Source organism: Oncorhynchus tshawytscha, linkage group LG07, assembly GCF_018296145.1.
Source record: "Oncorhynchus tshawytscha isolate Ot180627B linkage group LG07, Otsh_v2.0, whole genome shotgun sequence".
Taxonomy (NCBI): domain Eukaryota; kingdom Metazoa; phylum Chordata; class Actinopteri; order Salmoniformes; family Salmonidae; genus Oncorhynchus; species Oncorhynchus tshawytscha.
Genome location: NC_056435.1, coordinates 26,288,378 through 26,360,466, shown reverse-complemented (window position 1 = coordinate 26,360,466; position 72,089 = coordinate 26,288,378). Strand labels below are relative to the sequence as shown.

The 72,089-nt window shown below is 42.9% G+C and overlaps 2 protein-coding genes and 1 non-coding gene across 3 annotated transcripts in view; 1 reads left to right on the top strand and 2 right to left on the bottom strand.

The window, feature by feature from the left end:
* LOC112254220 (PAK4-inhibitor INKA2-like) overlaps window positions 1-7,068 on the bottom strand; it is a 12,131-nt gene extending 5,063 nt beyond the window's left edge. The window contains exon 1 of the mRNA XM_024426564.2: window positions 6,481-7,068. Coding sequence (XP_024282332.1) covers window positions 6,481-6,552 — 72 coding nt within the window. The 5' untranslated portion in view covers window positions 6,553-7,068. The remainder of the gene's footprint in view (window positions 1-6,480) is intronic.
* Window positions 7,069-25,320: 18,252 nt separating this feature from the next.
* Window positions 25,321-38,021, bottom strand: LOC112255447 (potassium voltage-gated channel subfamily D member 3-like). Its single transcript, XM_042324218.1, has 4 exons — window positions 37,548-38,021; window positions 31,700-31,792; window positions 26,948-27,201; window positions 25,321-26,598 (listed from the first exon to the last, which is right to left on the bottom strand). Exons 2-4 carry the CDS (start codon window positions 31,754-31,756, stop codon window positions 26,370-26,372), a joined length of 540 nt encoding a protein of 179 aa, XP_042180152.1. The 5' UTR covers window positions 31,757-31,792; window positions 37,548-38,021; the 3' UTR covers window positions 25,321-26,369.
* Window positions 38,022-54,413: 16,392 nt separating this feature from the next.
* LOC112255597 lies at window positions 54,414-54,468 on the top strand. The gene has a single exon (XR_002954319.1). It is a non-coding gene; the product is annotated as a U7 small nuclear RNA (small nuclear RNA).
* Window positions 54,469-72,089: the final 17,621 nt, after the last annotated feature.

Sequence of the window (72,089 nt, the reverse complement as noted above, 5' to 3'; positions counted from 1 at the left end):
GAAGATCTCGTAATCCACACGCAGCTCAGCTGACATTTCCACCCGAAAAATGAAACGCAACATCAGCAGAGAGACAAAAGGAGTCTGTGTTCCTGAGTAGCCATTATAGAAGGTGAAGGTAATTGGAACAATGAGGTCGTCTCTGTGTTCTCCTGCGGTTCTAGGCGCTAAAACATATGGCTGACTTCATTAGGTGTAATTAGCCGGAGTCTTTAGAAGCTGGTGAACAGGCTTTATATAATTACTGTTTACCTCAAACCACATCAAGGTTCAACCAGCATTGCCACATGGTGCACACGGTTGGGTTTTTCCCGATTATCTCCATAAAACAACATGTGGAATTGTCAATAACATTAGTCAACAAGATTACATCACAAGGGGCTGAAGTTGCCCTTCTACAGCTGTACTGCAACCTCTTGTTAGGAGATGCTACCATTCCTATTCACATGGAATCTATCTGGCTGACTTGTTCATGCATGCTTACTCCTCAACATGCAATCCTTCTTCCCTCCCAAATACACTCATCCGCTCCAATTATCCAAAAGCACACACCGTTTACTCCATTTGGCTCTCTTAAATGATTCACAATGTCCTCAAAGGCTTCAGCCCCACTGTTGACTTCACTGTGCCAACTAAGGCACTTAATTGACCTCACATGACCCCAAAACTTTGCGGCCCAAATAGGTCAGACGAGCTGGAATCAGCTTTCTGCCGGATCAAATCAAGTCACATTTTTTTGTTGTTGGACTGACTGTCTCCCCAGGGCAGTGTACTCTCAGTGTACTCTCCCACCCCAAATGTTTACTGTATTGTGTTGCAGAGACGGCTTGAGTCAGTGGTTCATAGAAATGTGCTGATAACAGATCTTAAACTCAGCAAATGGAGAGGGAAATGGTTCCTTTTTTGGGGGGGACTGCAGGGCATCGAACACTGTCTCTCTGGTACCATTAGCTTATTAAAGCCATATCTCAAATACTGGAGCTAAGTCATCAGCTTTCTGTAATGTTAGTGTGTTAGCATCACTTCAGCAGTTTGATCCGTCAGGGTCTACCTGTAGACTGTAGACAGTTGGTTAGCGACTGAAAACGTATTAGGAAGTAAAAAGTGCAGGTTAAGGACAATCCAGCCATCCTCAGGCAACAAATGCAGTGATGCAAACGGACCGTAATTGGCAATTAAGTTCTGAATGCTTCAAATGTGGGGAGTAATCACTGGCAGTCCGGAATTAATGTTGGATGATTACCCATTAAAAGTTATGTCTCTGAAAAAGGATATGAGGTGCCACGTCATATCAAGTGTGCAAAGGAGCGCTCAACAACTATCACACAGTTAACATTTGCGCTAGTCTTTGAATATGCATGAATGTGAATTAAGTCCCACCCAGCATAAATAAATGAACACTATCTTTGCACTCGGTTGAGATTAGGGTCGCGGCTCTTGAGTGTTCTCTCCTCATTCAGTTGAGGGGGAAACAAAATCTGAGCAAGCGTGGCGCATTTGTTACGGTGAAATCTGTCTCCCTACACGTACACAGAACCCTTATTAACACGGTTTAACTGGATTTAATGAACAAATAAATGTGTTTGGGTGCTGTTTCTTTAAGTGGCAGTTCAGCCTAATAAGGGAGTGTCAACTAAACACATGTACTTCATGTCATGAATTTAAAAGAGAGCCATTCAGTGTTAATGGCCAGAGGAAGGAGAAATGAGAGGCCAAGGAAAGGTGATCAAACCCTGGGCTATTAGAGAGGGCATTTCTCTCTCTCTCACACACACACACACACACAAACGCACACACCTCTTATTGAGTATGAATGGTAGGTTGTATTGGTCAAGGGCACTACTGGGATCTGTATCCAGGGCATACAGACCATGCCTCTGTACTGCCCATATAGCAGAGCCCTGTGGTGGGGTGAGCCAGGGCTCTACGCTGCCCATAGACCAGAGGTGGGGTGAGCCAGGCCAAGCCTCCTGGGGCCCTTTAACACTGGGAGGTGGTCTAATGGGCAGTTTCCTGGCCCTCGCAGACCTTGTTTCTGCCTTAAATGATAAAGCTGGAAGGGAGCAGTGGGTTGCTTAAGCCTTAGAGAACATCAGCGACATCTTTGAAAGATTGTTCTTGAACAGAAGTCTGTAGATATTGCGTGCTGTGCAAGTGCTCACCAAAATCCCTAACAATAAAAATAGAAAACTTTACTCGATCATTGTATTGCAAACGCTCAAGATAATAGTAATGACCTACTACCATGACATTCGTTATGTAGGTCTTGAGCAACTTGTTTATGTTTTCGGGGTTGAATCATTTATTTTTCACTGTGAACCGCTTCCATCCGGTCTCAACGATCGCATCATGCAAACCACCTGCCAATGTGACCCCGGGCAATTTTAGCCAAGGGGAAGGAAGGAAGGAACCGGCTGGAGAATGGAACCACAAGAGATGCTCCAAACAAACCAACTGAGACCACTGCTCCGTACCACCGCTACCCCTACGCCCTGAAGGTAACCGAGAACAAGGAGAGTCTCCGTGAGCACAGTAGCTTGGTTCACCACCTCAGGACGTAACGGCATTGGCATAGTTGTTCTCTCAGAAGTTCCATGACCTCACAGCTCACACACACCCTCCCTAGAATAGCATTCCAAGCTGACAGATGGTTATGTTTGAAATGTCTCGAGGCGAATAAAAGATAAAGAAGAACCATAAAAGTGAAATTAGTGTTAGTATTGATGTCAAAAGCTTTGATATCCTTTGACGCGCTGAAGTTACATCACCATGCAGATGTTCAGGAGGTACTCGGGGGGGACATTAGTTGCCTTGAAAAGGACATCGCCGTTGTGCTTAGCAATGTTGCATTGTTATACACCCAAGAATTTGTTTTGCCATACAGGACTTTCACATGAAATCAAATCAAACTTAATTTGTCACATGCGCCCAATAGAGCAGGTGTAGACCTTACCGTGAAATGCTTACAAGCCCTTAACCAACAATGCAGTTAAAAAAGTTACTAAAATATTTACTAAATAAACTAAAGTAAAAATGAATAAAAAGTAACACATTAAAATAACAATAATGAGGCTATATACAGGGGGTACCAGTACCGAGTCAATGTGTGGGGGTACAGGTTAGTCGAGGTAAGTTGTACATGTAGGTAGGGGTAAAGTGACTATGCATAGATAATAAACAGCGAGAAGCAGCAGAGTAAAAATAATGTGTGTGTGTGTGGGGGGGGTCAATGTAAATAGTACAGGTGGCCATTTGATTCATTGTTCAGCAGTCTTATGGCTTGGGGGTAGAAGCTGTTGAGGCTCCTTTCGGTCCTAGACTTGGCACACTGGTACTGCTTGCCGTGCGGTAGCAGACAGAACAGTCTATGACTTAGGTGACTTAGGTGAAAATCTGACCATTTTTTGGGCTTTCCTCTGACACTGCCTATTATATAGGTCCTGGATGGCAGGAAGCTTGACCCCAGTGATGTACTGGGCCGTACGCACTACCCTCTGTAGCGCCTTATGGTCAGATGCCGAGCAGATGCCATACCAGGCAGTGATGCAACCATTCAGGATGCTCTCGATGGTTCAGTTGTAGAACTTTTTGAGGATCTGGGGACTCATGCCAAATCTTCAATCTCCTGAGAGGGAAAAGGTGTTGTCGTGCCCTCTTCACGACTGTCTTGGTGAGTTTGGACCATGGTAGGTCGTTGGTGATGTAAACTTGTAGCTCTCAACCCGCTCCACTACAGCCCCATCGATGTTAATGTTTTCGATGTTTTCCTGTAGTCCATGATCAGCTCTTTTGTCTTGCTTACATTTTTGTCTCTGACCTCCTCCCTATAGGCTGTCTCATCGTTGTTGGTAATCAGGCCTACCACTGTTGTGTCGTCAGCAAACTTAATGATGGTGTTGGAGTCGTGTTTGGCCACTCAGTTGTGGGAGAACAGAGAGTACAGGAGGGGACTAAGCACACACCCCTGATGAGCCCCAGTGTTGAGGATAAGCATGGCAGACATGTTGTTGCCTACCCTTACCACCTGGGGGCGGCCCGTCAGGAAGTCCAGGATCCAGTTGCAGAGGGAGGTGTTTAGTCCCAGAGTCCTTAGCTTAGTGATGAGCTTTGTGGGCACTATGGTGTTGAAAGCTGATGATAAAACAGTCCATAGCATGATATATATAACATTCACAATAAGATGAGTAGACTTAGATAATTAGGCTAAGCTACAGTCCTTATTCTATCCCATTAGTTTCTATTCTATTATTTTCTATTCTATTGCTCTTATTCACACCCCCTTGCTTGTTCTCTGTACTGGTATAATGGTAAATGGGGGTTCAGGGGAACCAGCGTAGGCAGACACAGACAGACATGTGGGAACTTTGGCATCGGCAACACCTTAGGGGTACAAGACACTCCAACAGATTGTGCTCTGCATGGTACAGGAGTGGACAGACTCAGGGAGAGTAAAAAAAAAACTAACTTGCATCTGCTCTCTGTTTCTGCTTCATCACAGGGATGACAGACTCCCTCTTCTTTTTTGGTTTGCAAACTGTGATATGGCAACCATCACTTCACACAACACGCCATACCATGGCTCCCTCCTGTTGTGATCAGAGTGCCAGGCCAGTTGACAGACGTGGAGCTAATTCAGTGCAGACAACCCAGAAGCCACAGAAGTGTCATGTTACAGACCGTGCATGCCTTGCCCTGGGCATGTGGGTTAAAGAACATTCTACCCGTTTGAAGAGCGTTCCAATAGGAGTTGTGCCAGTTAATGCTGCTTTGAAAATGCTGTGTGTGCATCTGCCAAAGGATCTGGAACATGAGCAGTCAGAACCCAGAATGTGAATCGTACACTTCAAACTGAGAATACCGTTTTTTTTAAAATCACAAAGTCCCCAACAACGGCCCTATGAAAACAGAATAGATTTACAGCAATAGCCTATCTATTTCAGAAGACTGTCTTCAAAACCCATCATAGTGTCAAGGGAGTGTATAGCCTAGACATGCCTCTGTGTATGAAAGTTAGGAATATTAATAAAGCAATGTTAAAGCTGCAATGTGTAACATTTTAGGCGACACCTCCAAATTCACATTGCAATGTGATTTACAGACTGTCATTCTCATTGAAAGCAAGTATAAGAAGCGGTAGATCTGTTCTATGTGCGCTATTTCTATGCTTCCCTTTAGTTAAGTTTCGTTTTTTTATGTCTTTTACTTTCGGGTTGGTACACCAGCTTCAAACAGCTGAAAATACAATATTTTTGATTATTGAAAAATATATTTCACAGCGGATTAGATGATACAATGAATCTCTACACTTGCTTTGTCACATAAACTGAAATTAGGCAAACTGTTAGAATCTTTGCAACCAGGCAATTTCTGCATATTGCACCATTAATATAGGCAGCAGGTGAATATATGAAGTTTCATTCCAAAACACTATATATCCATTTTCAGAAATGTTGATAAATGAGCTTTTATTGTTTAAAGAAATTATGAAAGATTGGTGTGCTTTTTCGATATCTAATCATGACATGGGGTTGTTCAACATGTATTTGTTTAAAATCTATCACTTGATGGTTTCATTTCAGAGAGACAAATAATTATGTTTTCTTGCTAAATGCTATATATCCTCATCATTCTCAGATAAAGAAGTAGTACTGCTTGGTTTTACACAGTCAAATGTAACAAATAACTAAAGAACTGTACAAATGCTATATTTGTGACATCAATGTTTTAAAAAATGTTTTGCAAAATAATGAAATACAGTAATATGAGATCTGTATGTAAAACATTTACCTTTGACATTGTAGTAATTTAGCAGATGCTGTTATCCAGAGGGACTTACAGTAAGGGCATTCATCTTAAGATAGCGTGAGACAAGCACATATCACAGTCAAATATATAGGATACAAACATTCCATTCCAGCTAAACAATGGATATATAGCATTTTGCACACAAAAAAAACAACATTTCATACACATCTAAAATCTATGAATGAAAAATCTGAGAACAGTAATTTTATTTTACATGAAAGTACCCATAAGCAATCATGTCTGACTAAAAAACACTATTGCAGAAAATTGTTGGCCATAGCGTGTTGGAAAGAGTCTTCAAAGAACACTGAGCATCTCATGGAAAGAAAAGAGAGCATTTCATCCCGTCCATCCCAGACGCATGAACAACGGTCTGCAAGAATCATAGGATCGAATGTTCGAACTGAGCATTTGATTTGCTTGAGTTTAACTTATTTACAAACGTCAATGGAACTATGCCGTATTATGCAACCTCAGCTGTATAACAACTAAATATTATAATTTATATTTTCGTAGCTGTTTACTTATTTTGTGACCCAGTTGCATTGGCATTAAAAATGTCCAAAACACGCTACATCTGAATGCATATACTAAAATTGGATATCAGAACAACAGTTGAAGTAGAAACAGAAAACAAACATTGTATAATCAGAAAACTCAAATAAGATGACATACCAGTTCCTGCTTCAGACGTCTCAAGCAAGTATCCATATTTTTGCGCTCTGACATGTAAAGCTGTCGTTCCATTTTTGTAAACGTAAGTAGGCTTTTTCAAATAAAATACTTGCTCATTATTTCAAGCATGCCTATCACAAAAGTCACATAGTCTAAGCTATTCAATTGTCAGCGTCATGATGATGGAACAAGCTAAAAACGCCAAGCTTGTTCTGGAATGCGCACCCTCGTCTAGTTTTGGATGTGGATTCCAAAAGCACAAACTCTCGAATCTGTCGCTCTGTGTTGGGTATATTTACTCCAAATATGATTGATTGTTTAGTCCTAAAGATTATTTAGGTTTGCACGATTGCCTGTCGATATCTCTGACTTGTCATCCCCTGCTTTGTAACCTATTCTTCTTCTCATTCACGGGGAGCGCTTACGTTGACCACTCAATTTCCTCCAATGAGATTGCGATGTTTATTTTTCTTTGGCACTGTGCTGACGTTATAGCTGTAATGAAAAAAAAAGAGAATATATTTGCAATGGACTTTGAGTTATGGCCATGTGGTATTCAAATAACTCAATCTACATTTAATTTGAAATATAAAGTAGTTAGGCGTTGACAGTGTTTTAGACTAGAGAAAACACACATTTGGACGAACTAGCAATTGCACTGGTGTGTCGACACCTGCTCGTTTGAAATGATTGACATTTAATTGTATCAGTGGAGACTGCTGAGGGGAGGACAGCTCATAATAATGGCTGGAATGGAGTCAATTGAATGGTATCATCCACATGGAAAGTACTTCTTTGATACCATTCCGTTTACTCCATTCCAGCCATTATTATGAGCCGTCCTCCCATTAGCAGCCTCCACTGAATTGTATATATTCTCCAAGGATGGGATGTAACACTGGACAAAAAATGTGTACAACTCAAAGCCTCCACTTTCGATACACAGATGATGATTGGTTGAAAGGCGAGTTGGGTTACGCATTGAATTGGTGTTCCTCAGAAAAAAAAGCAACAAAAAAAAAAAGCATAATTCACATGACCAGTGCTGGTGTCCTGCCACTCAAGTCATACACACAACATTTCCTAGTCATTGTATGCACTGCAAAAAGGTAGGAAGGTAAGGTAGGAAGGTAGGTAGGTAGTGGCCTAGCGGTTAAGAGCATTGGGCCAGTAACCAAAAAGATGTGGATTCGAATCCCCAGGCTGACTAGGTGTAAAATCTGTTGATGTGCCCTTGAGAAAGGTGCTTAACCCCAATCGCTCCTGTAAGTTGCTCTGCTATATGACTAGAACCTCAAAGGGTCTGCTAAAAGGAGCCGCAGGTACTGTCGGTTATCTCAGGAGGGTAAAGTATTGTCACCCTCACAGTCAGCAAGGAAGCACCTGAGCGACAGTCATTTGTTGTGTGACCCGGATACAATTACTCATTGGAGGAATGAAGGGGTTTGATCCTGTAAATATCCTTCTCTTGCAGAATTGAGACACTTGGACCAGACTTCAGAAATGGAACTTGGATTTCGGAGCTTCAGAGCTCCTTGTGTATGACCTGATTCCATCTAAATTAGTACTGTTATCGTCTTGTATCTGCCACATGTTGGGCTTTCCCAGATGGATGAGAGGAGGAAGTAGCTCTGACTTCAATTCCAAAAGCAAGGAAAGGGGGCTGGATGTATAAATAAATCATCTGAAACATCGGTGTACTTTAGGGAGAAGAAGAGAGGCTGCCTTCAACACGCTGTCTCTTTTTATTAGACAGCTTGATTTCCCACTGTTGTTATTACAGTATTATGCAAATATGTTTGCATTCGTTCGTGTGCAAGAAGAAGCTCTGTTACCCTTGTTGGGTTTATGTCTTTATGCAGAGTTTCTTGCCCAGCAGCGTAGTGTAATGAGATGTATGATAAATATGACAACCTGGCTTACTTTTAATGAAGAATGTGAGCCCATGCCTGACCCTGACCTGCAGCTGCCCTCCTGCATGTCCCCACTTCCCCCCAGCTGTCCCCAGGACTATGCCGTCTGTGGAAACTTATCCAGTGCCAGACCACACAGCACACACTACCGCAGACACATTCAGCAGCAGCAACTGTTCTCCATACACTATCCCACTGCAAAGCCAAAGAGCATGCTTTTATATAGCGTTAATTGAGTTGAGTATTGGGAAGTGCATCTTGTCTTCAGTTTCTTGCCAACCACCTGCTTCAAACCCAGTTCCATGTACTCGTCTTTCTGGTATTAAATGGGTCACTGCATCAGCCACTCCCCGTTTGGCGAGTTGAGGGTCACACTTAGTCAACAGTTTGTGCCCAGATATCAGCATGCTGCTTAGTTAGCATTCATTTGTGACGCATTGCAGTAGTAGCCTCTGAGTCTTTTTCAATTTATGTGCTCTGTGCTGAACTGTTGTGTGAGCTAGAATCAGGAGCCAGATTGTCATCAGTTTACGTTGGAGTGCATGCTCACCCAGTTTGAGCTAAATTGGCCCAATTGCGCCATCATTGTCTTGCACAGTTTCTCCTCATCATCATTGACTGTTCCTGGATTAAGCGAATTGATAGGGACTGATCAGATGTAACCTTGTTTTGAAATGAATAGGATCTCCACAAACAACTTTCTAAAATGTAGGAACGTTGGCGCAATGGTTGAAGACAAGCCTGACCCCTTGTGGCTATAATGGGAACAACACAGTTTGAGATTGATCACACTATTTCACATTGAACGACAATTCTAACCATTTCAACCATGAAATGAATCATTTAAACCACAAAGAGGAAAAACACATGCAAAATATCTTCATATGTCTCTCCACTAGTAAGAATTTATAATCATTGCCTCTGAATTTGTGGTTTTCATTGAATTCTCTTCAGTTTTCTCTCTTATATACTTAACAAACTGATCAGTAGTTGTGTGGTCACACTGTCAAGTTAGCCACAATCTGACCACATAGAGTTGGAGATACGCAATGACTGCATGACCGATTCTACGGGTGGCAAAGCCGAGCATGGAACCCCCAGATGGAATTTGTGCCCCCATAAACTTAACAAATGGTATATGAATTACCTTGCCTGGTTTTGCCAATGTAGCGCTGCTGGGCCTGCCAGTAGAGGCTATATGCCGTGTGTGCTCATTATCTGAGGAGGGGGGGGGATGTAATAATATTTAGTAGTTAAAATCCAAAAATGCATTCTGATTGGCAGTGGTGTAAAGTACTTAAGTAGTACTTTAAAGTATTTTTACTTAAGTAGTTTTTTGGGGTATCTGTACTTTTCTTTACTATTTATATTTTTGACAACTTTTACTTTTACTTCACCACATTCCTATAAAAGAAAATAATGTACTTTTTACTCCATACATTTTACCTGACACCCAATAGTACTTGTTACATTTTGAATGCTTAGCAGGACAGAAAATGTTCTAATTCACACACTTATCATGAGGACATCCGTCGTTATCCCTTATTCCTCTGATCTGGCAGACTCACTAAACACAAATGCTTTGTTTGCAAATTATTTCTGAGTGAGGGAATGTGACCCTGACTATCCATACATTAAAAAAACAAGAAAATAGTTAAATGATTCGTACTTTTACTTTAGATACCTAAGTATATTTTAGCAATTTCATTTACTTTTGGTACTTAAGTATATTTAAAACCAAATTCTTTTAGATTTTTACTCAAGTAGTATTTTACTGGGTGACTTTCACTTTACTTGAGTCATTTTCTATTAATGTATCTTTACTTTTACTCAAGTATGACAATTGGGTACTTTTTCCACCACTGTTGATTGGGCACCTAGCAATGCAATGTCATAAGGCACCGCTTTCATTACCTTGTTTAGGAAGCTCATTGGGTCCCAATTTGCAACAGATTTTCATGCAAATATTCTAAAATATCCACATTTACCCACCAGAGAAGAGTTTCCATCAAACTGATTTATTGTGAATGAAGGTCTGTGCGTGATGACATAGGGCATATAAAAACAACATTTGCTGTTTAACTTCCATGTACCGAATGAAAAATACAAGTTAAATGGGTTTCCAGCTAATTTTCAACACAAATTATGGTTTTTGTCACAAAAACTGTTGTGTTATATTATAGCAAAGGCACCTACTAGTCTTGGCACGTGTGCTCTAGCCAACAGTTCGCAAACACAGTGCATCTGGGCCAAGCATCGGTCATCATTACACCAGAATAAGATATTTATTGGAAATGAGCATCAAGCTCATCACGGTGCACTTTCACCATCCTGTGAATTTCATCACCATTTATCTTTTTTGTTGCCTAATAAACTGTATGCGTCCCTGACGAGTCATAGTAGGAGAACCACACAACATGTCATCACATGAGTCCAAGTTTACTTTGATATGATGGTTATTATATCAATATTTGCACATAAAAGCATTTCTACCAACATTTCTCGCATCTTTCATTTTTTTCCAACACAAAAAGTTTTGTCTAGCGTATTTTGTTTTGTCGACATTTGCAAAGTTTACCGAAAAAAAATATGTTTCCATCAGGCCTCCATCAGGCCTGTAATTATTGTTTTTTCCCCGACATTGTATAGTTCTGTTGATTGGGAGTCTCTGACTACCTGAAGGGCCCATCATTGGTTACTTTTTGTATATAAAGTGGTTCTTCTGAGACTCCTCCACTACCTCAGCTCACTTATTAATTGGAGATCCAGAAATGTTCAGTCCCGCTCTCTGGACTGACTTATTCTGGGGGTCCGGTGGGTCTCCACTGAGCTGGGGGAAAAAAATACTTTTAGTTTTTATGCCCCCAGCTCATAGAATAGCCTTCAGGCCACCTTGAAGCTAGACTAGCTGGTCTCCATTGGACAGTTTAGATACATTTTGAGGGAGATAATATGTGATAGTTGTTTGTTTTGATGAATCTTGCGGGTATTTATTGTATTGTGTTGTTGTTATGTTGCTTTATGTTGTATTGAATTGTGTGTTCGTGTTCACAGCGCTCCGTTAAGAATGAGACCCTGGTGCCCTCCTTGTCTAAAGAAAAATAAAACATTTAAAAGTAGTGGGAGAACCACACAACATATCATCGGGTGCCTCCGAGTTTACTTCGATATGACGGTTAATATATCAATATTTGCGCATTAAAAAAAGTTTACACGCCATTTCTCGCATGATACATTTTATCGACACAAAAGATACCACATACTGTATGTTGAATTAACAAATTGTCTGTTGGCATTTATAAATTGCAACGCATATCCTGTTTCCATCAGCCCAGACTGTTTTCATGAGTCAGGTCATTCATTAGCATGAAATGTTTGGATGGAAACCTGGTTAGAGAGGGGGAAAGTTCACTTTTGCAGACAGCTACAGCTATAGGCTACCTAGTAGCTACTAGCATTGTTAAGTTTTGGTAGTGGCTAGCTGAATAATTATAGATAGTTGGCTAAGCTTGATCAGCATAGATATCCGAACATGGCTGGGCACCGCCAAGAGGAAAAACCACCAAGGGATGCCAAGCTCACCGACCAGCCTGTAGGCTCAATCACCGAGGTTTAGGAGCCTAGAATCAAATCTAATACCCAACCATCCCCCATGCCACCTGCTGACCAACGAGATCGAGAACAGCCAGGGCTTAGCACCAGGATCACGAGGGTAACATCACAACCAGCACCCGCACCTCCATTGCCACTAGCACCTGAAGGCCTGTTGAATCTAACCAGAACTGAACTCGTGGAGGCAGAGTTCATTGTGTCTCACACATGCTTGCAAAGTGTACGAATCTATTTATAGATTTGCTCATTCTGTGGAGCTGATCTGTGCGTGTAAGTAGGTACAAATTATGTGTAGGCCTACAGCAGCAGATACCAGTGTATGTGATAGTGGGGCGCATATCTTTCTTGTGTATTCTATAAAACGATGATTGTTGATGTGTACGGCTAAATTCAAAATACATATTGTTTTACATTTGAGCAGCAGTAGGACCAATCTACCATGTTTTATTAGGGCTATAAAGCAACACTAGTTTGAGCAAAAGAAGCTCACAAGCCAGGTTTGGCTGGCAGATGTAAATCTTTATCTGACACTAGTGTCATGATGTGGCCCTTTCTGGGTATAGATCGTGGCTTCCCCCTCACTCTCTCCTACACCCAGGTTGTTATCTCAGGCCATAAATTCCTGGCGGAGACGTTCTCCCCCTGGTCATGCAGAGAAAAAGACACAGAGAAAACAAAGGATTTCACGTGGTCGAACTCCTAAATCCCCCAAATGTGAAAATGAAGCAAAATGTCCACTTGTGAGAAGGTGGGAATGGTCCGTGGACACTTAAGGGATGGGTATGATGAGTGCGTTTCATTTGGTGACCTCAGAGAGGATTGGTGACCTCAGAGAGGACAGGAAACACACATAACTGTCACGGCTTTCTTCCTGGGAAGGAGAGGCGGACCAAAACGCAGCGTGGTTATAGCGTGGTTATTTAATCAGAAAAACTCAAACATGAACAAACTACAAAATCAATAACCGTGAAAACCGCAACAGTCCTAACTGGTGCATAATACACAAAGACAGGAAACAATCACCCACAAAATACCCAAAGAATATGGCTGCCTAAATATGGTTCCCAATCAATCAGAGACAACGATAAACACCTGCCTCTGATTGAGAACCACTCTAGGCAACCATAGACTTACCTAGACAACTAAACTGAACACAACCCCATTAATCTAATAAACCCCTAGACAAGACAAACACAATAAATCACCCATGTCACACCCTGGCCAAACCAAAATAATAAAGAAAATAAAGATAACTAAGGCCAGGGCATGACAATAACTATATCTCTGAATGTGTACATTTCTCAATTATGGGGTTTGCATCTAATTCTTGTATAAAATTAATGAGTCAAGATGAAACTATTTGTGAATTATGTAATGTGATTTAAACATTTAATGTGAAATAATTGTATTCCCTTTCAAGTTTAACTAAGTCATTGGCCAGCCCCCATGAGCACAGACATGATCAGGCGTCATAGACCCGCCTTTTCTGCTGTTACAAATAAAAGACACTCCTGAGCAAATCCGCTTGAGACCATGCGTACATCGGTGTAAACTGAGGGGGCACAGGTTTGAGTTTAGACTAAGCAAACCCACAGCGTGAGCTGTGATTGTGAATAGTTATAGAATTCCTAACCATACCACGTAGAGCATTGGCTACACGACTGGAAATGGTTAAGCTACGATACTATCAATCCCTACATAATAAGAGCAAATCTTATATACTAATTACTAGTCTGCAGCTAGAAATTATGTGAACCTGGGATGCGAATACCAACAACTGCCGAAACAGATATTCTATGAGAACATTTCTGAATGGTAACTCTGAAGTATACGTTCTAACCATGAGAGACTTTGATCTTTAGGGAAACAGAGAGAGAGAGAAAGAGACGCGGATGAACTGACTCTCCAGCAAACGGATCCAATTCCAACAGAAAGATCACGACACATGGGCGTAAATATATATTGATTGCAATTTTTCCCGAATGAGTGAGCCTTCTTGTGCAAAGGATTAGCATTTCAATTAATATAATTATCAACTGTGGGTAGTGACCCCTTTTGTCTTTCCAGCTCTTGCTCAGTCCACACCCACTTCCCTTTGTCCACCAAGCCGTCATATCGGCTTAGCCCACTAGGGAATCTTCCCCATCCTTCTTAGTAACATATATCTACTGTTAGTTTGTTTATGCATTTCTGTGAATATTTCGTGAGTTAGTAAATAAATGATTAATCCAATTGGTGTATGGGTGATTCATAGTAAAGGCTGGGTTCGTGCAGATAACCAACCATTTACAATGTTTTACAATGAGACTGACATGAGGTAAAGAATAATTCATTAATAGAATACACATACAGATAATTTTAAATCATTAAAATATCTGAAGAGTTATATTCGGAAAAATTATAACTTTGTAATCCAAAGATTTTCCATGGTGCCCTGACATCCTAGTAAATGACATTTACATGATTAGTTTAGTCACATAATAATAATTACAGAGAATTGATTTGCTAAAATAAAAGTCATCACTTTTCATGACGCCAAAGACACGACACTAGTTTATAGTCATTATGACACAAGCCAGGTTTGGGTGGCAGATGTAAATCTTTATCTGACACTAGTTTATAGTCATTAAGACACAATACAAAGTCACATGATAAACATCATCGGACAGAGAATACGGAGCAGACAGAAAAGCCCAATTAAAAAAGAACCAAACCTATAAGGAGGCGAAAGGTAAGAAACAAAGAAACAAACACTTTTTGACAAGTGACCTTTTCCATTACTTCTCAAATGGATAAATGTGTCCATTAGCCTTCCAACATAACACAGTAATAAGCCCACATCAGTGTTTACTGTAGAGGTTAGCCTTGTCTAATGACTTCGCTAGGCATGAAACAATAGAGAGAATGAGTAAGGCCTACTGTTCAAATCACATTACTAGGGGCAAAAGAAAAACTCCAGGCCCTAGTCGAGGCCATACAGTACAGGCGTGGCCAAAAGTTTTGAGAATTTTCACAAAGTCTGCTGCCTCAGTTTGTATGATGGCAATTTGCATACACTCCAGAATGTTATGAAGAGTGATCAGATGAATTGCAATTAATTGCAAAGTCCCTCTTTGCCATGCAAATAAACTGAATCCCCCAAAACCATTTCCACTGCATTTCAGCCCTGCCACAAAAGGACCAGCTGACATCATGTCAGTGATTCTCACACAGGTGTGAGTGTTGACGAAGACGAGGCTGGCGATCATGATCTGTTATGCTGATTGAGTGTGAATAACAGACTGGAAGCTTCAAAAGGAGGGTGGTGCTTGGAATCATTGTTCTTCCTCTGTCAACCATGGTTACCGGCAAGGAAACACGTGCTGTCATCATTGCTTTGCTCAAAAAGGGCTTCACAGGCAAGGATATTGCTGCCAGTAAGATTGCACCTAAATCAACCATTTATCGGCTCATCAAGAACTTCAAGGAGAGTGGTTCAATTGTTATGAAGAAGGATTCAGGGCGCCAAAAAAGTCCAGCAAGCGCCAGGACCGTCTCCTGATTCAGCTGCGGGATCGGGGCACCACCAGTACAGAGCTTGCTCAGGAATGGCAGCAGGCAGGTGTGAGTGCATCTGCACGCACAGTGAAGCGAAGACTTTTGGAGGATGGCCTGGTGTCAAGAAGGGCAGCAAAGAAGCCACTTCTCTCCAGGAAAAACATCAGGGACAGACTGATATTCTGCAAAAGGTACAGGGATTGGACTGCTGAGGACGGGGGTAAAGTAATTTTCTCTGATGAATCCCCTTTCCGATTGTTTGGGGCATCCGGAAAAAAGCTTCTCCGGAGAAGACAAGGTGAGCGCTACCATCAGTCCTGTGTCATGCCAACAGTAAAGGATCCTGAGACCATTCATGTGTGGGGTTGCTTCTCAGCCTTGGGAGCTCACTCACTCACAATTTTGCCTAAGAACACAGCCATGAATAAAGAATGGTAGCAACACATCCTCCAAGAGCAACTTTTCCAAACCATCCATGAACAGTTTGGTGATGAACAATGCCTTTTCAAGCATGATGGAGCACCTTGCCATAAGGAAAAAGTGATAACTAAGTGGCTCGGGGAACAAAACATCGATATTTACAGGAAACTCCCCAGACCTTAATCCCATTGAGAATTTATGGTCAATCCTCAAGAGGCGGGTGGACAAACAAAAACCCACAAATTCTGACAAACTCCAAGCATTGATTATGCAAGAATGGGCTGCCATCAGTCAGGATGTGGCCCAGAAGTTAATTGACAGCATGCCAGGGCGGATTGCAGAGGTCTTCAAAAAGAATGGTCAACACTGCAAATATTGACTCTTTGCATCAACTTCATGTAATTGTCAATAAAAGCCTTTGACACTTATGAAATGCTCCATAGTAACATGACAAACATATCTAAAGACACTGAGGCAGCAGACTTTGTGGAAATTAATATTTGTGTCATTCTCAAAACTTTTGGCCACGACTGTATATACAGTGCCTTCAGAAATGATTCATACGCCTTGACTTATTCCACATTTTGTTGTGTTACAGCCTGAATTTAAAATAGATTCAATTGATATTTGTTTTGTCAATGGCCTACATACAATACCCCATAATGTCAAAGTGGAATATTAAAATATATATATATTTACAAATTAATAAAATATGAAAAGCTGAAGTGTCTTGAGTCAATAAGTATTCAACCCTAAAGTTCAGCCGTAAAAATGTGCTTAACAAGTCACATAATAAGTTCCATGTACTCACTCTGTGTTTAACATGATTTTTGAATGACTACCTCATCTCTGTACCCCACACATACAGATAATTGTAAGATCCCTCAGTCGAGCAGTGAATTTCAAACACTGATTCAACCATAAAGACCAGGGAGGTTTTCCAATGTCTCGCAAAGAAGGGCACATATTGGTAGATGGGTAAAAATATAAAAAGCAGCCACTGAATATCCCTTTAAGCATGGTGAAGTTAGTAATGAGGCTTTGGATGGTGTATCAATACACCCAGTCACTACAAAGAAACAGGTGTCCTTCCTAACTCAGTTGCCCGGAGAGGAAGGAATCCACTTAGGGGTTTCACCATGATACCAATGGTGACTTTAAAACAGTTAATAGTATAATGGCTGTGATAGGAGAAAATGGAGGATGAAGCAACAACATTGCAGTTACTCCACAATACTAACCTAATTGACAGAGTGAAAAGAAGGAAGCCTGTACAGACTACAAACATTCCCAAAACATGCATCCTGTTTGCAAACAAGACACTAAAGTAATACTGCAAAGTGTTGTATTAAATACTTTGTCGTAAATACAAAGTGTTATGTTTGGGGCAAATCCAATACAAAACATGACTGAGAACCACTCTCCATATTTTCAAGCATAGTGGTGGCTGCATCATGTTATGGGTATGCTTGTTATTGTTAAGGACTGTGGAGTTTTTCAGGATAAAAAAGAAACACAGGCAAAATCCTAGAGGAAAATCTGGTTCAGTCTGCTTTCCACCAGACACTTGGAGATGAATTCCCCTTTAAGCAGGGCAATAACCTCAAACACAAGGCCAAATGTACACTGGATTTGCTTACTAAGAAAACAGTGAATGTTCCTGAGTGGCGGAGTGACAGTTTTGACTTAAGCGGGATTCGTGATCCCCCCCACGGGACGGGACGGGGGGACGGGACGAGGGGGGTCTAACGTGTGCTAATGTGATTAGCTTGAGGTTGTAAGTAACAAGAACATTTTCCAGGACATAGACATATTTGATATGGGCAGAAAGCTTAAATTGTTGTTAATCTAACTGAACTGCCTGATTTACAGTAGCTATTACAGTGAACGAATATCATGCTATTGTTTGAGGAGAGTGCACAGTTATGAACTTGAAAATGTATAAATAAACCAATTAGGCACATTTGGGCAGACTTGATACAACATTTTGCAATGGTTCATTGGATCAGTCAAAAACATTGCACATACACTGCTGCCATAATCTAAATTGCGCCTAAACTAGAATAATACAATGTGACCTTTTGCATTTCAAAGATGATGGAACAAAAAATAAATTAAAAAAAACGCATGTTTTTTTCTTTGTATTATCTTTAACCAGTTCTAATGAGTTATATTCTCCTACATTCATTTCACATTTCCACAAACTTCAAAGTGTTTCCTTTCAAATGATATGTTGCATTATCCAGGTTTGGAAAGCTCTTAACCAGAAAGACTCACAGCTGTATCGCTGCCAAAGGTGCATCTACAAAGTATTGACTCAGGGGTGTGAATGCACATGCATATGCAAATGAGATATTTCTGTTTTCTATTTTCTTTCTATTCCATTTTCAATACATTATTTTGTGATTATGGAGGACTGTGTGTAGATGGGTGAGATGTTTTATTTACTTTGAAATCATTTTGAATTCAGGCTGTAACACAACAACATGTGGAATAAGTCAAGGGGTATGAATACTTTCTGAAGGCACTGTATGCTCCAGGCCATAGACTATAATGTGAACCCTTGAGTATGAACCCTGGTCAGCTTACAGTATATAAGTTACATTGATATATATATATATATATATATATATATATATATATATTCAGGCAGCATTCTTTAAAGGGTATGGTAAATGTGACAAGGCCTTAACCTGCATGGGGACAAAATGAGCATCGTTGAGACTCCCCCCTCCAAATACACTGAGTGTACAAAACATTAGGAACACAATGACATAGACTGACCAGGTGAATCCAGTCAATGTAACATGTGAACAGGCCTCCTCTACGTCATAGTAGGGCACTAACCAAGTTTCAATCCAACCTTTTTATGCGAGTAAAGAACAAAATGTCATGACAGGCCTGATGGAAGCAGAACATTTGTTGGTAAACTTTCCAAATGTCGACAAAACGAAAAACGCTAGACAAGGTGGGTTGGTAAAATTAATAATGCGAGAAAAGGCGGTGGAAACGCGTTTATGCGTGAACATTGATATATTAACCATCATATCGAAGTAAACTTGGAGTCTTCAATCAATATAGATGAAGGGGAGGAGACAGGTTAAATAATGATTTTTAACCCTTGAGACAATTGAGACATGGATTGTGTATGTCTGCCATTCAGAGGGTGAATGGGCAAGACAAAATATTTAAGTGCCTTTGAATAGGGTAAGTGCCAGGCACACCGGTTTACAGTTTCTCAGTCGCTTTGGTGCATTTCTTAGATCAAAAGTGCAATTCTTGATACTACTTGTACAAATTCCAAATAATCTAGTCACTTGTGCACATCATTAAAGCAATTTCTTATTCCTTTGAACAAATTGTAATTGATAATGTACAAGTGTCAGCTTTTTTCCACATTATCAATTATCATGTTGATCAAAATATAGTAGATGGTTCTCTGTTGAATAGTCTTACCCCTCAAAACATCTAGAACATTAGTTCCTTGCATAAGCCATTACATGCAAAATTGTTGAACTATTTGTCATAAACTGTCAAGCATTATTTTACACATTTCTATTAGACCTTTTGTACAAAAACGTGAATTGATGGATCGTGCAGGTGAAATTGACCCTCACTCATGAAGGAATGTAAAGTGTTAGTTCAGCCAACAATCAACCAGTTGTCTAAATTGCTCAAAGGTGCATCTCATGAAGAATCAATTGGCAAGAATATATAGACAGACCACAACACAGAGTTGCAATTTTCTAATAATGGATGGACCAGGAAACTAACAGGGTCAACAGCCAAGAGGAGGAAGAAGAGGAGCAAGCATGTGTGGTGGAAGGCAAAACAGAGGAAGAGGCAGAAGAGGACATAGGTGCATATCTGATGACATAATGGCCACTATTGTAGACCATGTTGTCAATCATGGCCTTACAATGGCTGAGGCGGGTCGAAGGGTGCAGCCGAATATTGGGAGATCAACCGTATCCTCAATAGTTCAAACGTTTCGAAGAGAGAACAGGTATGTCCACCAATGTACAGTGCACTGTTACTGTATATAAACAGTATACTGTATACTTCCTACAATACTTCATATTACAGTAGTCCACTTGTATTTCACAGCATACAGAAATATACTCTATACAGATACATACTGCACCTTACATGCACCCACTTGTATGTTTTACAGTAAAATGTGTGTTCGCATAGTTTTTGTCTATGTGAAAGTGTGTGATGCATCACTGCATTTTTCCCCACATAGGACTGCAAGATTACCTCAAACCGGTGGCAGAGGACGCCTTTTCACACCTCAACAGGAGGAGGCTATTTGCACCATGGTCCGAGCAAACAATGCCATGAGACTCAGGGAAATACAAAGGACCATTATAGAAGACAACGGTGTCTTTGAAAACATCCATATGGTTAGCATCTCAACCATCGACAGGGTGCTGCATAGAAACCAGATGAGTATGAAACAGCTGTGCCGTGTACCATTCCAAAGGAATGAGGACTGAGTTAAGGAGCTGCGGTACCAGTATGTACAGGTAAAACATATATCTATGTAACTACTTTACAGCAACATTTTATAGTGATACATAGTACAGTAAGCATAAACTGCACACATTTCCATTGCTGTGAAAGGAACATGCAATATATGTACCTTTTATGTCACTCTTCCTTACCAAAACAAATTCAACTGTGTGTTCTGGGATATAGCGTATAATGGAGTTGGAATCAAGTTAACCCTCTCACAACTTTGTTTACGTGGATGAGGCTGGCTTCAACCTGACCAAATGCAGAAGGCGGGGTCGGAATATCATCGGTCACAGAGCTAATGTGGATTTGCCAGGCCAACAGGGAGGAAATATCACCATTTTGTGCTGCTATTTCGGAGCATGGTGTCCTAACCCATATCCCCCTTATAGGGCCATACAACACCCAGCATCTACTCAACTTTTTAGAGACTCTCATCCCTGATGATGAGAGGGGTCTGTTTAGAGAGGATTTGCCAAAGTATGTGGTCATTTGTGATAATGTGAGTTTCCATCGATCAACCATCATAAGGCAATGGTTTGTGACCCACCCGAGGATACTCATAGAATTCCTCCCACCTTATTCACCATTCCATAACCCAATTGAGGAGTTCTTTTCAGCATGGAGGTGGAAGGTGTACGATCGTCAGCCACACACACAGATGACCCTGCTGGCTGCAATGGATGCAGCATGTGAGGACATCACAGTAGACGCCTGCAGAGGATGGATAAGGCATTCCAAAAGATTCTTTCCACTTTGCATTGGAAGGGAAAATATCCGGTGTGATGTGGATGAGAATATGTGGGTCGACAGACAGGAACGTCTGGATGTGTAGAGACAGCACAACAGTGCTGCGGGCAAAGTTGCGCCTTAGGGGTGGTTTCCTGTGTTTCTTTCTAATTTAGTTTTTTTTTGTGCCCCTTGGGTTGTCCAGTCTCTTTCAATCAATAACCCACATACAGTAATATGTAAATAGTACTGTTGAAATTGATATATGCCATAGAAGTGCAGCCTTGTGCATTTTCAATACAGTAGCTGCCATCCAAACTGTAGCTTAAGTTTACATCAGGTAATACTGTCAAAGTACACAGTTACATTGACAACATGCCTAAACATTTTGACGACCTTGTTTGTGAACAATGACTCAAAGACTTATCATTCTGATGACACTGACATGATCATTGGCATGAATATTTACTTTTGAGAGATGTACTAAGGATTTTAGTGACTGACTAGCTTTAGAAACATATCTATTGTATATTGCAGTTTGTACAAATTGTTCTGAGAAATGCACTTATTATTTTGCACATGTCAGTGATGATGTGAAAAATGCACCAAAGCGACTGAGAAAAACTGTAAATGTGTCAAGAACTGCAATGCTGCTGGGTTTTTCCACACTTAAGTTTACCTTGTGTATCAAGAATGGTCCACTACCCAAAGGACATCCAGCCAACTTGACACAACAGTGGGGAGCATTGGAGTCAACATGGGCCTGCATCCCTCTGGAACGCTTTCGACACCTTGTAGAGTCCACGCCCTGACGAATTGAGTATGTTCTGAGGACAAAAGGGGTGTGCAACTCAATATTAGGGAGGTTTTCCTAATGTTTTGTACGCTCTGTGTGTATATAGGGTTAGTATACTATTGATATGATTTTAACTCATCTTTCTCTTGACATGGCCAGCAACAAGTTAACTAGCTCTTTTTAATAATTACACAGGCTCACCACAATGGACTAGTATAACTGAATGTCCTAACCTCTGTTTAGTACATGGATGAGTACATTGGATCCAAAAACATACCGATTCCTCAAATCCAACACGGTATTTTCATTTTCATTGTTCAAAAACCTACAGTGTGGAATAATCATTTTACACGTAAAGAACCAAACAAAAAGACTTGTTTATCTGTTATAATTTTACTGCAGTTGTCACAAGCTATTCCAAACGCCAGGCACCTACAGCATGGACCTCCAATGGACAACAGTTAATGTAACATGTAGAGGAGGCCTGGTCACATCCTAGTAGGGCACAAACCAGGTTTCAATCCAACCCTTTTCTGCAAATAAAGTACATGTCGGATAACATTTTTGGGGTAAACTTTCTAAATGTCAACATAACTAAATATGCTCGACAAGGTGGGATCTTTTTGTGCCGGTAAAGTTAACAATGCGAGAAATGTCAGTGGACACGCTTTTATGCGCAAATATTGATATAATAACCATCATATCGAAGTAAACTTGGAGTCATGCGATGACCATGTTGTATGGTCCTCCCACTACGATTTATGATGAACTTCACAAGGTGATGAGCTTGATTCTCCTTTCCAGTAAATATCGAGGGTCTTATTCTGGTGACATGATGATCAATGCTTGACTGCTGTTTGACAACAACAAAAAAATTCTTGCTCTTATCCATAATAATCTCATCATGTAAACTAGCCTACCCGCACTAACAATACTATCGGTAGTGTGCAAAACGCGATGGAAACACATTGAACGTCAGATTTTTATTCGGTACATGACTTTGTGTGTGCACTACGTCATCACGCCCTGATTTTTATCCGTAACAAGTCCGTTTGGTGGAAACACACCACTGATGGGGAAATGCGTATATTTTCTTGATGCAGATTTTTGAATATTCGCATGAAACTCTGTCGCCAATTAGATGGAAACCTAGCTAATGACATCCATGGTTGCATGGGACCATAGTGATTATACTGTCTTCCACTGAGCTGAAAAAACAACAAACTAAACTGCTATTCTAAAGTCTTAAAAATTAGGACATTCTGGGAGAGAGAGAAAGACAGCGATAGAGAGCATGGGAGAAAGTGAGAGAGCAAGGGAGAGACAGAGACCGAGTAACAGCAATGGTACTGTAGTGTGTCTGATAAAATATTCTAGCAAAAAAATAGTTAGCCCATAAAATATTTGTCTGAGTAGTCATTTATGTTCCTTTGATTTTAAAGGGCGACTGCACTTCCTGCTTTGGCCTTGTTTTAGATTTGGTTCATTTAGAAATGCTAGCGGCCATGACTGAACTCAAACGTCAGTTGGTTTCAGGTTGTGGTTTGTTGTGGGTGTCGCTAGTTTTTGTTTGCTGGGGGAAAGAGTTAGACAAATTATCTTGGTAATTAGTTTCAGCAGACTAGTGTTTGACTGTGGCAAAGTTGGTTTGACTTTGGATAGCCTATCTCTGGGGATAGTTAGGGACCGTCAATTAAATACACAATATAAATGGGACAATATTTGCATGTTGCCCATATTTTAGTTCTCTCATTAAATGCTTTCAATATTTGTATATGAATTTCTACAATTTACACTGCTCAAAAAAATAAAAGGAACACTAAAATAACACATCCTAGATCAGAATGAATGAAATTTTCTTAAATACTTTTTTCTTTACATAGTTGAATGTGCTGACAACGAAATCATAAAAACAATTATCAATGGAAATCAAATTTATCAACCCATGGAGGTCTGGATTTGGAGTCACACTCAAAATTAAAGTGGAAACCACACTACAGGCAGATCCAACTTTGATGTAATGTCCTTAAAACAAGTCCAAATGAGGCTCAGTAGTGTGTGTGGACTCCACGTGCCTGTATGACCTCCCTACAACACCTGGGCATGCTCCTGATGAGGTGGCGGATGGTCTCCTGAGGGATCTCCTCCCAGACCTGGACTAAAGCATCCGCCAACTCCTGGACAGTCTGTGGTGCAACGTGGCGTTGGTGGATGGAGCGAGACATGATGTCCCAGATGTGCTCAATTGGATTCAGGTCTGGGGAACGGCGGGCCAGTCCATAGCATCAATGCCTTCCTCTTGCAGGAACTGCTGACACACTCCAGCCACATGAGATCAAGCATTGTCTTGCATTAGGAGGAACCCAGGGCCAACCGCACCAGCATATGGTCTCACAAGGGGTCTGAGGATCTCATCTCGGTACCTAATGGCAGTCAGGCTACCTCTGGCGAGCACATGGAGGGCTGTGCGGCCCACCAAAGAAATGCCACCCCACACCATGACTGACCCACCGCCAAACCGGTCATGCTGGGGGATGCTGCAGGCAGCAGAACGTTCTCCACTGCGTCTCCAGAATGTCACGTCTGTCACATGTGCTCAGTGTGAACCTGCTTTCATCTGTGAAGAGCACAGGGCGCCAGTGGCGAATTTGCCAATCTTGGTGTTCTCTGGCAAATGCCAAACGTCCTGCACAGTGTTGGGCTGTAAGCATAAGCCCCACCTCTGGACGTCGGGCCCTCATACCACCCTCATGGAGTCTGTTTCTGACCGTTTGAGCAGACACATGCACATTTGTGGCCTGCTGGAGGTCATTTTGCAGGGCTCTGGCAGTGCTCCTCCTGCTCCTCCTTGCACAAAGGCGGAGGTAGCGGTCCTGCTGCTGGGTTGTTGCCTTCCTACGGCCTCCTCCACGTCTCCTGATGTACTGGCCTGTCTCCTGGTAGCACCTCCATGTTCTGGACACTACGCTGACAGACACAGCAAACCTTCTTGCCACAGCTCGCATTGATGTGCCATCCTGGATGAGCTGCACTACCTGAGCCACTTGTGTGGGTTGTAGACTCCGTCTCATGCTACCACTAGAGTGAAAGCACCGCCAGCATTCAAAAGTGACCAAAACATCAGCCAGGAACCATAGGAACTGAGAAGTGGTCTGTGGTTATCACCTGCAGAACCACTCCTTTATTGGGGGTGTCTTGCTAATTGCCTATAATTTCCACCTGTTGTCTATTCCATTTGCACAACAGCATGTGAAATTTTATGTCAATCAGTGTTTCTTCCTAAGTGGACAGTTTGATTTCACAGAAGTGTGATTGACTTGGAGTTACATTGTGTTGTTTAAGTGTTCCCTTTATTTTTTTGAGCAGTGTATAATTGGTTTGAGGTTTTTAAATTTATTGAAATTTGGAGCTATTCACCTTCAGAATGTTGTGGTCCCTAACAAGCCCCATAGGGATATTGAATGTCAAACAAAACTGACCATGGGCATTACCAAACCCAAGGAAAACTGTTATGGTACCCTTCATTCTAGAACATGTTTTTCCTGACATCTCACAAATCTGGATGAGAATAAATTTATGACCCAAATTATCCTATTCACATTTTGTATTTGATTTTGACAGTAGAATAAATGTCTGACTCATATCGATCCCACTATAGGCCATTTTCAAAACGAGAAATGGCTTTTTAGGGGCAGTCACTCTTTAAGGGCATTGTGGACTGATGAAAATCTAAATCAGATTTTAAAAAACCACTAAAATATTAACATTTCATAAAAGTATCACACACGTACATACACAAACAAACAAAAATCACCACAATCATATTAACCGACACACCTCGTCCACTGGAGAAGTGAAAAAACTCCAAAACTGTATCAATCAAGGTGAAACTAGATACGACAAACAGAAAACGCAAAGAAGACCAACCAAACTCGAGTTAAAACATTGATCGTTGTCTTCATCCTCCTTTGAACCTTGTAAGTGTAAGAAGAATATCTTTTACACATTTAGGGTTGAGCTGTAGCCAGATCAAGAAAATAAAGAGTAGGTGCGAAGTGCACAAAGACACAGTGACTTCCTTTGTCCTGTCGATTCCCGCAATTCAAACGTACTGGCCCGTTTTTGGGAAATGGGCACACAGTAGCCTACCATCAGCTGACTTGCGTTTCAACATTTCTCTCAGTATACAGTAGCCTATCCCCTGGCTTCTCAAAAGGCCAAGTACATTCCTTGGAAAATGGGAGTTCCCTCCCATTTCTCTTCCTCTAAACAGGCGACAGGGTCCTTCAAGGCAGAGTTCAAGTGAAAGTCCCCTTCACCTCTCCTCCTGCTCAGTCAGTCTGTCGATTGGGTTCGTCACACAGTCACAGAGCGGATACTTTGATGACATTGGAGCTGGCGGTGGTGTTGATGCTGGGGGCCTGTGGGCCGGTGGGGGGTGGGGGGGGTCTGCGCTGGGGGGGTCCGTGGAGAGCGCCCCCGTCAGTGGTGTCGGAGGGGGCCGTGGGGATGCTGATGATCGCCGTGGTGATCTGACTGCCCTTGCAGTTGATCAGGCCCACATCGTCTGTCTTCATGTTGAGACTGGAGCGACTGAGAGAAAGAGAGGGTGAGAGAGAAGAATGAGAAAGTAATGAGAGACAGACAAAGGGGGTGGGAAAATACTGTAAAAGTGCAGTCATTTTACAAACGACCCAACAACTTGTTGTAACAAAAGCAATAGACGATCCTACAGTGCCCTCTAGTGTATTCTATGGGGACCGCATGTGTGCATGACGCACATCTGTGCTGAGTATGATGAAGTTGCCCTAAGACACTGATCTAAGATCAGTTTAGTATATTAATGGTAAGGGATTTCCTTCATAAGTTTATTGTAGATTTGTGCCTAAGGAGAGTCAACTCCAACCTGTGTCCATGTGCCTGGCTGCCTGCGGTCTCTAACCTGGTGGTATGGGGCAGCTTATCCCCACACTGGATGTGCAGGGCGCTGAGCTCCTGTAGTGAGCCCTGCTGATGGCTGGGCTGGAGGGGCAGGCTGGAGTTGGGTAGTGGGGAGTTCATCTTCCCCCGGCGGGTACAGCAGGTGCCTATGGGCCCATCCTGGCTAGAGAAGGAGGGGCTGCGGGAGGTGTAGCTCTGGATCGTGGTCTCCAGGCAGTTCTGCTCATACAGCTGCTCATCCACAAACTCATGGGCCTGCGAAGGAGGAGAGGGATCAAAAGACAGCTGCTGCCGGGTTGATTATATATTCACACTATATAAGTGAATATATAAGGTTTATATAGTGATATAATAGATGTTATCACTATATAAAATCAGACCTCAGAGGATGTGTGCCATGCTGGGTAACAGGTCAACCAGTGTTTCCCCTAGGATTGTTTTCAGCAGCGGTGGTAAAGTTAGCATTGGTGGGGTGCTCCGGGGGCATCCTTTTGCTGGGGGGAGAGAACATTTTACGGGTTTAAAGCTAGTTTCCAGCAATTTTACACATTTTGCCATGGGGCTGAGAAACAAAAATCTGTTTTAAATAAAATGTTCTGCAATTCTACGCAGTTTGCCGTGTGCTTATGCCGTGTGCTTATGCTATCTGAGTGACTCAAACATTATAACGAAATTGATGGCCCCCAAGCCATGACATTTTGGACATTTTAGATTCTCCCTGCTGTAGAGTTTTTATTTTGGGGATTATTCTCAAAGATGATCTTATTTAAAAACATATAGGTTTCATTATCTTCTCTACATACACAATATTTGGTTTTAGTCATCTTAAAAACTATTTTCGGGGGGTGGGGACGTGCTGCTGCTGTGCTGTTTGTTGCAACTTGGCTACCTGCCAAACTTTTTGACTTTGAATAACCGTTTAATCAAAACTCTGCAACTAACACATCTAACGTCTTAGTTTTTTACTCCCTCGCCTCCCAGAGCCAGGCTCCCAAGAGCTCAACTCCTACAACGCTCTCTATGGAACTACTAAAGGAAAGTGCTTATTTCCAGAGTGTGAGTGTGACTCCAATTGTTGGCCAGTACCTGCTATAATTGTATGTTTTATATCCCCTACGACTAGACACTGGGGACACGCCCGACACAGCTCTGAGAGGCTACACCAAACGCTAACATGCAGCCGGTCCGGTGCGTAGCAAGGAACAGCCGGCGACCTGCCACTGACAACAGACTCAGCCATCACCCGCCCCCCTGCACTTCTCTCTCTCACTCTTCACATTCAAAGAGACCGACAACATCACAGTTGTGCGAGGCGCTGGTAGGGGCGGCGGCCATAGAGGGAGCATCTAAGTCCCTGGCAGCGCCGGGAAATGTTTGTTCTCTTGGACTGTCAGCATTCAGCAGTGAAAGTTCCTTTGAATCTGCTGGGGACTCGCGTGCTATTAAGTGTATCATCTGCGACATGTTCATAGCTGTCACAGGGAAAGGTCCATTTGTGAAAAATATATTGAACTTGATGCAGCTAAAGAAAGGATTATTAATCTTCATGAACAAATAAAAAAATTGACCAAGCGCCTTGAACTGAATAAGAATTCCATGATCCTATCGGCATCTTCAAATGCTTTCTATCAAAACATCCAAGAAGATCATAATGGGACCTTCCTGAACTATGATCAATTTCCGTCACTGCACGCCTCTACAAGCTTGAACCAGAAAATAGCTGCTCATTGTTCGACTCCAGGTGAGTGTAAATGGATTCGTCTCGGAACCAGAAAGAAGAAGAGGAATTGTTCTCGGCACGCCTGCCTTCTTCCCCCCGCATCCGGACTCAAGACTTTGAAATCGCTTTGAGCCCCTGTACCAGCTATCTTTTGCCGGGTACTTGGGTGTTCTCTCCATGGCTGTGGATGCCCCTCCAGCTACCTCTCCCTGTCCTAGTCAATCAACTGCCTGGGCACAGAATGGACCACCGCGGCCCCCCTCCGCGGGCCGTGCTCTCTCGATCAGAGCTCTTTCCCTTTGGCTGTTGTGGCCTGCACGCAGCCGGCGTCTCAGCATCCCTCTTCACAGGTGCGTTATGTGGCTCTGGCCTCGCAATCAACTTCGAGACACGTCAGAGGCCGGATCCTTCCAGCTATTGTGATAGGGAGTTCAATGGTGAAGCATAGATCTGTACCTGGGGCAAAGACTTTTGTGTTTTACTGAGGCAAAAGTTCAGGATATCACCAGGTTGCTTCCTGAGGCTGTGTGTCAGTCACCGGGGGCTGATACTGTCATGGTTCATGTGGGGGTCGAATGACATTATGAAGGGCAATTCACAACAGCTGAAGATGGATTTAAAAGAACTGATTGGGTCACTACTTGACACCAACAAATATCTGTCCCTCTGCTCTCCCTAAAGCGTGAATGGTTCAGCAGACTTTTAGTCCTCCATAACTGTCTACGAGGCTATTGCAGCTCTGTGAGTTTAACATTTATTTACAATTTTGATACCTTCTGGAAACAAAGCTTGTATTATAAGGAGGATATACCATCTGCTATATAAAGAGTTACCTGTCTAACAGAACACAGATGGTGTTCTTTAATGGAAGCCTCTCCAACAAAATCCAGGTAGAATCAGGAATTCCCCAGGGCAGCTTTCTAGGCCCCTTACTTTTTTCAATCTCTACTAACGACATGCCACTGGCTTTGAGTAAATGTATGCGGATGACTCAACCCTATACACATCAGCTACCACAGCGACTGAAATGACTGCAACACTTATCAAAGAGCTGCAGTTCATTTCAGAATGGGTGGCAAGGAATAATTTAGTCCTAGATATTTCAAAAACTAAAAACATTGTATTTGGGACAAATCATTCACTAAACCCTAAACCTCAACTAAATATTGTAATGAATAAGGTGGTAATTGAGTAAGTTAATGAGATTGTAAACTATCTACTATTGATACAACAGTAGCTAAGATGGGGTAGAATTCTGTCCGTAATAAAGTGCTACTCTGCATTCTTAACAGCACTATCAACATAGCAATTCTTACAAGCCCTAGTTTTTTCGCACCTACTGTTCAGTTGTGTGGTCAGCTGCCACAAAGAGGGATTTAGGAACATTTCAATTGCCTCAGAACAGGGCAGCACGGCTGGCCCTTGGATGTACACAGAGAGCTAGCATTAATAATATGCATATGAATCTCTCCTGGCTCAAAGTGGAGGAGAGATTGACGTCATCACTACTTGTATTTGTGAGAGGTATTGACTTTTTGATTGCACCGAGCTGTCTGTTTGAACTTTTGGCATGCAGCTCGGGCACCCATGCATACCTCACAAGCCATGCCACCAAAGGTCTCTTCACAGTCCGCAAGTCCAGAACAGACTATGGGAGGCTCACAGTACTACATAGAGCCATGACTACATGGAACTTTATTCCACATCAAGTAACTCATGTAAGCAGTAAAATTTGATTTAAAAAAACTGATAAAAATACACCTTATGGAACAGCGGGGACTGTGAGGTCTGAGGGCACACACTTAATATGTTGTGAAATCTGTTGTGAATGTATTGTAATGTTTAAAAAAATGTATAACTGCCTTAATTCTTCTGGAACCCAGGAAGAGTAGATGAATGGGGATTCATAATAAATACAAATACAAACATGTCTCCATTATTAGAATTTAAAAATATAAAAAAATGTTTTGTTCAGAGGAGCCCTAATTTTCTAGTCATTGAGTATGGTTTTCTAGTCATTGCGTATGGTAGAGTAGGTTTGTCTATTTATTGAGTATGGTAGAGTATGGCAAGAGTGTGGTTTCTATTTATTGAGTATGCTAGAGTATGGTCAGAGTATGGATTTCTATTTGGTGAGTATGGTTAGAGTATGGTTTTCAATTTATTGAGTATGGTAGAGTATGGTTAGAGTATGGTTTTCTATTTATTGAGGATGGTACACTATTTTTTTATTTATTTATTTATTTCACCTTTATTTAATCAGGTAGGCTAGTTGAGAACAAGTTCTCATTTGCAACTGCGACCTGGCCAAGATAAAGTATAGCAGTGTGAACAGACAACACAGAGTTACACATGGAGTAAACAAGTCAATAACATTAACAAGTCAATAACACAGTAGAAAAAAAGAGAGTCTATATACATTGTGTGCAAAAGGCACGAGGAGGTAGGCGAATAATTAAAATTTTGCAGATTAACTCTGGAGTGATAAATGATCAGATGGTCATGTACAGGTAGAGATATTGGTGTGCAAAAGAGCAGAAAAGTAAATAAATAAAAACAGTATGGGGATGAGGTAGGTAAAAATGGGTGGGCTATTTACCGATAGACTATGTACAGCTGCAGCGATCGGTTAGCTGCTCAGATAGCAGATGTTTGAAGTTGGTGAGGGAGAAAAGTCTCCAATTTCAGCGATTTTTGCAATTCGTTCCAGTCACAGGTTAGAGTATGGATTTCTATTCATGCAGATGTAGGCTCTTAATTTAAGAGTGTTTGCTACAGCAGGAAAATAATCCCGCAGCAACAGGAAATGCGAATTATTACGTGGATTATAATTCATTGACATTTTCGTAAGGATTGATACATTTTTCCTAAGGTAAAATCAAGTTTCAAAGTGGAAATTACAAACTTCAGAGGCCTTTTTAAACCTCAAGTTAAAAAGTTGTACATTTCCAGCACTGCAGGACAGTTCTCCTGCAACAGGGCGATCAAATGAAGATCCTACATCTGTAGAGTATGGTTGGACTAGAGACTCACAGTGGTCTTCTCCAGACAGTGCAATAGGTGGTGGTGTTGGCTCTCTAATAACGACATGCCCTTGTTGAGCTGCTGTTCCTCTTCCTCTGATCCCTTGGTGGACAAACAGAAAACACACAGAAAAAAAACATACAATGCAAACAAACATTGTTAATATTTGAGCTCCAGGTATTTTGTTTCATTATTAACATGGCTACCAAACAAACAGTTAAGACTGAAACATCAGTGGCACACACAGTCTTTTCTGACAGAATCAAGCGCCTAGAGAATGCTGCATGTGTAGAATTTCATTGTAACATCATGTGATGGCTGATTTAAATACCTCGTGGATATTGTTTTGCTTGTAAGGTTGTTGCTTCAGAGAGTTGAAAAATATAGAATAGACAGACAGAAAGAAACAAAAGACAGAAAGTGCTTTTTACTCATCTGGATAATTCTTTACATTTCTTTTGTGAATGACTCATCCTAGTCTCACAAAAATGACTGGACTTGATTCAATTTCAATTGAACAATTTTTTGTTGTTGTATATATCAGTTACATTTTTTTAACCTCTTTCAATAACAATCATGTTAAAACACATTTAAAAAAACAATATGCCAACACACCTCCTGTTTGCAACAAATGCGGCTAGGCACAACATTGGACAACAGCTGGAAATACTCGAGTCTCCATCAACAGTGATCTGTTCCATTTACTGTCAATCAAACTACACACACAGTCAGTCCAATGGTGGACAGTAACACAGCGTTTGATGTCTCTGAATGATACTCTTTGAAGTTTTCTCAGTTGGATGAATTCATCTGGAAGTATAGCCTAGCTCCTGTGAGAGGGATACACTAAAAGACCAAAAATATGTGGGACACCTGCTCGTCGAACATCTCATTCCAAAATCAAGGCCAATAATATGGAGTTGGTCCCCCCTTTGCTGCTAGAACAGCCTCAACTCTTCTGGGAAGGCTTTCCACTAGATGTTGGATCATTGCTACAGGGACTTGCTTCCATTCAGCCACAAGAGCATTAGTGAGGTTGGGCACCCTGCATTCAAATTTATTCCAAATGTGTTTGATGGGGTTGAGGTTAGGGCTCTGTGCAGGCCAGTCAAGTTCCTACCACAGAGATCTCGACAAACCATTTCTGTATGGACCTCGCTGTGTGCACGGAATCATTGTCATGCTGGAACAGGAAAGGGCCTTCCCCCAAACTGCTGTTACAAAGTTGAAAGCACAGAATCTTCTAGAATTTCATTGTATGCTGCTGTGATAAGATTTCCCTTCACTGGAACTAAGAGGCCTAGCCCGGACCATGAAAAACAGCCCCAGACCATTATTCCTCCTCCAACAAACTTTACAGTTGGCACTATGCATTCGGGCAGGTAGCGTTCTCCTGGCATACACCAAACCCAGATTAATCTGTTGGACTGCCAGATGGTGAAGTGTGATTCATCACTTCAGAGAACGCCCTTCCACTGCTCCAGAGTCCAATGGCGGAGAGCTTTACACCACTCCAGCCGATGCTTGGCATTGCACATGGTGATCTTAGGCTTGTATGTGGGTATTGAGCCTAAGGGAGAGGTGCGAGTGGTATGCACCAGATCTCCAGTGCTCACCCACAGCCCGGTTCAACCTGTGCCTGCACTCTGGAGGGTCCGGGCTAAAGGGGTCATCCAGCCTGGAGGAGTGGTGCCAAGGCTGCGCACCAGGGCTCCAGTGCTCCCCCACAGCCCGGTCCATCCGGTACATCCTCTACGCACCAGGCCTCCTGTAGGTCTCCCCAGCAGCCCCACGCACCAGGCTGTCTCTCCGTCTCCTCCCTCCAGGTTCGCCCGTCTGTCCTGAGCTGCCAGAGCCGCCCGTCTGTCCTGAGCTGCCAGAGCCGCCCGTCTGTCCTGAGCTGCCAGAGCCGCCCGTCTGTCCTGAGCTGCCAGAGCCCCCGCCTGTCCTGAGCTGCCAGAGCCGCCCGCATGTCCTGAGCTGCCAGAGCCGCCCGCATGTCCTGAGCTGCCAGAGCCGCCCGCATGTCCTGAGCTGCCAGAGCCGCCCGCATGTCCTGAGCTGCCAGAGCCGCCCGCATGTCCATGTCAGGAGCTGCCAGAGCCGCCCGTCAGTCAGGAGCTGCCAGAGCCGCCCGTCAGTCAGGAGCTGCCAGAGCCGCCCGTCAGTCAGGAGCTGCCAGAGCCGCCCGTCAGTCAGGAGCCACCCTTCACTCAGGTGCTGCCGGAGTCTCCCGCCTGTCCGGTGCTGCCGGAATCTCCCGTCCATTCGAGGTCGGCGGCGAGGGTCACCGCTCCCAAGGGGCCACTTAAGTGGGCCGAGACTATGGTGGAGTGGGGTCCACGTCCCGCGCCAGAGCCGCGGACAGACGCCCACACAGACCCTCCCCTATAGGTTCAGGTTTTGCAGACGGAGTCCGCACCTTTGGGGGGGGGGTACTGTCACGTTCTGACCTTAGTTCCTTTATTATGTCTTTGTGTTAGTTTGGTCACGGCGTGAGTTGGGGTGGGTAGTCTGTTCTTTTTTCTATGTTGTGTTTATGTGTTTGGCCTGGTATGGTTCTCAATCAGAGGCAGGTGTCGTTCGTTGTCTCTGATTGAGAATCATACTTAGGTAGCCTGTTTTCCCCATTTTAGTTGTGGGTGATTATTTTCTGTTTTGTGTTTTTCGTCACCTTGCAGGACTGTTCGTTTGTCGCTTTGTTGTTTTGTTCAGTTGTTTTATTAAAAATATGAACACTTACCACGCTGCCCATTGGTCCGATCTCTCATACTCCTCATCAGAAGAGGACGAATTTCGTTACAGCTTAAGCTCTGGTGCAGGTTGATTTTTCAGAATTGTTTGTTTCAATCTTATTCTACCCAAACATAAATAACATACTTAAAAAATACATGTTTTACTATCGGAAGTTTACATAAACTATTTCTAATGACGCCAACCTAAGTGTTTCAACCACTCCACAAATTTCTTGTTAACAAATTATAGTTTTGGCAAGTCGGTTAGGACATCTAGTTTGTGCATGACACAAGTCATTTTTCCAACAATTGTTTACAGACAGATTATTTCACTCATAATTCACTGTGTCACAATTCCAGTGGGTCAGAATTTGACATACACTAAGTTGACTGTGCCTTTAAACAGCTTGGACAATTCAAGAAAATGATGTCATGGCTTTAGAAGCTTCTGATAGGCTAATTGACATCATTTGAGTCAATTGGAGGTGTACCTGTATTTCAAGGCCTACCTTCAAACTCAGTGCCTCTTTGCTTGACATCATGGGAAAATCTAAAGAAATCAGCCAAGACCTCAGAATTGTTTTTTAAAGACCTCCACAAGTCTGGTTCATCCTTGGGAGCAATTTCCAAATGCCTGAAGGTACCACATTCATCTGTACAAACAATAGGACGCAAGTATAAACACCATGGGACCATGCAGCCGTCATACCGCTCAGGAAGGAGACACGTTCTGTTTCCTAGAGATGAACGTACTTTGGTGCGAAAAGTGCAAATCAATCCCAGAACAACAGCAAAGGACCCTGTGAAGATGCTGGAGGAAACAAAAGTATCTATATCTACAGTAAAACAAGTCCTATATCGACATAACCTGAAAGGCCGCTCAGCAAGGAAGAAGCCACTACTCAAAAACCGCCATAAAAAGCCAGACTACGGTTTGCAACTGCACATGGGGACAAAGATCTTACTTTTTGGAGAAATGTCCTCTGGTCTGATGAATCAAAAATAGGACTGTTTGGCCATAATGACCATTGTTATGTTTGGAGGAAAAAGGGGGAGGCTTGCAAGCCGAAGAACACCATCCCAACCGTGAAGCACAGGGGTGGCAGCATCATGTTGTGGGGGTGCTATGCTGCAGGAAGGACTGTGCCATTCACAAAGTAGATGGATTCATGAGGTAGGAAAATGATGTGGATATATTGAAGCAACATCTCAAGACATCAGATAAAGCTTGGACGCAAATGGGTCTTCCAAACCCCAAGCATACTTCCAAAGTTGTGGCAAAATGGCTTCAGGACAACAAAGTCAAGGTATTGGAGTGGCCATCACAAAGCCCTGACCTCAATCCTATAGAAAATGTGTGGGCAGAACTGAAAAAGCATGTGCGAGCAAGAAGGCCTACAAACCTGACTCAGTTACACCAGCTCTGTCAGGAGGAAAGGGACAAAATTCACCCAACTTATTGTGGGAAGCTTGTGGAAGGCTACCTGAAACGTTTGACCCAAGTTTAAATTGTTTAAGGCAAGGCTACCAAATATTAATTGAGTGTATGTAAACTTCTGACCAACTGGGAATGTGATGAAAGAAATAAAGGCTGAAATAAATAATTCTCTCTACTATTATTCTGACATTTCATAAAGTAAAGTGGTGATCCTAACTGAACTAAGACAGGGAATATTTACTATGATTAAATGTCAGGAATTGTGAAAAACTGACTTTAAATGTATTTGGCTTAGGTGTATGTAAACTTCCTACTTCAACTGTATATGTATTGTCATAAAGACTTTAATTTAAAGATAACATACTCACTTAGACACTCACTTGGTGTAGGCTACAGCACTAAACACCAAGGAATACAACACCCATGTTGCTAACAAACAGTCATGGGTTGTAACTACCATTCACTCGATAGGCAAAGCACTCTGGTAAATATGCAAATAAGGTTAAATTAATTCTCAAGTTGAATTGTATGTTCACTCAACCAAAAATGTAAAGTTCATTGAAGATACATTCTCAAGTTGAATTGTATGTTGGTTCAGCTCTATGTCCAAAACTCACAGATCTATTGCAACTGGTTGCCTTACAATTGTACGTTGAATCAAAATCATTTTTTTTTTTTTACAGTGCAATTCTTCTGTCAGATGTGTGGACCCACGCAGCCCTGGCTGGCTGGCTGCAGTGACATGAACATAATTATAAGTGCCAGAGCGCTGTGACTCATCACAGCCCTGGTAAAACCACTGACTAAATTAAGCCTCTGAAAGCGTTACCATTTTTATGATAATTTTGACACTTCCAAAACTCCTGTGGACGCTCAGCTCCCAAGTCATTTACAGAGGAGATGTGAATGGATTTCAGCCCGTGCCGCAGTTTAACAGTGTTGCTGTGAGCATGTCAGTTATGTTAGTTTGTATGGATGTGTGCAATTTGTTATTGTAATCCATCCACCACTACCTTAATGGAGAAGACGTGAAGAGATATGGGAGGTCTGTCCATGAACACCTGCTCTGACGCGCCCCATCTCTTAATTCATCCCACAACATGAATACTAATGCCTGATAATTGATAGGGTCGTTTTGAGCTATTTGCTAATGGAATATTTCAATGTAGCGGCTGGCACAATCATGGTCAAAAACAAAGCGTAACACATACAAAAGCAACACAAGCGTGACTGTGGCACTCAGAACACAATAACAGTTTTCCATCTCCATTTTCAACCATGTTTAATTTGGCTATAGAAAAGACAAATGCCTGGCTCAGCTTAATGACCTGTAGAACGAGACACAACAGACTTGTGAACTGAAACAAGACAACACAAAGGAGAGAACGAAAACACACAGCAGGTGGAAATGGGATCAAGCCAAGACATTTAGTAAAGAGAGAGGAGGTACTGTCTGGTCCAGACAATCACAATGATCAGTCGAGCCAAAGACATTACAGCCACATGGTGCCTCAATGAATCGAATCACTGCTGTTCGGCCTGAGATCTGAAAACTTGCGTTAGCCCCCCCGAGCTAATGCTTGAGTTTCAGCTCAGCGGGCTAACTCAACCTTGTGGTACGCACCACTTGCGTGCATATCTCAAACTAGGATGGGGCCTTCAGAGGTCCAAAGGGCAACCTTACCGTGAGCTCCAGCAGTTCGTTGAGGAGGTCGTTGCGTTTGCTCTGGAGGAAGCCCGTGCAGGAGCTGCCCGTCTGGGCTATTCTTATCCGGGCCAGTCTGGCTTTCTGCGTAGAGAGAGGTTAACATGTCAAACCCAGGCAGGGATGAGATATGTCTTATCATCATCTAGTGGTGAGAATTTGCAGCCTCGTCATCACCCCTTCCCTGGATGATGTAAGTGTGTCACCATGGATTTGTCGGGCTAGAGTGGGCTCACCATGTAAACATTGTGGTGGTGATCACTTTCAGTCCTGTTCATATCACAAGGTATCAAGCTATCCATCAGTCTTTGTCTTACCCACAGCGAAAGCAGCATGTCTATTATATAGCCTCTTTAAATCCTATCCATTTCTCTCAGCCGTCATGATTCTTTCTCCACCTTCTAGGACTGAATTATAAGTGAAGTTATTGGTAAAAAAAAAGACTACACTGAGATCCCAGGGGACATCTAAGAGTGATATTAAAGAGGAGATTCAAGTGTCTACTCTGAGACAACAGACTAAAGTGCTTTTCAATCGTTCAAGGCGAGAGTACTTTCTTTAACCTTGGTTCGGGTGATTGCTTTGCACAAACACATTTTTAGATATCCCCAAAAAGAGTAGCATTGCCTTCCCTGAAGACTCTTGACATGTTAGGGTTTAGAGGTTTGGTGATTCAACCTGTGAGACAAGCTATGTTGTCCTTGGAGATTCTAGGGCACCAGGCTATATTGCGACTGAGCTAGCACCTATAGCCTGGTCCCAGATTGGTTTGTGCTGTCTTGCCAACTCCTATGTAATTGACAAGACAGCACAAACCGATCTGGGATCAAGCTAGCACCTCTATGCTGCTGCTACCCTCTCTGCCTGTCACCAGTGGGAAATAAAAGAAAACTTTTAATTTAAATGAGCAGGCTCATGACATCTGCTTTACTTGACATGTTGATCAAAGGCTTCGTTCATCGCATGAAAGAATTAAATAAAAAACTCAAATGAAAGACTGGAGCAGTAGCTAACTGAGAGGAGTCTTTGAAAATGTTGGTTGACGTGTGCTGATGGTTTTGTAAAAAATAAGAGAATAAACTTTCAAACTTAATCCTGTTCAACTTCCTTCCGTATCGCTTCACTCTGTGCTGTCTGACGAGAGTGGATGGTTCACCGATTCAGCTGTGGCCATACTGCAGCCACAGCCCAGGAGTAAAATAATAGTAACCTCTGAGTAGTGTGTCTAATCTGATCTAATGGAGCCAGCATCCTTTCTGTCCAATCAGACAGGCAGCTGGACTGCAGCCATCCACAAATGACACAGGATAAAGTTCCAGGAGTTTCTCTGAAGGGAAGCCATTCTCCGTTCTGTGCTTGAAGTGTTCCTTCTCCCCTGGACACTCTCGTCTCTCTGCCTCTGACGGCACACTGTTTCTCTCTGATTGGCTCCACCTGACTTTGCCATTTCATTAACACTGTGACCCCAGACCATTCAGAGCCCGCTGTGCTCCTGGTGAGAGCCCTCCCAATTAGTCTAGCAAATAAGATGTGTGATTTGTGTTACACTACAATAACACCTCAGCCGCCGTGACTCTAGACTTCGGTAGCACGTCACCAGAGGCTGTCCAGGCTAGAGGTGACCCTCAGTTAAAGCAAAGGGGAGGTTGCATTAGGGGTGACTGCCGCACATTCTTCTTGATACCCTTCTCACATATTATTGTACTTTTCTATGACAATAGAAGGACTACCAGCCTATCTCTGTGTGGGAAGCACATATCTGATAGACGTATATTTAAATGTCTGTACGAGGACGAGGGGGATAGGATAGGATACATGAGAAGCTATTTTTTTCCCAGCTTTGGCCCCAGATGGCCAGCTAATTGTACTGGGAGCCTGGAGCAGCCCACTATTAGAGTGAAATGAAGATGGATGAGGGGGAGGGAGGGGTGAACATGGCTAATTTGAGAGACACCCGCTCTGGCTCGTCAGCGCACGTGGAGCAAGGTGCATGCTGTGCACCTCCCCTCCTGTCTCCGTTTCAGCAGCCTGGTATAAGTGAGTAATAACTGTTAGCAGATAGGGGGTAAGGGGGTAAGGGCCGTGAGGGGCACCAGGAAATTAGAGATTAACCACTGCAGCGGTAGAACTCTTGACAGGTTTCCACTGCAATTAACATAATATAAATCATGATGTTACTCACTGTAGAAGAACAGAGGAAAGTGTACACTAGCAATTTGCCTTAACAGTTGACCTCAGGAGTGACCATAAAAGCTCATTTGCATCTACTTTTTTTCTTTAATCTGCCCTTACTCCCACAAGGTCATTCTAAGGACAGGTATCTAAAGAGGGAGAGGGCATCGAATGAAAGGAGTCTGTTTCTCAGTCTCCATGCCTCTTCCTGGACTCACCTGCACTCTACCTTACCTTGATGGACTCTTTTCTTTCTTAGGAAAGGTCAACCCCACGGAGGCTGCAGTGAGAGTAGTTAGCCACCACTAAATGCTCGGTGTGTGTGTGTTTGTGTGAGTGTTAGGACTGACCACATTTAGTCGACTGGTGGAGTGCTTGGTCGATAGGCTGTTGGTCGACTGAGATTTTCTTTAGTTGAGCAGTCACAACAACACAACAAGTTGTGGCACACGAGACACCTGTCTGATTCCTTGAGGAGGCCGCAGGGACGGCACGGCCCAAGACAGGTATCGACAACCTAAGACACGAGTGCTGCAAGGGTATTTGATAAAATAAGTGAAATTGCATTTGTTTCGAAACTGCATTAGTTTTCCCTAAATTGCTATTGCTTTGGACCTATTGCATTTGACAGTATTCCTTAGAACTACAGTATGTGTGAAGACAATGCGTCTTGGGTATAATTTAAAATGTTGAGTTAAGAAGGGGAGTGTGGCTATGATGCACAAGGTGCGTCTCTCTCCAAAATGCGCTCTCTACCATCACTTTGTGTGCATTCATTGTTTCATAACTTCATTGTGTGCCCTTTGATTGTTAGCGTCTATGAATTCACCATTACATACAGTGAGTACATCACCAGTTGTACATTTACCGTTAATTCCCACCATTTTTATCAACAATGTTTCTTTCGTTTTACAGTCATTTCTGTTAATGCATTCAATATATTATTAATACAGTCGTTTACCGTTATCATTGTCAGAGTGGACACTTGTTTGCAGAGCTCGTAACCTATGCTACACTTGTGAGAATCAATGATTGAATTCCATTGTATTTTGTTTGGAGTGCTCCTGTCCATGTTGAGTAGGGACACACACCTGATTACGTATAGAAGCAGGCTATCTGGCCTGCGCACAAATGTGTAAAAGGTGCCCATTTAGGGATGTCTGATAATATTTTGGATTATCTTAACTCACCACCACTAATGCGCTGTGGAGCTTCTCAAAGTATTTTTTCTTCACCTCAAACAGCAAGTGAACAAAGTCTGTTTAGACATACATTAAATCCAATCAGGATTTTTCTTTGCTGGTCTTTGGGGAGATACATCTAGCTAGCTAAGTCAGCCATTGGCTAGGCCATCAGAAGCTAATAAAGGCATCTGCCATTCAACTGTATTAGGGCAAAATTTGGGAGTGACATTGGAATCAACCAATCACATTTTGACTGAATGGGTGGGACCGTTTTTACAAAAACTTATGGAAACGTCTACTTTCTTGAAGGCCAGGTCGCTGGGCAATAGAGAGCTAGCGTTGATGTCGGCTAGTTTGCAGCAGGTCTGTTGGCTAATTTGTTAGCTTCTCCCTTTTCAATAATAACTTTCAACAGGATGTTAAGTTTAAAATGATCTGGTGCTTGCTGTTGTTAGCCATCTCTTTGAAAATAATTTGTGTGTGTGAAACATTGTTGCATTTCAAGTGGAACTGACAGCATTTTAGCTCAATGAAATCGTATTAAAATCGGTTAATTTTACACCCCCAGGGAGAATATGACTCCTTTTTAAAACATTTTCTGACAAGCGACTACTTACATATGGTCATTTTCACATTTTCATAAATTCTTACAATTTTGGGGAATTACGTATACTAAGGCATTTGTGAAAGTTCTACAGCAATAGAGTGGGAAAGCGGCTGTGCGTTGGACAATTAATAGACACTGTAGTAAATAAAACAAAATATAAACATCTGTCTTGTCCAGGACTGGAGTCCACACAGACCGGTGCGCTATAGCCAAACAGAACTAGTGTAGGCCTTTATACAAACAAGCCATTTGCCACACGGCCTGCCATCATTCACTTTGAACTGGAATGTGTGTTTACAGGTAGTTGCAACAGCGCGACTTCATAGAATTAAAACGGATTTGCCAAAAGCCACAAAATACACCCGAATGGATTTCTGCAAATATGCAAACACCACGGGAGTGCTCTTACATTTGGGAACTTTACAGTCCTATTGATCAAACAACCATAAAAAGATAGGCTCTCTCTCCCTCAGTTATGCACATCAACAACAACATCAACAACTAATCCTAGCCAGAGCAAGATGAGCTAAAATCTAACGAAGGAACATTAGACAAACCCTCTCAAACTTGTTCAGCTAGTTGGCGGTCAACATTGCACTGAAACGATGGGGAATTGTAGCCTCCTCGTCCTTCTGCAGCTTGCCTGCCAATGCAAGCATGTCTCAACCAAGCACACAAGCTAGCTAGCTACTTCCAGACACAAACGAGAGAACACCTCACCCTGACCATTTTACTCACCCTAAACAGAGCTGGTTAGGCTGTTTACATGTTATCTAGAGCGTTCTTGACTATTACTTTTTGCCTACGTTTACTGACACCGGTCATATTCAGCGGGTGTTGCACGTTTGTAAATTCATCAGTTGTTCTGCACTCTAGTACACTCAGACGAGAGTGCTCTGAAATCGGAGTTGAGTGGTACATAGCCAGAGTGAATCTTCCCGAACACAAGAGATATGCTAACTGGATAACAGTCGTTCAAGTTCTGGCTAGCTAACCACACGACATCTGCATCTCTAGCTGTGACTATAGTCACCGAAAAATGATTTGAGGGGAAAAAGTCAGTCACTCACCCATTCCTCCAATGGCATGGCATCCTGCTAGCCAGCTATCTAGCTAACGTTAGACTCTGTGTTTTTAGCTCGCTACATAAATAGATATGCTAGCCTTATGACTGACTTGTGATCATTGCCCTTGCTAGTTTGATTGTAATTGACATTCCCAGCCTTAGTTACATTCGTCCGTTTTTGTCCAGAATATTGAGTCATTGAAACTGTGAAACAGTTGAAAGTTGAAACATTGAAACTGTGCATCCCAAATGGAGGCAGCAAACAGGCCAGCTGTGATTTACAACCTGGTGGCAATATTTTTTGGACTACCAACAAATGTATTGGTGAATCATATTAATCATGCATTGAACTGCATCCATCTATGCCTTAGTGTACGCCATGGAACATTGAGTCAAATATAACCTCATTTTTTAAATAAAAAAAAAAAAAAAAGTATTTCTCCATTATTTTACCAGGTAAGTTGACTGAGAACACATTCTAATTTACAGCATCAACCTGGGGAATAGTTACAGGGGAGAGGAGAATGAATGAGCCAATTGTAAACTGGGGATAATTAGGTGACCGTGATGGTTTGAGGGCCAGATTGGGAATTTAGCCAGGACACCAGGGTTAACACCCCTACTCTTACAATAAGTACCATGGGATCTTTAATGACCTCAGAGAGTCAGGACACCCGTTTAACATCCCATCTGAAAGACAGCACCCTACATAGGGCAGTGTCCCCAATCACTGCCCTGGGGAATTGGGATATTTTTTAGACCAGAGGAAAGAGTGGCTCCTACTGGCCCTCCAACACCACTTCCAGCAGCATCTGGTCTCCCATCCAGGGACCGACCAGGACCAAAGCTGCTTAGCTTCAGAAGCAAGCCAGCAGTGGTATGCAGGGTGGTATGCTACTGGTGAACTCATATAGTTGGTTATGTAGCATAAATTGGGAATTTGATATTTTTGACTGATATTATGATTGTCTGCTTGTTCCATATCGGCAAAGTATTTAAAACACTGTTAGTTCCACTTTAAACTTTAGGTCACCGGTTACTTTGTGCTTAAACATGACATGTTATTTGCAATGGGAAGTAATAGTTGTACATTTCCATTGGTTGTGTTTTTGTATTCTTATGATTGGGACCTACTGGCTTATGTACATATTTATGGACTGCTTATCCTTTAACATCATGCTGTGTGTGACTGCGGTCTTTCCGTCAGCCCCATGAAGTGGTGCCTGGAGAAGTAGGTGTACTCAAATTTTGCCAAAAAATTCCCAAACAGGCTGCCAAGGAAAGGAACCCTGTGGGAAAAATTTGAAATGTTTCTTTTATTTTTTGTTATTTTGACATTTTTTTCACCCCCCAATTTCATGGTATCCAATTGGTAGTTACAGTCTTGTCTCATCACTGCAACTCCTGTATGGACTCGAGAGGCGAAGGTCGAGAGCCGCGCGTCCTCCGAAACACAACACAACACAACCCAACCAAGCCGCACTGCTTCTTGACACAATGCCCACTTAACCTGGAAGCCAGCCACACCAATGTGTCGGAGGAAACATCGTACACCTGGCGACCGTGTCAGTGTGCACTGTGCCCAGCCCACCACAGGAGTCACTGGTGCACGATGGGACGAGGACATCACTGTTGGCCAAACCCTCCCCTATCCCGGACAACGCTGGGCCAATTGTGCGCCGCCCCATCGTTCTCCCCGGCTGCAACAGAGCCTGGATTTGAACCCAGAATCTCTAATGGTACAGCTAGCACTGCGATGCAGTGTTTTAGACCACGATGCAGTGTTTTAGACCACTACGTCACTCGGGAGGCCCCAAATCCGAAATGTTTCTGTACATTTTTGTGATTTTTACTATCAAAATCACACTTAAATAATTTATTTTAAATTAAAGAATGCTTAAACCACATCAAACTGATTGGGTGGGCCTTTCAGGGCCTGGATCCCCAATGGGTGGGCCTGTGTTCACCCAGGTCCATCCATGTCTACGCCCCTGATGCAAACAGCTCATGATGACAGTTGTGCATCACAAATAGCCTACTAACCAACACTTAAGACTAAACTTTTTGTATACCTGGTTAGCATACCCATTGTTGCCATTTACTGGTAAATATCATACGTTGAAACGTTTTCCCTACCCTACCGGCTACTGATGTCATTCTTCTGTGTTCTGCTCCATGTCAAAACCAGTTGAGAGCTGCATGCTCTTGCTGCCTGCAGATGATATTCCTCTGAAACTAGGCTACAGTATGTGTGTGGCGTGCAAGTGAAGTATTCACGTGCTTTGTGATTGTGCAGGCTACTTTGTGCATGATTCTCTGTTGTGCTACATACTTGATAAGTCCTATACCTCCACTACACTACTTTGATATGCATCAGTAGGGATTAAGAAGTGAGTATACGCAATGCAAACTGAAAAAAAAAATGGGTATACGGTTTATACCTGCGTATGTATACCCTCCACTACACCACTGGCCCTTTGTGTTGTACAAAAAGTGCACTCACCTACATGAGTGTGGCGGTATTACGGTTGCTGTCCTTTCAGAATTCTTTCAGAACCTGTCACACACTGAAGGCCTATAGGTTCGCTTCAGGCTGACCGCGAAGCGGTTTCACGCACTGACTGAATGGAAGCTGAGTTTTTTTACTCAGCTGGTCGAGGAAGATATTGAGAGTCCTCACTGCCCGACAGAGTACAAATGTATCTGACACCGAGACAAGATCGAGACACTAGATATGTGGTCTCCAGTACTACAACACTGGGGACAGCCCTGTGGAGGGTTCTCTCTCCAAGGGACTGAGAGAAAAAACAGCAGGGTGTGTACAGTCTGATGGTAAGTATTAAAGTACTTCTTTGCCTTTGCAATTAAACTAATGATGTTTTGTGTTAATGGTGGTTTGAATGTGTGATGCTGGACCATGGGCATGCAGATCCATTCTGCGACCCCAACAGTTTCCAGTATGGAACCGCTCACCTCTGTCTGTCTGCAGTGCATGCCAGAGGTTAGTGAAGTCTCCGAAGTCAGGGGGGGGCGAGGGGTGTCGTATCCACACACACGCACGCACGCACACACACACCTCGCCTCCCTACAGCCGGAAGCGGGTCCTCTAATAAGTGAATGGTGTTCACCTGTACCTTCTGCGCACGCCGTTTGTCAGCTCTCTGGTTCTGGTGATAGATTCGGCTAAAGTTGGACACGATGACGGGAACAGGCAGGGCGATTACCAGCACCCCGCTCAGAGAACAGATAGAACCAAAGATCTTCCCCGCGATCGTCTTGGGCACCATGTCCCCGTAACTACAGCAAGAGAGAAAGAGAGAGGGAGAGGGGGGATAAGAGAGGGAAGTAGGGAAAGATGAAATACTGTATTGGATACATTTAAAATGCAGTCTACAGTTCTCACACCGTACGTGTGGCCATCCAAAGGGTCTGGGGCCATCCAAAGGGGCATCTGTGTGTGTGTGTCTGTGTGTTGAGATGCTCTCTACCATTTGGCCAGGGGGCTAAACCCATATCAGCAACTCCCTCTTTCATTCCCAGCCTTCCCTTTTGTTTCTTTCTATGCAATTACATGTTGCTCTCTCAGTTTCCTAGGCTGGGGCTAATTTGATTATACAGGTGGAGGAAGCAGTGACAGGCAGGCTCAGTAAGAGGTGGCGAGAGGCAGCGAGATAGAGGCGCTATCTGGGCTGCTCAGGCAGGGCACAACAAAGTCATGCCAGTGGGCAACGTGCCAGGGAGGTGCCAGTGCAGGTCCCCTGTTGTGAGCACAGGGGAACAAATCACTTTATCAATGGGCACTTCAGGTACAAGCTCTCGTGAAGGCAAGCCACATCAGAGGTGTGTGTGTGTGTGTGTTTAGGGGGGTTAGGGTGTTGAGTGTTGAGTGTTGGCAGACCTATTCAGAATCAATAAACCAGGAAAAGCCCTGTAATGCAAAAACCAGTTGTAGAGTTGGGAGAATGGCTGCAGAGACACACAGACCAGGTACATTACACTTGGTTTGACTTTCATCCTCTCACTATTTTACTAGAGTACTCATGCCAGACACATCCTTTGACTTAAAAGGTCCAAAACAGCCATTTTTATATCAATATCAAATAATTTCTGGGTAACAATCAAGTATGTTGCTATGATTGTTTTCAGTTAAAATGGTCAAAAATAAACAAAAATAGCTTCTTGGCAAAGATCAATTTCTCAAGCTAGAATTTAGCAAAGACTGCCCGGGAGTGGTCTGAGTGCGGAGGGGAAAACTGAAAACTAGCTAATTTACCACCTGGTGATGCCACCAGGCAGGCCAAAACTCAATCTTACCAAATTTCAGGTAGTCTTGTCAAAAAGCTCTGAGGTTGGAATAATACTGTGAAAATTATGATAATGCCATTTTAGTGTGTAAGCTGTTTGAAAAGACTACCTGAAATGTCTGCTTGTTTTGGTAAGATGAAGTGCACTGGGCCTTTAAACTTTCCTCCCCACTGCTTCCTGCAGAGATTGGACTCCTAACAGATAGCCCATAGGCTGTTGACTTCACTGCCCCTCAGGGGACTCTCCGGGCCTGAAGGAACACCACTGATGTGGGCTCTGGTATCAAACTTTTCCTGACGGGCATTATCTCACACACCCTCTCCATTTCCAAATATCCTGTATGGCCTGTCATCTGCAGACTCCCCCTGCCTACCACTCTCACTGTTAACCGCCCGCCGACTTCCAACCTCTGGAAAATAGAAACACAATTCTGCCAGCTGTAGAAATGTGTGTGAGCCAAAGTGATGTTCCCTCAAATCCTTCCTATCCCTTCCTGCAGTATTTGAAGTTGACATTCTCCTTTTTCTCTGAGCTAAATGGATGGCAAATGGTATGCTTTAATAATAACCAACAGGTACTCCTAAAAAAGACAGCTTTCTTCTACTTTCTGTCTTGTGCTCCTTTTTCAGAGTGAAGCGTTTTAAGTCAAACTTTTTAAGCGCTCTCAGCCGCTAGGCTATCTGCCACCTACCACCTTTCCATATAGCGCACTACCTTTGACCAGAGGTCTGTCTATGTGCAATTTATGGGCTCAGGGCTAAAGTAAAATATCCAGAATATGGTGTAATTTGAAATGCAGCCAGAGTCAGAATCCTTTCCCATCAATCTCTCAGCTGTCAGAATGGAGTCTCAGAGCTGCAGCATCTCTGAAGCATCGAGACGGGCATGTTGTGTTGTGTCCTGGCTGTCAAGTGGTGGATCTCTCAGTCCGTGCTCTCTGTCTTTCTGTCTGTCACTCTATTATTGATGACACCCCCTCGGCTCTGTCTCTGCATGACATCTCTACAGTCAGACAGAAATGTGAAAAAAATAACCCCTCACGAATAGTTCCCTCTCTGGGTTTAGTGAAAGAAAAGTAGGCATTTTGAACATTCCTGGCAGTTCTGATCGGGTCAGTTTAATTTCTTTACTTTTAGACTTCTTTTAGACTTTACGAACTAACAATTTACAAAACAGCAACAATTATATTGGAGGTGGCTTGGAACTCAGGGCTGAAGTAGTTCAAGGGAACTGTGAAGCAATTTGACTGAACTACAGTGTGATTTTCAGACACAAATACATGAACTAGCATCCATTCGACACAACCATGGATGACAGAAGGAATTAGGAGAGAGATAAACAAACAGCTACACTGAGAGAAAGAGAGGGAGAAAGAGAGCTCCTAAACCACATTGTGAATGTCACTGGAATGGAACCTCATTATAAATCAAGTGATTATAATTCATCAGGAACTTAGCAGAAAATTAGACATTTGAACATGCTAATTTATCCAACTCATACAGGTCAATAAAGTGAACATGTGGCAGAGCAAATGGTCTATGGTTAAGATTTTTGAGCGAATGAGCTTCTTCGGACATTATATTGGCATTGTGGGATGATCCATATTGGTATTTTGTATTGTATTATCTTTACAGAGGAATGAGATGAGGATGATGGGGACAAGGAAGTGAATTGTGAAGAAATGTATTCGGTCTGTGTCCGAATTTTATCCGTCCAATTTCTATGGTCTTCATTAAAGAAACGTCGGCAATTGTTTCCACGTCAAAATTGAAATAGTTTAAAGTGGGTTCCCCTTGATTGTATTCTGACGAACATTAAATTATCTAAATTGAATAGGTCACAGCATTTCAAAAATAAACCGCACAACCAAAACAATCCATTTAACTCACTGATTGTTTGGGGACCGAATGAAAGCAGTGGAGATCTGTCAAACATAGTTACAGCTGTGATGTGCTTACAGATGCAGTCTGGGATCTTAAGCACTAACAAATTCGTAACATATTGGATGAAGTAGGACACAAATGTGCACAATTTTCAGGGACTCGTTTTTCCTCGTGAACACTACTTTCAAAACTACTAGCTGGAATTCTAAACTGCTCTGGAGCATCACTAATCAAAACTCTGGCTACTGATGGCAACAATCTGGACACCTATCCAAGGCATGAGTGTGTCATTGGGATTTCAACTACTGTGACAAGTAATCATAAATCTTCACATACCATGAGAGTTATAACATAGACTAGCATGAGAGTTACAACAGCCTAGCATGAGAGTTAACAGACTACCATGGGAGTTATTATAACATAGACTAGCATGAGAGTTATAACAAACTACGATGAGTTATAAGACAGATGAGATTTATAACACAGACTAGCATAGGTGTTATAACATGGACTAGCATGTGAGTTATTATAACATAGTTACTAGCATGATAGTTATAGCATAGACTACTATGAGTTATAAGACTACCAAGAGCGTTATAACAGACTAGCATGATAGCTATAACAGACTAGCATAATAGTTGCCTAGTTAAATAAGAGGTTAGATAAAATAAAAAGTTATAATATATACTACCAAGAGTTATAACAGACTAGCATGCAAGTTATTATAACATACACTACCTTTCAAATGTTTTGGGTCACTTGGAAATGTTCTTCTTTTGAAAAGCTACTTTTTTTGTCCATTAAAATAACATCAAATTGAACAGTAACACAGTGTAGACATTGTTAATGTTGTAAATGACTATTGTAGCTGGAAACGGCTGATTTATTTATAGAATATCTACATGGGGGTACATAGGCCCCTATATCAGCAACCATTACACCTGTGTTCCAATGGCACGTTGTGTTAACTAATCCAAGGTTATCATTTTATAAGGCTAAGAAAACCCTTTTGCAATTTCACAGCTGAAAACTGTTGTCCTGATTTAAAGAAGCAATAAAACTTCATTAGACTAGTTGAGTATCTGGAGCATCAGCATTTGTGGGTTCGATTACAGGCTCAAAATGGCCAGAAACAAAGTACTTTCTTCAAGTCTATTCTTGTTCTGAGAAATGAAGGCTATTCCATGCAAGAAATTGCCAAGAAACTGAAGATCTCGTACAACGCTGTGTACCACTCTCTTCACAGAACAGTGCAAACTGGCTCTAACCAGAATAGAAAGAGTAGTGGGAGGCCCCGGTGCACAACTGAGCAAGAGGACAAGTACATTAGAGTGTCTAGTTTGAGAAACGGATGCCTCATGGGTCCTCAACTGGTAGCTTCATTAAATAGTACCCGCAAAACACCAGTCTCAACGTCAACAGTGAAGAGGCGACCCCGGGATGCTGGCCTTCTAAGCAGAGTTGCAAAGAAAAAGCCATATCTCAGCCTGGCCAATAAAATAAATATTAGGATGGGCAAAAGCACACAGACACTGGACAGAGATATGGATTTTTCTTTGCAACTCTGCCTAGAACTCTACCCAGACAGCTGTCAGTACAGGGTCTGCTATGACCATTTCATCACTGGTAAATCAAGTCAGAATTTCTCTCTCTTTAGAGTTTAGTTTAGCTGTTATGCTAACCAGGTGTTAAAAAACACTACAGTAAGTTAGCTTGTAGTCTAGCGATTAGCATGTGTCGCAAGTTTAGGGAAAGCTATCTTATCACCATAAAAATGCCCCTTTATATTATGACAAACAAAGGATTGCATGCCTCTATCATCCCATTTGCAGACTAATGTAAGCCTACTATTCCTAATGTAATGAGTAGATTGGATTATGATAATATAGGCTATTAATAAGCGTGTAGTCGCATAGGCCATATCAGAGAAGTTTCTTTCCGTTGCACAGGAAGACATTGTCTTGAATGCAAGCATGTAATCTAGGCCCGAGAAGGGGTCCTGGCTAAACGGGATCAAGCTTTTGTCAAATTACCGTAAAAAGTATTTTTTTAAATTGCATCTCAGATAACCCTAACCCTTTTCCTAACCTTAACCTAGATGTAATCTTTATGTGAATGAATGAATGAAATGAAACACAACCGAACACTTAAGTTCCCTGATAGTGTAGGTGACCTGAGGAAGTGATGTTCTAACATCAGGAGTGCTTTTCATTTGTTTTATGTCCTACAGTAGGTTCAACCAGCTGACCTCTTATCAAAACATCCATGTCGACTGGATTCCCACTGAAGATGAGCAATGCTGCCGCAGCATCACTTTCTACTTCTACTTCGTCCTTTTCCAGATATGAAAGGAGACATCCCTCAGTTGTACAATTTGGTTTTCATACTGTATGCTGTGCTTTGGTCAAAATGATTCTGTTGTGTCATTTGTGTAGAGCACCTTCTCGCCGTGACAAAAATACCCCTTTTAAACCATATGAATATATCAAATGTAATTTTGGAACGTGTAAAATACTATTGTTTATGTTGTAAACATACTGTACTTTAATATGCTATATTGTTGTACGGTGAAAAGAAAAGTATTTTGTCATCTCTGCCTTGCCTAGCTCCATCGAAAAAGCTGTATTTTTTTATTTTTATAGCTCAAATATTTTCTTTCTTTTACAATTTAAACACATTTAGCATAGACGATGTAATTGTTGTGGTAGTCTGAGGCAAACCATCTTCATTATTACAGTAGCACATCCAAGTACCAATCAGACCTTTTGGGAGAAAAGTATCTGGTATTGAACTTGGTGGTAGTAGTTGTGTGTATGTTTTAAGATAAGGATTCCGTCATCTCCTGCTTCCATACATTTCACCACCTAGATTACAAGGATTGGATTTGCACTAAATCCTTTCATGTCAACACAAGGCATGTACAAAATCCAGTATAAGGATTAGCCTCATATACATTATCTGCTGGTATTGTTTTTAAAATTGAGAACATATAGCTGAACACTATGTAAACAATGTGTGAGTTAAGCTATTCTCTGCTTCAGATGCACAATGTCAAGGCTGCATTGCAAATGTCCATAAGCCTAATGCCATCATATTGTAGGCCAGTGGTTCCCAACTCCGGTCCTCGAGTACCCCCAACAGTACAGTTTATTGTAGCACCGGACAAACACACCTGAATCAACTTGCCAACTAATCATTAGGCCCTCTGAGTTGAATCAGGTCTGTTTGTCTGGGGCTACAACTAAAATGTGTGCTGTTGGGGCTACTCAAGGACTGGAGATGGAACCCATTGCTGTAGGCCTATGGCTGCATCATTTGCAAAATGGGTTCACATGGCTGATAGCCTGAAAAATAGTGACAATCAAATAACACTAATTGGAGAGCTCATGACTGAACAAAAAGGTCATGTTCATTTGAGAATACAACACAGAAACTGACAAATTAGAGACAGATTCCCTTCCTCTCTTTATTGCAGGATTGTGATCTATGATTAATCAACATAGACACAAGTTCATCTTGAATAATAGTTCACAATTAAAACAAGTTAAAACACTTCAAAGAATCAACACTATTTCACATCATTTCCAAAGTGTAAAAGTAAGCTAACTCGTATGTAAAAGGTTAGACATTTGACTAACAAGCCTATTATTACTAAAGGATCATTTCAGGTGAACAAAACAAAAGTCAAAAACAAAAGGTGGTCAACCTCGCTCCACTGATTCCTGCTCTACGGGAGGGGGGGGGGGGGCAGACTTCTGTTCCAGCCCAGCAATAGCACACTTGATTACTAACTAATTAGGTTTGTTACATTGAATCAGTTGTGTTAGTGCTGGGCTGGAACAGAAGCCTGCACACCCAGAAGGGTTGGTCTGCTCCAGTTGTAATAGATTTATACATTGTGTGTTACTTTTAAACCTTATTTTTTTGTTCACAAAATGTAGCTACACATATAATCCATGTACCCTTGTTCTCTTGGAACATTCATTGGGACCTCTTCATCTGCAGACAGGGTTTTACAGCTCTCTGTATCGGAGGACAGAAAACATCCCAAAAGAAACAGGCTGCATTATACTCAAATTAGACAGCACTGAATATTATGTTGCTCTATCTTTCTGGTTTCAGTTTCTCTCGCTAGGGATGGGAATTTAAGAATATGTTCATAATGTCCTCCCACAAAAGGTACTTGCCCAATCCAGAGTAGTTTACTCTTCCTTCTGACAGCTGGAACTGCTAGCTAATCATGTCACCCTATTCCATGGCTGTTAGCTAGCTATCTAGCTACAAATGCATTCAGAGTTACAACGATACATAAAGATAGCTAGCTAACTAGCTAATATGAAGTTAGCAAACAGTTGGTATTTAATTCACTTAGCTAGCTATACAGTATGTAAAGTTAGCTAACTAGCGAAAATTAGGTTAGCAGCTCATTTGAGTTAGCCTGCAGACTAAGTTTCTATAGCAAGCTAGCTAGCTAATAATACATCGTTTTTGATCATTTTCTAAATATATTTACTTACTTGAATAGGTTCTCCCAATGCCTCCGTTTTCTGGGTCCTTGGAAAAACTAAAGTGGTAATTCTCCCGAAGTTTCCACAGCCAGCCATGTGGACCATTGGAGAACTTCCACCAGACTTTGGTCTTCCAACATGGCGCCTGGTGCGGTTGCTACAGTAGGTGATTTGTGATGCAACTGCAAGCCCTCTGTAATAGATTTTCCAGAAACAAATAGAAGATCTATCTGTCTACATTAAATTAACATAATCTTGATTATATCAGTTGCCTGAAAATAATAAATCACCGAAATAAAGGGCTTTCATCATTTGTAAGGGGTGCGTACTGGCGGCAAAGAAGTCAGGCGCAGGAGAGCAAAAACTGTGTTTACAACGGAGCAGTTTAATAATAAAAACCAACGGAAACAGAACAAACAATCAATGGGTACAAAACCCGTCGCACACCAGATAAATGTGCACATGCACTTACAATAAACAATTCCGGACCAGGACATGGGGGGGAACATATGGTTAAATACACAACATGTAATGATGGAATTGAAACCAGGTGTGTGGGAAGACAAGACAAAACAAATGGAAAATGTAAAGTGGATTGATGATGGCCAGATCACCGGCGACGCCGAACGCCGCCGAACAAGGAGAGGAACCAACTTCGGCGGAAGTCGTGACATCGTTAAAGAATTGGAACATGTGAAAGGATTGAAATAATAAGAATGTACTTTCGACAAAGCAAAGATATAATCCAAATGTGCGGGTGAAGAAATTATCACTGTCTGTTCTTGACCTTTGTGACATAGTTTACCCACAAAGAAATCATGATCATGTGTAGTATTTATTATAGAATTTCGTAGTAAATACTACAGTTTTATCTGCAAAAACCACTGCAGTAAATACTACAGTAATTTCTGCCAAAAAACTAGTGTCCGCTAAAACACTAGCATTTTTTAATGATAGTAATACTACAGTATTACATTTAATACCACACCAGTTTGTCACCCATAAGTGAGAAACCTACATTCCAAGTATAGACCACGTATTGTGTTCCTTACAAGTTATAGAAAAAAGCAGAAACTCTAAACTATCCATTCAGACTAGTTATACCTACCTACAGGTTATGAAAAAAATGCTCTTTTAGTATTTGTCCAGTAGGTTTCCTCAAGGAGAAAGCCCCCACTTATATGTCAAAGAGAATACTTTTTTTCAAAAAGCCTAAAGAAGGGCAGGCTGGCTCCATCTCAGTGTGCTTCAATCTATAGCTAGAGGACTCCTGATTTCTCCAGAAATGATAAGTATAATTTTTGTCAACAGACTTGTTATCTAGTACTGTCTTTTTGCTAGCTAGGGCCATATACTTTAAGTGCTGACTGTCTTCTGAGTAATCTACTTGTTGTGTGATCTGCTGACTGCTCATAACTTGCAGTTGATTGTTGACACATGAACCAGGATTAAGGGAAAGGGCATTTTGTGACTGCTGTTTTGGCAATCAGTGGCTGTATTGGAGGGGGAGTTTTTCCTCTCCTAGGCAATCAGCAATTAGTACCTGGCGGTGTGCTCTTCACCTCTGCTAGACAATTAGCAATTAGTGTTAGTACTTCAGTCTCCCGTTTTTTCATCGGTGGCCATGTCACTGGCGGTCTCATCGCAGAAACAAAGACTGTTCTGTCGAGTTCGAGGAAGGAAAGAGAGGAAGGCTCCAGACCACTCTCTTGTCAGTATCTTACCTAGTTAGTTTCAGATGATCTTCTGTAACTTTGAAATCTATGTGTGTTTCTTTATACCTGTTCGCTCCTCTCCCTGTAGGCTTTACAGACGCTCCCCAACCCTTGGCAGCAAGCCTTCTAATTTAGTGTAACCTGCGCACTCAACCCCTGTGGAATTCATGGTCTCCGGCAGTGTTTGGAACTGCAGATCTGCGGTTAAGAACGCAGAGTTCATCTCAGCCTATGATGCCCTACTGTCCCTATACTTTTTGGCCCCTATGGTGACTTGGATCCCCCTCCTGGATAGTGCAAAGTTTTTTTTCCAGGGACTGAGACATTTCTCCCCATTGAACTGGCCAATACAATGGGCCAGAGAAGGGAATTGAGAAATCCACACATTCCCACCCCTCACACAATTTGTTGAGTTTCACGGGCCTACGAGAAACAGGATAGCATTTGCCTTGTGGTGCCTGCAACTTATCTACATAGTACGTCACACCTCGCCTGGTGTTCAACCTTCCCTACCACTTCAAAGAGTATCTTAAATAATCCCCCCCCCAAAGAAAAGCCATTCGTGAACTAACACTCACACTTAATTCATCCCCCCAAATAGCACTTTGCTGATAGTAAGGCCATTTTTCCTCAAAAAAGTAGTTATGCCTGAGATATGTGGCCATCTCACCTAGCCATCTTAAGATGAATGCACTAAATGTAAGTCACTCTGGATAAGAGCATCTGCTAAATGACATATAAATGCAATGTTTATTTTTCATTCATCTTAAAATTATGCTAGAATCCTTCTTCCACTGACATTACACAGTTTTTTTCTGTAGATCGTTGATAAAAGGGCCTATTAAATCCATTTGAATCCCACTTAGTAGCACAATGAAATGGGAAGAAATCCATGGGGATTGAATACATACGATACCCACTGTAGGCCTGCTTCTAACAACAAAAAACTCCCGAAGCTCCTGCACAGCGGTAACATGCGTTAGCCTGAAGACAAGATTAAATTGACAGTCTGATGAGAATATTAGCAATTGTTAAATTGTAGACCTATATGAAGAACCTGATGAACAGCGCAGCTTGGAATTGACACAAAGGCAAATCGCCTATACTTGCCAATCACCTCTTAGAACTGACCCCTTGAGCTCTATTTCAAAATCTAACTTTTTGGCAGAATTACAATAATTCCATGTGCTGCATGCACCTGCACTCGCTACACTCAAAGCACAGTAATACAGTATATTTAAACTCCAAATACACCATTCCATTCTTTTGAAATGCATTTTCTTAAAATCATAATGTTCCTTAAGACCTGCCCTTAATGAATTAATGATCTTTGTGATGGAATTCTTGAATTCTGGGGTTTAGTGTTTTTTCGTTTGTACATAGAGCCTACAACAGTGGTCACCAACCGGTCGATCGCGATCTTCAAGGCATTCCTAGTCAATCACCAAACATAGCAGCTCGTCATGTCTATTTTAATATTCAGGAATATTTTACTTTCTCTGGTCAAAGGAACAACATGAATTTGTGTTTGATGCAGATGCAGATACAGTGAGACTCAAGTTTCGCCATCAGGTGGAAGACGATGCCCCCTCTCTCTGGTCAGTCTCACCGGAGGAAAGGAAGGAGAGAGCAGGGACCGCAAGAGACTGACTCTCTCCTGCCCTCTCTCTCCGTCCGCTGAGACTAATGCAGTGTTCAAAACAATTGGGAACTAGGAACTCTGACATCTCCGACTTCAGTGCGTTCAAGACAACTGGGAACTCGCAAAAAAACGAGATCCGACTGGGAAAAACAGTTTTGAACGGTCATCCAACACGGAATTCCAAGTCGGAAACTCTGGCATTTTTCTAGAGCCCCAACTTTCCGACCTGAACACCATGAACATCAAATGCAGGTACCATCAGTCTTGTAAAAATAAAAAGATGATTATTTGCAAATTATACTCAGCTATGCCTAACAAGTCCTACAACTGATGACCTATTTTGATATTAAAGCTTGAGTTTTGAAATATAATGTTGGCCCGCCAAGCATATGTCAATATATACAATATTGGCAGGCCAAGCATATGTCGTGACTTTACTTTCATTAATCTGACAACTGTTATTTATCTAATAAACTAACTATGTTTAATTGTTACCCGATTTAAATGAATCATGTAACAATTCACACATGAGGAATTGGGGCAAAACGACAGTTGTTGTTTAAAGAGTTACCATCTCCCGAATTAAACTCCAAAAAGGTTTTTACCTATCACATCCATAAAACAGTCAACGTATTAATCATAACCTTGTATCATATCATTCTGAACAGTCGTAACCTCCTGCATCTGCAAAAAACCCAGCCTTACTTATGATTTAGTACTACACAAATTGGTTTAATTATTTATTTACTAGCTAACTAAATAGTAACACAGGATAAACGTACACACTTAATACATCAAAACAGGTCCCTAGCGTACTGACACAATATGGCGGCTTGTTACAAAGGAGATGGGGGGGGGGCAGAGAGGGACAGAGACATAATACTTTGGGACATTTAGAAACTACTCTCATGTCACAAGTGTAGAGAGGAGTAGGCAGGAGGTAGTCATAGGTTTAGAACTACTGAGATTATTAAAGCACTATATATACAAAAACAGGACGAAACCCAAAATGCTAAATGATAAAGTACTCAGGAAATAGGAGATTCCTCTCAGGAAAACAAGCAACATTTACAATTACCAACAAAGACAAATGACAGGGAGTATATATAAAGTCATAGAATGGGGATTGGAACCAGGAGTGTGTAATGACGAGACAAGTCTGGGGTTGCTGAGTGAAGGGCGCTTGCCAGCAGCAGGTTCGGCAGCAGCTAGAAGGCCGACAACGCCAAAACGCCTGAGCTGGACAGGAGGGGAGCCAAAGCAAAGGCTGGTGTGACAGTACCCTCACCCTGATGCGCTGCTTCAGCAGTGGGGCGCCGCCAACCTTGGGGACGACCCCGAAGATGCAGTGCGGGTCGGTCGGGACGACGCCTGTGGAAGTTCCTGATTTACCCTTTCCACCTGCCCATTTGATTGGGGACGGTACCGGAGGTGAGGCTGACCGTGAGCCCCCAGTCATTCCATGAAGGCCTTCCAGACACAGGCGGTGAACTAAGGACCACGGTCAGACACGATGTCTTCCGGGATCCTGTCGTGCCGGAAGATGTGAGAGAAGACAGCCTCCGCGGTCTGCATAGCAGTAGGGAGACCCGGCAGAGGAAAACCGGTCCACAACGACCAGGATGGTGGTGTGCCCCGCTGAGGGGGGAAGGTCTGTGACAAAGTCCACAGAGAGATGGGAACAGGGTTGTTGTGGAACTGGCAGCGGGTGGAGTTTGCCATAGGGGAGGTGTCTCGGTGTCTTGCTCTGTGCGCACGTGGAGCAGGGAGAGACAAAGCCAGATGTTCTGGGCCAAGGTGGGCCACCAGTACTGGCGGAGAGACAGTCGATAGTATGGGCTATACCCGGGGGCCCGACACAGGTGTTGTTTGTGCCCAGGCGAGGAGACGGTCCCACACAGAGGGCACGTAGGTATACCCACGGTCCCGCACATCAGAGGGCACGTAGGTATGCCCCTTGGGACAGTGGGCAGATGAGGCCTCCTGTCTCAGTGCTCGACGGATGTCAGCGTCCACATTCCACACGACATCAGCCACAATGCGGGACAGGGGAATAATGGGTGTCACTTTCTCCCTCCGATCCTGTGTCATGCACCCGGGACAATGCATCGGCCTTGACGTTCTTAGATCCCGGCCGGTAGGAGAGCGTAAAGTCAAACCTGGCAAAGAATAGGGCCCACCTGGCCTGATGCGGGTTCAGCCTCTTTGCTGCTCGAATATACTCTAGGTTCTGGTGGTCCGTCCAATCAAGGAATGGGTGTAGAGCACTCTCCAGCCAGTACAGTCATGTTTTCAGCGCCTTCTTGACGGCCAGCAACTCAGTCACCCACGTCGTAATTCCGCTCAGCAGGAGACAGCTTCCGTGAGTAGAAGGCGCATGGGCGGAGTTTAAGTGATGATCCAGTGCATTGAGAGAGAACAGCCTCTACTTCAACCTCAGACGTCCACCTCCACGAAGAATGGCAGTGACGAGTCAGGATGAGCCAGAACAGGTGCGTTCGTAAAATGTTCCTTGAGCGCATGGAAGGTTTCGGCCTCCTCAGTCTAGAACTTCCCATCAGGAGGGAGGTGAGGGGCCACCATGGTGCCGAAACCCCTAATGAAGTGCCTGAAATAGATGGCAAAACCTAGGAAGTGCTGTGCTGACTTTATGTTGGATGGAACAGGCCATGACCATACTGCACTAACCCTCTGTTCTTCCATCTCCACTCCTGCGGTGGATATCCGATAGCCCAGGAAGGAGACCGCCTGCTGGAAGAAAAGACACTTCTCCGCCTTGGCTTACAGGTGATACCCTATCAGCCTCTCCAACACAGACCTGACGTGAGAGACATGTTGCTCGCATGTAGTGGAGTACACCAAGATGTCGTCTATGTACACCACTACACAGCGACCCAACATGTCTCTAAACACCATGTAAATGAAGGGTTGAAACACAGAGGGTGCATTTGTCAGGCTGTAGGGCATTACCCTGTATTCGTAGTGCCCGGTGCTGGTGCTGAAGGCGGTCTTCCATTCATCCCCCTCTCTGATGCGCAGCTGTAGGCATTGCTTAAATCTAATTTGGTAAAGTACTGAGCACCGTGCATCTGTTCGATCACAGTGGGTAGGAGAAGCAGGGGATAACAATTTAACAGGTGCCTTATTCAGTGTCCGGTAATCGATACAGGGGCGGAGAGGTGGACGAACTGAGGATCCTTGGGCCTGCGCCTCCTGGGCGTAGACTCCATGGCTTTGGTCTTTGCATGCGAGAGAGGGTAGATGTGCCCTCATGGGAGGGTGGAACCAGGCAGTATGTCGATAGTGCAGTCCCATGAGCGATGAGGGGGCAGGCAGGTGGAATGAGCCTTCTAAAAAAAACTGTATGTCCCGGTATTCCTCCGGCTTAGGGACGTGGGTGGCCTGGTCCGGACTTTCCACAGAGGTTGCACAGATGGACAGACACTGAAACTCCTGTGACCAACCCAACAACCTCCTCTCTCTCCACGATATCCTGGGGTTGTGCAACTGTAACCAGGGGAAACCTTGAACTACAGGGTGTGCAGGAGAGTCTAAGATGAGGAAAGTGATGCATTCATGGTGGTTGTGAGCCACTGTGAGGGAAATGGGAATCGTGGTCTGGCACACCAGTCCTGTTCCTAGGGGACAGATGTCTTGGGCATGGACTGGGATAGGGGGTTGTAAAGGGACTAGTGGAATGAGTAATGATAAGGCCACTGACCGGTCTACGAAATTGCCTGCAGAGCCTGAGTACACTAGGGAAGACCTCAGTGGGGGGCCAGGATAGTCCGGGAAGGTGACAGGAAGGAGGACGGGCTGGGTGAACAGAGAGGAGCGCTCCTTGGACTGTCGCTTCCTCGCCTGGTTCTCCTTCTGGGACAGGTGTTCCAGGGGTGGTCAGATTCCCCGCAGTAGGAGCAGAGACACTGTTGATGGCGACATTGACGCTCCTCTGGGGGAAGGTGCTTTGTTCCCCCCCAATGGAGTTAGTCTCGCTGGAGGTTCCTGGGAGAGACCCGAACCCCCGGGATGGGCGACAATGGGGACGCAGTAGATTTTCCAGGCAGATGGCCATGGCGATGAGCTGGTCCAGCGTGAGGTCCTCATCGCGAAAGACTAACTCGGTCTGGACATCTGCCAATAGCCCGCTGTGGAAAACCATCAACAGGGCCTGGTCATTCTAGCCAGTGGATGCCGCCACCATCCTGAAATCCGGAGCGTACTCAGATGCTGTCCTGAACCCCTGGCGTAGACGGAGGAGAAGCTCACCTCCCTCTCTGCACTGTGTCGGGTGGTCTAAAACGGCACGGAAGAGTTGGGTGAAGCGCTCATAGGACTGCACTTCTGGACCGTCCCTCTCCCAGATGGCGTGCGCCCACTCCAGAGCCCGGCCTGTCAGCACCGAGATCACCAAGGCCACCGTCACGGCATGACGGGCAAGATGGAGGTTACACTGCTGGAGAAACCCCCTACACTGAGCTGGGGTGCCGTCAAACCGCTCCGGGAGAGCCAGGTGGATGTTGCTGATCGGACCCGGTGATGTAGATGGTGGTGGGGTGGCTGGAACGACTGCGGGGAGCTGCGAAGGTGGTGGTGAAGCCTGCAGCTGACATACGGCACAGAGCATCTTGCTCCAGGCGCGAATCGTGGTATAGGAGCTTCGCTCCTGTAGCAGAGAGGTCTGTATGTCCTGCTGCTTTCTGTTCTCTTGGGTCGGTCATTCTGTCACAAGTGTAGAAAGGAGTAGGCAGTTGCAGGTTTAGAACTAATGAGTTTATTAAAGGACTATATATACAAAAGTTGGACGAAATCCAAAGTGCAAAATAATACTAGTACTAATAATAATAGTACTCAGGAAATAGTAGGAGAGATTCCTCTCAGTAAAACAAGCAACATTTACAATGACCATCAAAGACCAATGACAGCTGGAGTATATATATATACAGTGATAGAGTGGGGATTGGAACCAGGTGTGTGTAATGATGACAAGGCAAGTCTGGGTTGATGAGTGAAGGGTGTTTTCTAGCAGCATGTTCGGTAGCAGCTAGAAGGCCGGCGACGCCGATCTTTTTAGAAAGGGTGTTGGGCCTTTCCGCAGCACGCTTGTAAGGCTCTGATTGTCCAAAATATGTCTCCACCCTTCTCTTCTACTGTTGCTCTCCTCTGCTTTCGCCCGGGATCTGGCGACCCGTCCTGTAGTCCTAAACAGAACTACAGAGCTCACTCTGCTTCCACTCACTCTGGAAGATGATTCTTTGAAGATAGGGTAGCCAGCCATGTCAATGGTTCTCAGTGGGTTGATGAAAGTAGCATACAAAAAGTGATTTGAGAAGAGTAGCAGAATGGTCCCACTTAAATGTGCTTTACTAAATACTTTACTTAGGACAGCTAATCAGCCATACCAGTGATTGTCCGGGAGGTGATTATCATCTCCATCTTGTGTTGAGATTTCAGAGTTCAAACCACTTTGGACGTGAGCTGCAGCTCGACACCTTTCTGGACTTATATGTTAATTTTATGTTAATTCTTAAACCATCATTTTATGCAGTTCTTCAAAAGGGGGGATTCGTGAGGCTGACACGCTCTCTGACCTCACTCAAGGGGGCGGTGACTACTTAATTGTTTCTATAACTTTGTACAAGTTCCTCTGATAGTTTCTAAGATCACATCCCTCGCTTAACAAAAACACTTTCATAATCGTTCATATTTCATACACAACATATAGGATGGAAACTTCATACATGTAGTGGGTATACTTTTCAAGCATTTCCTTTAAAACATTAATGACACCACAAAATAACAACCCATGTGACATTAGTGTTCTTTTAGGTCACCTCTGCCCATTCCCCACGTTCTATGTTAACAATATTGTTCCAGTATTCGCTTTAGAACATGTTAGAGTTTCGGCAGGAAAATGTCTGTGTAAGACAAAGGCACATTCCTGTGTTAATTTTGGAGAGGGATGCTTATTCCTTGATTTACAACAGGGTGTGAGCTGTCAAGCCCCCACCAGTCCCTCCCCCCTTCTCCCCTGCTGTGGGTAAGAGAGGGTCTGGTTGAAGTCATCCATTGCCAAGCTGATCTGACCCATTTGGATCCTCACAGGACAGTCATGACACAAATACAGTAGCCAATATACTGGGATAATGTATTAGGCCTGCCTACTGCACAAAAAAAACAATTCATACAGAACAGTTTTTTATTAGGTAAAAGAATCTGAGGGGTAGATCTCGGCTTGCCTTTTTACTGCGAAAGTGATCTTTACTCAGAAAAGGTTGGTGACAACTGGACTACAGTTACATAAACTATGCTACTGTGTTCTTTAACATACCTTTTCTTTCATAGTCTGATGTTACCTAAGACCTCCATAAACACAATTAAAGTATTATTTTTGCAATAGCAAATGTGAATTGGATTTATTAGACTGTTAGACTGTTGACAATCCAAAAGTCTCATTAGCTTTAATTGGGGTCCGTTGTGGCCAGGCTTGTCTAGTGTTAAACAAATGCAGAAATAAATCACTTATCAATGCCAAAATACCTATTTTCAAAATTAAATATAGCAATCAACAACATTAAATGTATAATCTAATTTTATTCTGCTTGTGACACTTTTTTCCAATGGTATGATAAACGTTCTTGGGGGCCCCTCAAATTGAAGCTCCACCCCAGAGTAGCCTAGAACAGGTCAAACAAAACTCCCCCACAGCGTTTTTCTTATTGGTTCCTTTTTCACTCCTCAAGGTACTGCCAACACAGAAACCAATCTAGTCCACTAAACGACCATCAACAAAGTGAACAAGCTATAAGTGAAAGACAACCCTAGGGGAATTACAGGTTACACGACCTTCAGTGCTAATCGTCTCCACCCCACCGTAAAATCTCTCCTTTCAATTCAGCAGAGGAGGAGGAGAGGGATGAGGGGATGGATGAGAACAGAAACCAGAGGAAAAACACACAGAACAGGACCTTGTGTGTATCTATTATTACATCATGTGGGGGATATTAGGATGTGTGCAACTCTTTCACCTTTGGGAGGCAGACTCATTCATCACAACCTAAGTGGGCTCCAAAAACAGCCTTACTAAATTAGTGGCCAATGTAACACAGCTGTGTGTGGGTCAGCAGTGAGCACCAAGGACAGCTCCGCTGTAGGGTAAAGCAAGAGACACTGGAGGTCTGTGTATTGTAACCAACCAGGTATCAAACACAGGTCATTGGTGTGTCCCAAGAGCTAAGCTAAAGATGAATCCTATAGGTTTTAGCTATAGAAGTCAACACAAGTTTTCTACTTCCGTTTGACCTCCCTCTCTATGTCCCAAAAGCTAACAAACATCAACTGTATGAGTCAAGGCCAAGGGCACTACAGAAACAACCGGGTATCAATCCTGGGTTGTTAACTTACCACGAGACTCTGTCGGCTTGCTGAGCTAAAGCTTATTCTCTGTCCTATTCCAATCCCAATTCTGCACCAGCTCCTTAACTGAGTTTCCCCCCCATCAAATTGGAAGGCATGCTGTCACACCGTATTCATTGACATTGTCAGCTATGCAATCAGCCAAGGTAATGGAACATGGTTTTCAGAGAATGTGATGGAAATGTATATTTGTCTTTTGTTTTACTCTGAGCAGTGCTCCAGAAATGCTGTGCCAGGGTACACCCAGGAGCAATGCGTGTCGGTGCTGAACCATGCACTATTGGTGCTACTGCCTTCTCTTAATGCAATGGAATGACATGACTGGGTGGTGGACTGAACTATAGTAAACTCAGCAAAAAAAAAAGAAACGTCCTCTCACTGTCAACTGCGTTTATTTTCTGAAAGCATGTGTAAATATTTGTATGAACATAACAAGATTCAACAACTGAGACAAACTGAACAAGTTTCACAGATGTGACTAACGGAAATGGAATAATGTGTCTCTGTACAAAGAGGGGGGTCAAAATCAAAAGTATCTGGTGTGGCCAGAGATCCGGGCTCTTCGCTGGCCATGGCAGAACACTGACATTCCTGTATGGCTGGTAGCACTGTCATGCCGTAGGGTCATGTCAGGATGAGCCTGCAGGAAGGGTACCACAGGAGGGAGGAGGATGTCTTCCCTGTAATGCACAGCGTTGAGATTGCCTGCAATAACAACAAGCTCAGTCCAATGATGCTATGACACACTGCCCCAGACCATGACAGACCCTCCACCTCCAAATCCATCCAGCTCCAGAGTACAGGCCTCAGTGTAACGCTCATTCCTTCAACTATAAATGCGAATCCAACCATCACCCCTGGTGAGACGAAAACGTGACTCGTCAATGAAGAGCACTTTTTGCCAGTCCTGTCTGGTCCATCGACGGTGGGTTTGTGCCCATAGAAGACATTGTTGCCGGTGATGTCTGATGAGGATCTGCCTAACAGGCCTACAAGCTCTCAGTCCAGCCTCTTTCAGCCTATCGCGGACAGTCTGAGCACTGATGGAGGGATTGTGCATTCCTGGTCTAACTCGGGCAGTTGTTGTGTGATGTTCAGATGTACCGATCCTGTGCAGGTGTTGTTACACGTGGTCTGCCACTGCAAGGACGATCAGCTGTCCGTCCGGTCTCCCTTCACACAGATGAGCAGGGACCCTGGGCATCTTTCTTTTGGTGTTTTTCAGAGTCAGTAGAAAGGCCTCTTTAGTGTCCTAAGTTTTCATAACTGTGACCTTAATTGTCTACCATCTGTCAGCTGTTAGTGTCTTAACGACCATTCCACAGGTGCATGTTCATAAATTGTTTATGGTTCATTGAACAAGCATGGAAACCAGTGTTTAAACCCTTTACAATGAAGATCTGTGAAGTTTTTTGGATTTTTACAAATGATCTTTAAAAGACATGGTCCTGAAAAATTGACATTTCTTTTTTTGCTGAGTTTGTCTGTTGGTGTAATGACTATGTATAACAGTATCAAGGAAAAGCATTATACACTATCAAATGTTTCACTGACTATAAATGGGATGCATTTATCATCAATGCATAGCAACTACTGTCCCACAAGGCAGTGCGGTGTAGCCCCTCGAGGCAGGACAATGGCTCAATAGAAGAACAAAAAAAAGTTTGGCTAATTAGGATTTGAATACGAATTCTTCATCATTGTCAGTCATCTCATGGCGCTGTGCAGGTCACAGGATCCACACACAGCCAGAAACATCTAGCTCATTACCATTTTAAACATTAGCTGGGCTATTGGCAGAATGCCTGGCTACTTGATACATCATCATGCACCTGCTTCTATTTACTTAGATTATTGGCATATGTGAAAAACATCGTCTGTCTCCTCTTTAATCACTTGTTACCTCAGAATCCTTATAACTTTCAACCACAAAAAGCCTAACATGTCAATCTCCATATACCATTATTTTATCATCCTCATTCATGTACATGCCCATCTAAAGGCCTACAGAAAACACACATTATCCCAATGATAATTCATTAGACTGTCATAGGACACTCTTCCTCGGACTTATCCAGGGTAAATCAGTGCAGTGCGCTATCTAATGGGACTAAGTCAGTGTGGTACACATCACTTAATCAGTGTATTATCTGGTGGGACTAATACTGAACAAGACAACTCCTAATTGCTCCAGATGATTGAACTCATAACTAATTAGTTTCTCTTCTCCGTTTCTCTTCTTTCCTCCCCGCTTCTAATCTTTATCTTTTATCGAAAAACTTGTACCATACAAATCGACGACAGTTTGAATCTCTCCGCAACACGATGGGACAGTGAACCATAAGTAATTAAAAACGGGGGACTTTCCTCAGTCAGAGTTGCGTCAGGGGAAGTAAGGGGAGAAATTAAAACATGGCAATTAAGAGACGGCTTGTCCTGTTCTGCCTTTCCATGTCTAATGGGATAATCTAGCAGCTTGACCTGGCTTGGCCACACACTATGCTAAATAGTGTCCCCATTGAACTATTAGACGGGATACTCCACCCAGACATTTAAAGATGACGTCTTTACCTGCTCACTTGAAAAGGGAAATGAATCATGTAAGAGGATGACACCACCAATATCAGTTTGGACCCTCTGATCCAGACTCACAAGAATGTCTCTTGACTAGTACAAACATCTCTGAGAAACCATCTCCAGAATTTGAAATAGAAGGGGGCAAAACTTGTTTAACTTCCTACAACTGGAAGTTTTAGGTCACCTCAGTCCACCGGCATCCAGAGACGTGGGCTGGGACAGTGGATAGGAACCTGGGTAAAGTTGCAGGTAGGTGTTTGGGACAGGTAGCTGTTAGATGTAGATAGAGGTTTGAGGCAGGTGGCTGTCGAGAATGCAGGTCAGAGATCAGGGTCCTGTGTCTGCCTCAGATGGTGGGGTGGACGGATACTAACAAGAATGGGCCATGGTGTTCTGGTGTACATTACAGCCTTATTCTAAAATGTATTTACTAAAAGAATGTCCTCATCAATCTACACACAATACCTCATAATGACAAAGCGGAAAACAGGTTTTTCGAAATTATTGCAAACATAAAAATACAATAAATAAAATACCCTATTTACATAAGTATTCAAACCCTTTGCTATGAGACTCGAAACTGAGCTCAGGTGCATCTTGTTTCCACTGATCATCCTTGAGTAATTTTACAACTTGATTGGAGTCCACCTGTGGTAAATTCAATTGACTGGACATGATTGGGAAAGGCACACACCTGTCTATAAAAGGTCCCACAGTTGACAGTGCATGTCAAAGCAAAAACCAAGCCATGAGGTTGAAGGAATTGTCCGTAGAGCAATTGTGTTGAGGCACAGATCTGGGGAAGGGTACCAACAAATACTTGCAGCATTGAAGGTCCCAAAGACCACAGTGGCCTCCATCATTCTTAAATGGAAGAAGTTTGGAACCACCAAGACTCTTCCTAGAGCTGACCGCCCGGCCAAACTGAGCAATCGGGGGAGAAGGGCCTAGGTCAGGGAGGTGACCAAGAACCCGATGGTCACTCTGACAGAGCTCCAGAGTTCCTCTGTGGAGATGGGAAAACTTTCCAGAAGGACAACCATCTCTGCAGCACTTCACCAATCAGGCCTTTATGGTAGAGTGGCCAGATGGAAGCCACTCCTCAGTAAGGCCCACTTGGAGTTTGCCAAAAAGTACCTAAAGACTCATACCATGAGAAACAAGATTCCCTGGTCTGATCAAACCAAGATTGAACTATTTGGCCTGATTGTCAAGCGTCACGTCTGGAGGAAACCTGGCACCATCATGCTGTGGGGATGTTTTTCAGCTGCAGGGACTGGGAGACTTGTCAGGATCGAGGGAAAGATGAACAGAGCAAAGTACAGAGAGATCCTTGATGAAAACCTGCTCCAGAGCACTCAGGACTTCAGACTGGGGCCAAGGTTCACCTTCCAACAGGACAACGAATTTAAAGCCAAGACAACGCAAGAGTGGCTTCAGGACAAGTCTCTGAATGTCCTTGAATGGCTCCGCCAGAGCCTGGAATTGAACCCGATCGAACATCTCTTGAGAAACCTGAAAATAGCTGTGCAGCGACGCTCCCCATCCAACCTGACAGAGCTTGAGAGGATCTGCAGAGATGAATGGGAGAACTCCCCAAATACAGGTGTGCCAAGTTTGTCGCGTCATACCCAAGAAGACTTGAAGCTGTAATCGCTGCCAAAGGTGCTTCAACAAAGTACTGAGTAAAGGGTCTGAATAACTATTTAAATTTACATTTCCGTTTTATCTTACAAATATTCAACAATTTCTAAAACCTGTTTTTGCTTTGTCATTATGGGTTATTGTGTTTAGTTTGGTGAAAAAAACAACAACAATTAAATCAATTATAGAATAAGGCTGTAAGGTAACAAAATGTGAAAAAAGTCACCTTAATAATCTACATTGTGCCGGTGAGTGTCTGGAGTGAGCGAATACTAAATGAGACAATCCGAAGGCAGCCACAGTGCGGAGGCGGTGACTGGGACGATGCAATTGTTATTTACTTTAGTGTACTCCATTATTAGTGACCCATGTCATGTCCCCCTTAGTCCAGGGGTGAGACAGACCGCTGTCCAATTCACACCTGGCTTGTCCAGTCACCTGTCCCTCACCACCCCCCTCTACCACTATTTCAGTTTGAATTAAAAATGCTCTCTTCAACCTCCCACCTCCCCTCATCTCGGTGAACGAGGAGAAAAGAGATGAACAGCTTCCCTGGGTTCCCATGCTGGCCTTTTAAAAAAGCTTCTAAACTAGGTTACAGGCAAAAGTAGGCTGCCAGCGAGGCTCAGGAGACCTGAGGAGCTACTGTTGTACCACTCCAGAGGGCCCCCATCCCACTTCAGGAGTTGACAAGGAGGGAACCAGATAGAGAGAGAGGTGCTGTGTGATGCAGTATACTGTAAGCTAAGCTGTTGTTGGATGAAAGAGAAGATGTGTCTCATGCAGGTTCACTCAGACATGGTCGTTAGGATATACTGTAGAATGTGGTAGGTACTGTCCACGGTAACAGAGGTGGATCGGTTGAACCACACTCATGTGACGAGTAACTTTGTCTGAGATGGGAAGACTTGAGTTTGCTCCCTGAGCTAAGGCCTAGGTTTTTAGCTCAGCAGGTTCTGCACTCTTGTGGCGCGCATAAGACCTGTGTTCGACACCCAGTATGTCACACACCATCTTGACCCGCAGGAAACCCTCTCGGGCCTAATGAGGGTCAATGTGACCTGTCCAACTACACTGTACATTTCACTATGCTGCCTGCTGAACCCCTTTTAGATTAGCCAATTGTTAATCAAGCTAAGCAATAGCCACCAATGCAGTAAACATGAGGCCAAGAACAAACTGATAGAGAGTTGTAATCCAATCCCTTGATTGAAGTCTTGAGATGGAACAAAGCTCATCAAATGATAACCACTTCCCTTGTCTTGGCTTGTCTTCAGACAAACCAGGTTCACAGATACTGTGATTGTTTAAAAAATATTTTTTTTTTCATTAATTGTGCTGGAGAGCAGACTAAAATTCAGAATCTGATGGGGGAAAAACACAAACAATAAAGGAGCTTCAAAGCTCCATGTCTGTAGTACCGTGCATAGCAACGGCAAGATTCTGATTGGTCCCTGACTGTTTCTGGTTGAAACACCTAGTCAATCTCAACTCCAATTTAACAATCCCGGTCCCCATACCCTATTATGATAATCTCTTGTGGGTTTACTAATTGCAACATCCAATGCATGTTATATCACAAAGAGATTGGTTGCCTGTCAAAACAGAATACAAAATATACAGTCCACGGCTGTTGGGCAGTGTACAGATTTTAATAGACTAGAGCAAACCATGCGAACAGTGAAGAGCCACAGTGTTCAGCAGTGCCAGTCTGCCAGAGCAGAAGCCGGGATGGGCTGACTGGCATGAGGGGCGACTGGCATGAGCCCTAAAGGCATTGGGCCAAATCATCTAGCTTCTCATGGCAACATATCAAAGCCTCTTGCTTTTAACGATACGGGGCCTAAAACAACTTTGTCACAAGACGGTCTGCCAACACTTCATGCTCGTGTGATAAACAGATCAAAACAAGTCCCTCTCTTTCTACAAAAAGCCTGGCTGGGGATGCACATCACAATAAGTGTGGATTATACCACTATAAAGGGGAGGAGAGGAGTTCGATTTGGCATGGGAGTTTATAGTACACCACTTGTGGGTCGCGGAAGGGGTCCAGGTGGGTCGCGGGTTGACATTATTAGTGCATTGCAAAAAAAAAAAAGAAAAGATACATTTTCAAGAAAAACACTCAGTGTAAACTTAGAAAGTATTTAGAACAGATAATGGACCAATGTACAGAATGTTTCAATAATAGCCTATAATCTTTGAGAACTTACAATCAACAAAATAAAAGCTAGACAATCAGGCCCCCATTGATGTTGTTATAATGTTTGAGCACAAGAACACAGCATTAGCCATGTCAGAATGTGTAGAATTGTAGAAATTAGCTTAAACATATTTTTTTAAAATCTCAGCTCTAAGGCAAAATTAATAGAATGGCATGAAATTTGCTTTGAAAAATATATATATTTTAATTTTTTTTAAAATCAGCTCCATGGCAGGATGTGTGGAATTGCAGGAGATTAGTTTTGAAACGGCAAGCTGTTCTCTCTGCTGCCAGGATGATATTTTTTACTTATTCTTTGGTCTGTGTATGTTTTTTCACTGCTAAAACCCTATGGGGGTTCGTGACTCAAAAGACAATTCAATTGGTGCGTCACGAAGCAAAAAAGTTTGGGAGCCCTTGGTATAGGGGACAAAAAGGAAATGTGTGGGAGTACTCCTATCTTCCCCATCTTCCATCTTCCAACTCAATACGTTAACATCTGCCCCCTCCATGAAAAGAGACTCCAGATTCATGTTTTCCACTGGGTTTTTAAATGAGTAAGGGAGACAGTGAGAAAGGTTTGAAAAAGTTTCAATGAGTAAGTTGGGCATGAATAACCCATGTTAGGCTTGTCTCTGAGGGACCCCAAACTGAGTGACCTCTGGTCATTATCTGTAAAATTACATATATCATTTTCTGACAGCTCTAGATACAAGAGCAGTGAGACTGAGTGCTCTATTTTTGTCTGGCGCTAAGGCGGCACAAGTGTAAAACGCACGTTAGTTTGCAATGTTGTCAAGTTTACACTGTCCCTAACGCTAGGTTCGGCAATTTACTTGTCTAACAACACCTCGCTTGCACTGAGGTGGGAAGGGTGGCAATACTTTAGGTGTGTCCTTAAAAATAAGTGCAAAAGTGACAAGTTCATGAAGTGCTAATAGGAAGTTCCGGCGTAAAGACATTTAGGCCTACGTTTGCACACAGTGCCATGGAACGAGAAAAGCAATTTATGATATTATGCTTCTGACCCGATCCTATTTATACATATTGTTGTCAGTTTGAAAAACAGATTGTATTTCATTTAATTTAATTTAAAAACCATATAAAAAAATCTAACTTATTAGAAAGATTCACCGTCCATGGGTTTATGACGTGAACGTACATCGCTCAAATGCAATACAATTTCATCTGCTATTTCTGGAGTGCAAATATGATCTGTAAAATGGTTCCGTGATGTTTATAAGATATTACATTTGGGAGCAGTATAACAGTGAGTGGACATTCCCCCTTTCTCTTCATATTGGATCTTTATCCAGCTGTAGAGAAAAGTTTGGGATGTGCGTAAAACCCTCCATAGTCTAAGTTGCCCTATCTGTATTATACGCCCATAGGGAGCAATTATGGTGCCTGGAACTATATTTAGACAGAAGGTTAGCATTTTTCATCATGAATCTTGTTCTGGAGGCAGCTCTGCAGAATGGTCACTAGCTAACACATCCACAAAGTCATAAAATCTGATTTTAAATGTAACCCTAACCTTAAGCCTAAGATTAACCACACTGTTAACCCTAATGCCTAACCCTAATTTTAAATTAAGAC

Coding starts and splice junctions, on each gene's coding strand:
- LOC112255447 (XM_042324218.1), bottom strand. CDS start 31,756: ATGTCGTTATTAGAGAGCCAACACCACCACCTATTGCACTGTCTGGAG. Junction 27,202..31,699: donor ACTGTCTGGAGAAGACCACT/GTGAGTCTCTAG, acceptor CCTCCTTCGCAG/GCCCATGAGTTTGTGGATGA. Junction 26,599..26,947: donor AAGCTGCCCCATACCACCAG/GTTAGAGACCGC, acceptor TCTTTCTCTCAG/TCGCTCCAGTCTCAACATGA.